Consider the following 54,908-nt stretch of genomic DNA (forward strand, 5'->3'; position numbering starts at 1 on the left):
AACCAATTTCCCTCCTGGATGAGAAGATAGAAATGAAAAATTTAATCGTCAACTGGTTACGCTTCGAATGAAATTCGTTCAAATCCAAATCCAGGAAAAAAATGGGAAAAAATCCATTGCCGGAAAACAGAATTTCCGCTCGAATTCGTAGCGAATTCGCGATTATGTTCAACATTTTCAGAATAAAAAAATTGGTAGAAGTAAATTTTGAAGTGTTTTTTTTTATTCCTGCAATCCTGGATGTGTTGTTTTGTTGTTATTGTTGTTGTTGATTACATTCAGTGTTGTCCACCATAATTATAGCATCATGTAGCAATATGCGGCCTCATCCAAAACAAACCATAACATTCCAGAAAAGTCCACGTAAAAATTGGCACCGAATTTATTTGCTTTTTCACCTACTTTCCAGAAACTATTTTTCGTTTTTCGTTTTTCGTTTATTTTCTGAACCATTTTCTTTAGTACTACAGTAGCGTGTACTGTGCAATCGATAACGCGTGATTATAACTTCCTTTATGTTTCCATAGTGCTGTTTTTATTAAAATGAGAAATAGAGCAAAATCATGCAAATCACATGCAAATTTGTCAATGATAGAAGAAAAACTGATGGTAGTTTGCGCCACGTTATCTTCACCGTGTCTTACAGCTCGACAACATCCATAACTAGTAATTAGCAGGCGTGAAGGCCTTGACCGACCGAGACAGTCAGTCATAACCATCGGAGACCACTGTGACTTCTTCCCACCCACCCCCCGTAAGGTCGCGTCCGTCGTCACCTGTTGCATCCTGGCAAAACATCAAAACACTATGACTAACCAGGTGAAACCCCGAGGAACGAACCGAACGAGTTCAGCTTCTACAAAAGCGCGTCGTCGGGGGACAATGTTCAGATCAGGTGCTGTTCCGAAAATGTGTTCTGATGTGGGCGGAAGAAGGGGTGAGGTGGGGGAGGGGGGTTCAATTATTGTATACCAAAATTACTAAGTAGTTTTATTAACCTTCTCGTTAATTTATTAAAATGAAATATTTATGGCTCCAAAAGGTGTGCTGAAGTAAGCAGAAGAAGGGAGGGAGAGGGGGGAGGGGGGTCCATTACTGCATACCCGAATTATTTAGTGCTTTTATTACCTTCTCGTAGATTTATTAAAATGACATCACAAATTAAAAAAAAAACAAATCGCCACAAAATTACAAAAATTAAAAAATATAATATAGAAGAAGAAACTAAATTAGATAAATAATAAGCAATAAATTTCAAAAAAATATAATACAGAAGTATGTAGATTTTTTGATAGTGGTATAAAAAATGGTGCATATAATAAATACTAATATATAGTAGTAATAGATAAAAAATAATACAGAAGTTTTAATTTGATCTTCTATATTACTTATTTCACTTATTAATCATTATTATTATAATTTCTACATTCTTCTATATTATTTGTTGTTTTTATTGTCTTGTTAAGCAACAACTGACTTCCATTATTGCGTTTATACAAAGTTCGGAGAGTGTTCGAAAAAGTTGCTGATCCGTCAACGATCGCACTTTGACCACTATTTTATAGCGTTGGTTACGGTATCCGTTAATCGGCATTTTGTAGCGAGTTTTAGGCATCCGCTCTGTCTACGATGATTGTAAACAATGCGGCATGATGAAGGCGGATAGGCAGCCACCGTCATGTTTGACTCTCTGCAGTCTGATCTGAACGCTACCATGCTTTATGGAAGAGGGATTCACTATTACCACTACCACTTACTATTACTGTACTATTTACCTTAATATTTATTTATTTTATATGTTATTGTTATATTTACATTATTTTAAAATTATTTTTTATTCAAAAGAGTTTTGATTGAAGTTGAAGTTGAAGTTTGAGTTTTGATTGACTAATAATGGAACATTTTTGTTCTCGCAAAATCCTGATATTCTTATTTTTCCAGCGAATTACGCTTCCATTTCCAGAGAAAGTTTTCATTTCTCTGTTTGTCAGCGGTTACGTAGTATTTTTGAAATAAGTAGTGGAAAAGTACTGTAGATTCATTGTGAACTGCATTGTAAAACGACTCCTCCCTCAGATCACTCCAAGAATTCAGAACTAGTTTTCTTAAGGTGCGGCCATTTTTTGACTCTTTTGAGAGTTTCTGGTTTTTTTAATCCTAGTGGTTTTACTAAGGAAAAAGGTTAAAACATCCACTTTTTCGCTGTAACTTCGCTACTAACTTCCGTCCCAAAATCCATCTTCGATTAATCCATCGCAAACTATTAGAATCCTTGGAAACAACCGAAACTAAACAGAATTAACTTCTGAAAAAAAAAACCGCACGAAAGCAAATAAGCCGCTAATTTCATGTATACTTCCAAAATTTAGTTTTGATAGAACTTTGGTTTGAAAACAGTCAAAGTTTCTACAACTTCCGTTAATTACTTTCACACCTACGCAATAACAAAGGAACTTTCACCTCAAGTCACCCTTAGAATCGTGGAGAACTGGTCGTTTTAAGGTGTTGTTGTTACGGATCGATTCCTACTGGTTCCTAGCCATGAAAAGGTTAAAATCACCTGTTTTTTGTTGATAGTTCTAAGGACCACGTAGATGCATACGCCAAGTCAATTCGATCATGATTATCTTCGTCACTTTTGCAAACTGGAAATCTGTACTAAAGAAAAGTACACAAAATGATGGGAATCAGTAGGAATTCGGGATGAAAAGTTGTTTACGAGTCATTGAGTGCAAAATTTTTGCCCTCTTAGTGCAAATGTGGTTACTTTGAAGTCGTATAATCCAGTTCTAATCGGCTTGGCCGAACATAATTAGCGTTACAAAACCTTACGACCTTAGCTCGATGTCGACAGGATGTGCTCGATTCGTGAATCCCCTTTTTCTTTTCTTTCACGGAAGAAATATGATCTTAAAAAAGGTCTATTGACTACAAAATAAAATATTCAGCAGAACTAGTACAGTATACTAGTATAAATAGCTTTGAGAGTTTTTCAGCACAGAAAAAACAGAATAAAAAATGAAAGGAAAATAAATTATGAAAGAAAATTCATGAATTATGCTTTATAAGGGAATGAACAAAGAACGCTGTGCGTCTGAAAACGTTCCGACGGTTTAAGGGCTCCGAAAAAAATCCTCTTTCCATATTCTCGAAGCTTTCATGTTGAGAAGCGCAATGTAATTCCTCAAAAATCTTCCAATATTGAGCTGAAATATGAATTTGAGAAGGATTTACGTTTGTGACTGTTTACATTGCAACTTCTAACCGATCTACGGTAAAACAGGCAAATTAAATCGTCTCATTCAAGCTCCATTGTGCCAGGGAACTGTAACGGAATGTTCGTTGTGATTTTGGCCGATCGTAATGGCAAAAAGAAGGAGCAATCTCTTTGCTAAGAGACAAAAATATTGAGGATTTTTTCATATATTTTTGAAAGTTTGAATTCAACAGTGAAAATGAACTTCAGTCGGTTACTTATTTAATTTCAGCGAGGACTCAAAATCCGCAAAATTTTCCCAGCCATCTCTGTTAAATAGAAGAGATGTTGAGGATGACTACTCATTTACGAAAGAAATCAAGGATCGAATATAAATCAATGTATTATATCGCATCAAATTCCTTTACTATTACATACATAATCCAGACCAGAGCATGGATCCTTGATTTATTTTACAGTAACATAGATAATTCTTTGACAGAAGACGAAAAAGACACGGATCCGACTTTATGTCGGAGAATTAACGACATTACTGTACTAATTTACAGTCGTCACTTAACTTGTTAACCTTTTTGACCCCTGCAGTCAACATTTGAACGATAGGAGCGAATAGGGTACGAAATAATATTTAACCCAAATCTCGATTTTCTCCGGAATTCCGTTTTTGGAAGCTGAATAAAGAGATTGTAAAAATACATACTAATCTAGAAAAGATATTAAAAAAAAGAAAAATGCTACTACTGCCAGACGAAGAGCTAAGAAGACAGTGTGAGATTTGGTGATGATGATGACATTAAGAGATGAAAAATCAACAAAGTGGTTTGAAAGCGAACAGACTGACGATAAGGATCCGTTTCCGGCGTCTACCGTATTCATGACCGACATTAATTACTGGATGCCCTATGAAAGTTCTCATATTTCACACTGGAACAGTAGTATTACAATATGGATTAACACCTCTGAGGGGCAGTCAGCTCAAGTTACAGTATTATTACAACCAGCGCAGGGCAATGTCGACCGGACAGACAGACAGATGTTTCCGAGTTTTCTCCTATTTTGACTCGTGAGAAATCTGGTACTCTGTGGGAAAAAACCGCATGTTGTACATGCATTCCGTCGGAGTTGTTCGGAGAATACGGGGGATCGTATGCTGATTTTATGGGACGATCGTGAAGTGACATGCGAAGCGCGACAAAGACGATTTGAAAATGATGGCCGCCGCCGCCGCTGACGACGACGACAACGACGACGACGACGAGGTGATGACATGAGTCAGGTGCACTCTGGTGCAATAGCGGGTGGGCACAACCTTGCCGGTATCATCTAGCCATCAACAGTGACGGAGATGGGGACCATGGGAGAGGGGGTGCTTCAGATTTTCTAGTGGTACACATATACTTTAGAAGAGATGTGCGGTGATGTTTGTATAATGGTTTAATGCAGCATGGAAACTATTTTATTTAATGAGTAATAACTGTTAAATTAAAAAGTAATAATTTGAAAATCAATTATAATCAAATAATCGAATAACAAATCATCAATAATAAGTGAAAATCAAGGAAATCAATTTAAAAACTAACAAATAATAATAAATAATTTTATTAAATAACAAATAATAAGTAATATGAGTAAGTCGAACGCGTAGACGCATCCCCTTGTGGGGTTGATCAACGCCGTGCACTTTGCCTTTTATCCTTTATCCTTTAATATGAATAAATACCTTATCCTCTATCCTCTAATATAAATCAGTTAGTTAATTAAAAAATTTTATTCGCCGAGATTCCGATGCTCACAGCAGAAATGTCGATGTTTTCAACAGATTTCAAGTATTACAACCGTATCCACATCCCTGTAGTGAATTTTTCAAATAGAGGATCGCTCTCGATTCTGAATCACCATAACAGAAACGAGGTGAAAATGACTTCGTGCCCTTCGCTCGGCTCCCGTTATCGCCATCATCGGTCGTTTTCACAAAATGACGCCTACCAACCACCGATCACGGCAAGATGATCGAAGGTCTCCGAGTCCCATCGATGACGCATCTGGAATGCTACATACTCCCCTGCGATCGTCACCTTTATGCCAGGTTTCCAAGGTTCACCTTTGAGGTTTCTGGAGCCAAGCTTAAGCAGAAGATGAACGACGCAAACCCTTAAACGATGCTGAGCGTAGCAAATAAAAAAGTAGCTTCTTTTCTAACACTGCAGTTCTTCGACAGGTCTTTTCTCTAATCCTCTCTAAGGATGGTTTTATCCGTCCAAGTAGGCTTTCAGAAGGCTATTGAGCTGAGAAATTAAGCTTCAGTAAGAAATAAATTCCAACATTATTCAGGATTAATGCCTACAAGGATACGGTGATTCCGCTCGGCTCAAATTGCACTTCAACGAAAATCTCCCCGTTGAGTTCTGTTGTTGGGCCGTATTAGCTATCCAAGACTCTGCAAACGAACTGGCTATCAATCCAGCATTTTAGCAAACGCTGGATTGATTGCTGTTCTAATTGTGACACGCGACTGAATGCGAAATGATGCAGCAACTTTTTTTTCTGGAATTCAAAAAAAAAATCCCGAGAAAAGCCTTCAACATCGTATTGCGTACGTTTGTGAATATAAATAATTAGTTAACAATTCTGTTGAATTTAATTTCCTCATTTTACGTATATACTTTCCCAGATTAACATTTCTGTTCTAAGATCAGAAAGGTTTAAAAGTAAAAAAAAAGCTGATTTCTAGGTTCCGTTGACCTTAAAACAGAAAAGAATCAAAGCAAAGAAATACACAGCACTACAGAAACAAGAGATAGCTGTCTTTTTTTAAATCACGAAATAAAAACATTAAACATTGAGCGGACTGGAATTGAAAGTATTTCTCGCGATCTCAATTCCTCCCGGAGAGAAGCGATCATGGAACGTTGTGCTGCAAAAATTTCCTTATTGCTCTTCTGTCGCAAGTAATTGAGGGATAAAATGAAAGCTTAAAAAACTAAAATTAAGGCTAAAGTTTCAAACGAAAGCAAAGAAATCTTCCCTCTTTTTTCTCAAAACTTCCATAAGAAATGAGTTCACACTACGTTACCGAAGGTGTTGATGTGGAAGAGAGTTGAGTAGCGAAGCAGTAACGTCGTATGAGTTGACGACGTGGGCGTAACGAGCTCAGTTGCAGTTGTTAGTGCTCGTTTCGCGCCCGACATTTTGCGGCATTGGCTCCAATTACGACGCATGACCTCGCTATTTTGAATAAAACATCCGTCGTGACGGCTCGCATCAAGAAATTCGACTCGCTTAGCTCTTCCTTAAGTCTAGGCGAAGGACAGAACGCCGTGATGAATTCTGATGAAAATATGTACTATGATATGATAAGATGGAATCCAGAATCTTTATCCTTTTGAACTTTACGTAAATTCGATTAAATCGAATTTAAGGTAAAGTCCAAAAGGATAAAGTCTCCGGCGTATCAATCCATCTGGAATGCGCCAACACGTTTTACAGCAATTCGTAGATGTTGGGGTTTTGGAACGATCGAAAAGGTTTTGGATCCAAACTCTGATACCAATTTATCGACCCCAGAGGGATGAACGTCTCTGTTGACACTAGGGCGGTTTCGAACCAACGACCGTTTCGCTAAAGCGGGCCCCTTACCGAAACATTACATCTGCCATTAAATTTAATGTATTTAAAGCAATTTAAATTAAGATAGTTTAAGCTTAAAGTTCAAACCGTTAAAGAAAAAATTACCCCACCACACGCAGCACCGCATTTAAATATTTCCGACGCAACGAGAGTCGAATGGGAGTTTTTGTAATAATAAATAATTCTATTGAATAATAATGACAACAATATTTTTGTGTGTCAAATATTTGTAGGATAAAAATCAAAAGTAAATATTCGTGGATATTCTATAGTTAGGATTAGGTTTATTTTTATTTCTTCTAGTCTTATTCATGAACACTTCGAGGCTACGTTTCAGAGCCGCTCCGAAATAAGTTTATTTCTTCATCGCCTTCACCTTTTACAACTTTTTTTTGAACAGTTTTCAACGCGGATGGGTCTTTATATCTGCATGAACTCGTGGCTGAATAGCACTTCAGTCCATTTATCCCTGAAAATATTGCGACGACGCGATTTTCTCCACTTCCTCCAGGATAGCACTGTGATCACGTGGTCTCTGTGTATCTTTGTATGGTTGGATAAAGAGAGGTGAAATTCTCTGAAACGTTAACGTTTGAAAGAAGCTGTCGTAGTAGTCTCTCCTCCGTCGATGATGCAGAGGTGTGCAAACATCGTGGACAGTGGCTCTAATCCTGTCGTCTAATCGCCTTCCAGTCGACATGGGTCATCGCAGAGATGAACCGTTGGAAATGACCGTAGAAAATAGGAGGAGTGAGGGAAACGTTCTTGTGAATGAGAAATAACATATTTTAATGGTTATACAGCAACAATATCCGACTATATTCGCAGAAATGTGTACTAAGTATGTAGTATCCTTTTATTCTTCTTCTCGTCTTCTATTTCACTTGCCTTCTGCACCCTCTACTTTTTTTTAGGAATTCTTCCTGTGTCTGATATCGATCACAAGAAGGAAGTTCACAAAAAGTGAAGTCGCCGGCTAATTTGCAAGCACGCAAATCGCAGCTTATTCCTAAAATTGTGCACAAGGATTTTAGTTTAGAGGGAATTAAATTCAAACTACAAGACGTACTTGTTAACTGACGTAATAATTAGTTAATTTTAACCTACCTTCATGTATGTGATACAGTAAACTCGAAATAGTTTGTTTTCGCTGACTCCGTTTTGAATACAGATCCTGCATTAACAAATCCTCAAAGAATCATGCAAGATAATAATGAGTAACGGGTTTATTCTGTGACGTACACATATTTATAACAAAATTCCAGAAAGCAGCGAGGCGAGTCTTCCACGGTCGATTTGATGCACGGAAATCGATAAAATGGAGTGAGACGGGTCCCACAGTGTCAAATTAACCCGTCGGGACAAAGAAAGCGCTAAGAGTGTTTTGATGACACGGAATTGGTGCGACGATGCTAGAAATTGGAATCACAGAGAATATTGTTCACTAACAGCGGAAAATAATTCCAAGTGGTTTTGTTGTGAAGTATTAGGTTGGTGCAAAAGAAATGCAGGTTTTTCTACCTAAAATCTAAATTAATATAACTCAGATCTAACAAAATTTATTTAATCAAGGTAATCTCCATTACAATTAACGCACTTTTGCCAACGAGAAACGAGCTTCTTAATGCCAATATCATAAAAGTCTGGGGTTCTGGAAGCGATGAACTCATCGAAGGCAGTTTCTACATCGTCTTGGTTTCTGAAGTGTTTCTCCTGCAAGAAGATATCAAGGTGCTTGAAAAAGTGAAAATCAGTAGGCGAAAGGTCTGGCGAGTATGGTGGATGATCCAGAGTTTCATAGTTCAACTCATGCAGCTTTTGCCGTGTGATCAATGAGACGTGAGGTCTAGCGTTGTCATGAAGTAGGATTACTCCTTTTCTATTGATCAATGCCGGGCATGAACGTCGCTTAACATAAACTTAAATAAGACACGGTGAACCGTTTCATGGCTGCACACACCTAATGTACGCCTCTGTATGTCTACTAGGCTGTAATTTGTACACTCACCATATTTACCGGATCCTTTCTCAAAAGACTGGATACATACATACAGACAGCTGCTTAAATAGTGTTAAGGTTAGGAATTCGCGTGATTTGACGCAGCACCTTTATCTTCATCTGTATAATGATGGCGTTTATTTCATTTCAGGACCGCATTGTATGCTACATAGGGTGCTGAATAGGCAAACAAAAACTTCGTCTAATACTTCGAAATATGTTTTCAAATTGCTGCGATATCGAAGGAATATAGATGTAAAATCAAGTATGAAAATCCTCTAATATTCAGACATTAATAGCAGAAAACTGCATTCAAACCACCTGTCAATGCATTTGTTCAAATAAGCGGAATAAGCTTCTTTTGGAAAAGCAACTTCTTTGTACTGATAAGCGAAGCAAGCGAAGCGAGCACCAAAAAAAAAAGTCCGAAGTCCGCCGTTAGCCGAATATTCCCTTCAAGTGGGAATCTTGAAAGTTTCCGTATGCCGCCTACTTTGTGAGCTAGAGGAATCAACCACACTACACCAAATCAGTGTCGTTATCCTCTCGAACGAGTTCTCTAAGATAAAATTGTTGACATTGAAGTGTAAAAGGATTGGTTGGCCTCGGGCAGTGTCAGACCATCGACCGAACAAACACTGCTGAAGTTCCTACCCCTGCCCTATACTTGCCTATGACAAGTCTTTAATGTTTAAAAATTCATTGGAACGTTTACCTGAAGAAAGGGAAGAAAAGAAAAGGTGGTTATAATAGGAGCCGGGTGTGAGTTCCGGAAATCCCTTTTGTTACATGGATTTTTTAGCAATAGGCCTATTAAACATCCTTGAACAATTGTTTTGCTGGTCGCCATTCCATGGATCCGAAAATCTTTGCTATTTATTGACCAGTAGATGCATTCATTGAGTCCACATTTAGTGGTACTGATAAAGCCGGTGATTTACCCAGCATTGATTAATTTCAGGTCGAAATTTGAAGCAAATAGATCGCCGGAATTATCCGGACTAATCAAGTTCAAACTCAGTGATGAATACGATTGTAGTGTGGGAGGACCATTGCAGTGCAGCCAAACTTTCATTAATCCTTGTATTGTAGACATTTGAGTAAAATTAAGTATTGCTGTTCAACATATGATAATTTAACGGTGCGTATTTTCTCGTGTGGGATGGTACGACCCACCAATTTTTCTTCCTTTTCAGTAATTTTTCGACATATTTATAAGAAAGCATTGATAGTAACCCTATGATCCTGTAAACATCGTGTGCGACGAAAATCTGATCTCGAAATTGATTTGTTCTTATGAGAAGCATAGCTATTTCGAACATTATTCATGCTTATTGAAACAGTCAATGCATAGTTGAACCGTGTAGTAGTTTTCTTGAACAGAAACCAAGGTTATTATTGATCCTTATTAGGGCTAACGTTTCGGCATTGTCGCCTTCTCCAGAGTCTGGAAAAGCCAAGACACATGCAACTCATCACTCAGTTGCTGTCTTCCCACAAGATCTCCTTTAGCAAACAGGTTGCTCACCGGCAGTATCAGAGAAGCAGACCAAAATGATGCTGACCCTGATAATCATGAACCATAATGATAGTATACCAGTGCTTGTTAGACTTGTTAGACTTGTTAGACTTGTTAGACCGTTTCAAATACTTTGCAGGTTTCAACATGTGAGATCAGATACAGTTGGTTATTACTTGTTGTCAGGCTTGTTGGTGACACACCAACAAGTCTGACAAGTCTAACCAAGTCTAACAATCACTGGTGTACTACCACGGTTGGCATCATTCTGGTCTGCTTCTCTGGCACTGCCGGTGTGTATTCTGTTTGTCAAATGAGATCTCGTGGGAGGACAAAGCAACTGAGTGATGGGTTGCACGTGTTTTGATTTTTTCAGGCCCTCAAGAAGGCAACGACGCCGAAACGTTTGCCCAAATAAAGATCAATAACAATTTTAGTTTCTGATCAGGAAAATTACTACACGGTTCAACTATACAATGCCAAGGTTCAAAGATCGAACTTGAGACTTAGTCAATGCATAGATGTTTATAACACTGAATACATCTAGTATTGCAATGTTTCATGGACTATCAGATTGAGAACATCTTTGAAAAGCAGGAAGTATAAGTCGATGGGTTTTTTACAATCTGCCAAGAGCATTGAACTAATCTCGAAAATTTGTTTAAAGTCCTAGGAATCACGTACGGCAATAATGTCAGGTCATGTATCCGAGTCGGTTTAATTATCGCTTTCGTCGTCGAAATGTTTTGAGCTATTCTCAGTTTCGACTAGACTGTTGATTCCGCAATCCTGCTTGTTATCTTCTTCCTCTCAGTCGATGTCGATTTCAAAACGTTAAAACTGTCGAGGCTGTCTACTTTGTCTGCAAGAGCGCTATAGAGGTAGAGGGTGCAGAAATAAGTTGTCGGAAGCCACACCACAAGCTATTAAGCCAGTAGTGCATCTTCTTTTTTGATAGCGGTGGACACCACTGGACTGACCATTCATTTAACATATGAATGATTTGTTGATGTTTACGCATATCTGTTTCACTCTTGATCGGCTGATAGATCTTTATATCATTCGCAAATGCTTTACACCCAAAACTACATACTTGAGGAGATAGGTATTATTATAGGTCGAAAGTGTCAGTTATAAAAAGTAGGTGACAAGACACCGCTTTGTTACACACCGCTACATACTTTGTGAATTGTAGAAAAACTGTGTTGACAAAAACTTGAAAGATTCTACCGGGAAGGAAGGAGTGTAGCCAAGTTGTGATTCTATGATGTATTCCCGCTTATATAAGTTTAAGTATTGGATTGTCGTGTGCGACGTTATCAAAAACTGCGGAAGTCGAAGCATGTAACATCAAATCTTTATTGAGCACTGGTGTCCGGTCATTCAAGGATGTCAGTATAGCCGTAACTGTGAATTTACCGCATTGAAATCCATGCTGATTTGAACGAACGTTTGGGTCGGTAGCAAGATGGTTAACGATCTTTTTTTAAAGATTTTTTCAAACAGCCTTGCAAAAGTAGAAGTTTAGGTTAAGCGGAAAGTTCTCGGACAAATTGACAATATTTGTATTTATTTCACAATTGTTAAACGATAACTGGAAATCATTTAAAGTGCGCCCCATTGGCATCCATGGTCTTCTGCCGACGATTAGGCAGATCGTAGATGCCCTTGCTCCAGAACGCTGGGGAGTGGTCCTTGAAGAACTGCTCAAGTGGCTTTTTGATGTCGTCGCGGGTTTGGAAGTCTTGACCATCCAGATGACATTGGAGATAGGAAAAAGGTGGTAATTCGAGGGAGCCAGGTGTGGAGAATGCGATGGATGTGGCAAAATGGTCCAATCTAATTTCATCAGTTCGGCCTTGGTCGTTCTTGAAATGTGCGGCCGAGCGTTGTCGTGCTGGAAGTACACTTCGCGCTGCTGGGGCGTGCATTTTCGAGATTTGTCTTCAAATTCCTTAGCTGCACGATGTAGACGTCTGCGATCACTGTACATCCCTCAGTGAGCAGCTCCCAGTACTCGACGCCGTGTACGCTCCACCAGATAGAGAGCATAACCTTTTTGGCGCGTACGTTCAGTTTAGGGACATCCTTTGCATCCGTACCTTTGTCAACCCATTGGGAATGTCAGAATAGAAAATCCACTTCTCATCCTCGGTGACTATGTGCTCAAGCCACGTGTGAGTGCGGTTGAGCGTGAGGATAGAAAGCGCCTTAGTCCATAGTGCGGCAGTCCATGTCATACTGCGTCAGAGCATGTGGTACCCGACCTAGTTTTCGCACCTTGCCGATTGACTTCAATCCGTGAACAGTTGTTTTTAATTCGCGAGTGTTTTGATGCGGATCGACTTATACCTCTCTCCGCAGCAAGTCGAAATCCAACTTCATCGAGCATGACGTTGCGGAGGTGGAGTGACGATGGCTTGAATTTGCACATGATTGCTGGGAAGGAACTAGCTCGGTGTAATTGTTAACCTACACTTTGAATAGCCTTTTATATTCTATCAAACGGTTGCTAACACTCATCAGTCATCACTACCACATTGCCCGAGAACTTTCGACTCAACCTAATATGGACCTAAAGCTGTTTTGTTGATCGCCTGAGGCTTTTTTGAATAGATGTGACTAAAGAGTGTTGCCATTCCAAGAGAACTTCTCCTTTCTTGAAGCTGAGATTAAAGAAGAAGGTGATTGATTGAGGAGATTGTATGAAAAATATACGTGACCTAAGATAGTACTGAATAAAAACGATTTTTCAGAGGTGTCGGTAGATATTTCGACTTTCATTTAAAAAAAGTTAATTATGTAATTAGTAATTGTAATTAGTAATTATCATTATTTCGTAACAGAAAGATCTCTGGAGATGAGTAAGGACAAGGGAGCTCTTCGATAAAGAATGGACATTAGAAACTGTCCAAGATAAGGATCCATTTAGCTGTAAGAGTACTTAGGGGTTTCTCGAGACAGCACGAGTGTAATGTACATTATGTATAATATTATCTTCATTGTCAACCGGCCAAGTGGCCTACGAGTAACCACAAATGTATCGTTTCTTTTGTTTACTTCATCAAACAATTTGTCTCGCTAGTTTCGCACGATTCTTTACAAAATAGTGTGTTGATCTTGCGACATACACTTTTGAGCCTCATAATTGAAAGGAATTCATTTCTTCGTAGCATCATGAGCAAGATCTCCACGTGTAGCATAAGGTGTCGTGAGACAGCTTCAGGAAGGTCACGGATGTACACGACCAAATTGAAATGAGCCTTACCTGGTGTTCCACCGGATGTGCGACTGCGGGTAGCACGCAGTTGTCTCGCCCAGTGCATCAACGAGTTGGTATTGATGTATAGGATCACCAGAACCGATATAGCATTTGGTTCACCCACACAATATCAGACAGCTATTGGTCATAGAGCGGTGCAAGTGGATCGGTAAGTCTCTGATTAATTCCTGCAATTTAATATTTTCGTTATTCTCTATCACATACTCGCGAATGCTCCCTACATACCAATCCGCTAAGAGGTCTTTGAGGTGAGTACTGCTTATGCTATCACCTTCAAAACACACAAAAAAATCTTTGGCACGCTCTTAGTAGATGTTCTCCTCATATTTGAGCTAACTAGCTGTAGCTTTTGTGCCGTGACGAAATATACTTTGGTCAGATGTGGGCATGAAGAGTCAAACTTGACATCTATAAAATAGGTACTGGTACATATATGATGAGGGCACAGAGCTTGTGGTGATGTGGGAAAATCAAAGCTGACGCAATCCGTCGTAGCATCACTGTCTTCAAGATATCGACGCTGTTGTGTCCGACTCTTGAGTCGTGAAGATGGTTTATTGGACCGCTTACTTGCTCGAGCTCGAGCAGAAGAACGAGAACCTCTCAACACATGGAAATTGCATACAATGGCGATAACACAATATACACGACTAACATGGCATAACATGAACTAACATAGTAAACATCTCTACGGCTCCAACAGACGCTATTCACGCAACATCATCTTCGGCAGCACAAAATTGAGACTGAACTTTATCAATATCAGTTGATTCTAGAACTCGTTATAGCAAATCTGCCCTTAAAAAGTAATAACAGTCAGTCCGCTCACTGTTGGTCGGTTTGCTCTGATTCAGAGCTGTTTCACTTGTGGAAAACTTAGCTTAAAAAGATGCGATTCATGGTGGGAAAACGCTCAGAAACAACAACATTCGGAAAGTGAATGCTGGACTTCCATTATTGGAGATAACCGCGTTTTGAGCTCTTGTATTAGTTGTGCGGTGGGAGCTGCGAGAACTACTTCCATTATTGGAATTGCTTCCATTCTCCATACCCAAAAGTCTATCGTACCTTATACGCAGAGTCGACCTGACGCCAGACCAAATAGAATCGCAGCTCGATCAGTCCTCCTCTATATGTGTTCTGGTAGAAGACGAATGAAATAATGTTCTTTCGAAATACATTACAACGGTGACGAGCAAAATAAAATAGAAAAATAAAATACAAACCTTGCGAGGGTTCCGATCTTAGATAATGACTTGTGTGCAGGCTTACATGTTTGTTCTAACGTGTTCTCACTTGTCTGGGACCATTAAGGGAGATATCGGGTAAGAACGTTACAAATATACATCGAACTGGCACTCCAAAACAGTGGTTCGCTTAACTCTTTTGACACCGTTTGTTGTACTTTCTGTCATCATTTTTTTTTACCATATGCACATGATGATGCAAAACGTTGGATGCTCTGAAGGGAAAGCTTGACATATATTGCAGCATTCTCTTCCAAGGGTCCCAAACAAAAAAGAATATGTTGAAACAAACATGTAAGCCTGCAAACAAGTCATTACCTGAGAGAGGAAGTTTCGCAAGGCTTGTGTTCAATATTTTTCAATGTAATACATTCTGTTCCTCTTCAATTACAATACTTGACATGGATCGATAAATGCTACGAATCTTAGGATGGTTCTCAGGACCATTGCAAATAACACCTATTTTCCTGTTCAAAATGAACTTAGGTTTCACTTCGTCCATCATGCATGACTGCAGGGAAACCGCTAGTTGACGGTTGATCAACTCTCTTTCACAAAGGGATAACGTTATGCATGTGAGTGACGACACATTATGCGTAATAGTTCAAACGTTCTTGTGTCTTGGAACTTCGGCATATTACTGTCCATGTTTTCTATTGGTATGTCTGCGAGTTGGAAACTGGAAACTTTATCATCCTGACGTTTCGATTTTTTCGTCGTCCCGACCTAACTAGAGGTTGACAGGGATAAAGTCAGGTTTAGCCTGGGGAAGATAACTTTGGAAAATGGAAAGAAATCCAAGATTAGTGTTTCGATAATCGTTCAAGGTAGTGAAAGAGGAAGCCACTTACATAGAAATTAGTCTCACGTAGCATTCCACCGGATCTGCTACCGCTGGTAGCACGCACTTGTCGCTGCTCGATGTACAGAGAGTATACGTCGTAGGATCACTAGGGGTGATATAGCGCTCAACACCAGCAAAAAATTCGAGCAATAATAGGTTATGTAAGGGGACCAATGGATACAATTTCGTGGTTCCATAATGAATTATTAGTCAGATTTTGCGTAAAATACCTTCTCATTTGTCGATTCGCATCATTTCCTTCTTCGATTGCGCCATGCGAGAATAGAAGACAACTGTGTGATGTAGTCCTTCCATGCGACCTCACTTTGCACGAATGTGAGAAACAATGAAGCACTACAACTTCTATCTGAGATGCAAGATTTACACGTTAACAACATGGAAACACAACAACTAGCAAAGGTTTACATGTTAACAACAAGGAAACATGTTACCCTCGCATACGAAGGGTAACCAAAGAAAGAAAGAGTGTCTGAATTACAACATTCTCATGTGGTCTGGAAATTACTTCTTCAAGAGTGCTAGCAATGAGTCAGCGATTAGCACCAATGCTAACGACCTGCTTCATAAGCAGAAGTGAAGACGAGCGTTTCCGAATACTCAACCAACAACCGCAATACATGAGACTTACACGATAAACCCGAAAAGAAGGCTGGCTATCTTATCTCAACACGCAAATAAATGCTTCAAATGAAATTATTGGAGTGAAGTGGTACCGCCAACAAAGTTGCAAGAACATCCTATTGCATGGCAAATCTGCATCTCCGAGTGCAGTAAAACGCACAGTTATTCGTAATATGTTCAAAACTACCAAAGAAGTAGGGATTGGGGACCAAGAATCGCATCAATCACGAAGATTAGCCTTGCAAATCGCATGTGTTAACGGCAATACAGTACGTCCGCATTACCGTAGAACCCACACCGTAAATAATAATGTTCCACGTGGAAACATTCTGCTTTTGCATTCCTTTATTTCTGACACTGTTAGTGCCGCTGTTCAGCATTGTTCAAGCACAACTTCAAAATGACGTGATTCTGGGAAATATCCCTAAGCGATACGAACCTTAGAGCGAGGTTTGGTGAACATATGGAAGGAAAATGGCGTAAAAGTTCGATAACACCATTTGGAAAGCATAGAAATGAGTCCCACAACGGAAACTATTGTGATGTGAAATGCGTTATACTGGTTCACAAAACATAAAAATCGGCAAAAAAGACATTGGGGGTGTTCTGTATTCCTGGAAGAAATCCTTCAATGAATAATATGAAAGGATGCTAGTCGATAACGAATGGGTTCTTCCCACTTGTACCGCTCTTGTGACCTATATTGTGTGTGTAGATCAAATCATCTATGTCGTTGTTGGTAATCCACACGCATCAATACTCATTCGCTAGTACACTGAGCGGTGACAAGTGCGTGCTACCAACCGCATCATATCCGGTGGAATACTACGCAATACTAGTTTCAATGTATATGGGCTCACTACCTTCAACGATTATTAAAAGATTGACTCAGGGTGGTGTCGGAATTGACGGAATAAACGTCGGATTGTTCAACCCAACAAAAAAAAGCAAAAAAAGGCAAAAAACCGAATAAGGTTCCATCTAAAAAAAAACTTCGTAGACACTAATGGTAAAAGTACACGGAATTATCCCGAGTTTCCGTGATACGTGAACATTCGAATCATGACAGTTTAGTCAACTTATTTCCCAGCTGCAGTATGGATTCTCCCTTCGTAGATCTACAAGCACAAGTACCACCTTAATGATTACATTTCTGCACTTACAGCAAATCGTGAATTCGAAAGACTGCATTACAGTTTGATGAGTTGATTGATCTAAAGCCTTTGATTGAGTACCATTAGACGTCGTACTCCGACCGCACTGTGTTGGAGGGTAGTTTCCTCAGTATATTAAAGCTATTTCTTAGCAACCAGTATAATCAACAAAAAGTGTACCTCAATGAGTCATGATCAGAAAGACGAACAACCCCCGGTACAGTTTCTCAAGGGGTCTACCTTGGTCCATTTATGTTTTTTTTTCTAACCTAAACAACCTCCCAAATCGTATCCATTTGACGTCTCTTGCTCAATTCATGCCGATGACTGTACACGCTGGACTATAACGAGACAAGTCGGTTGACGCACGAAACGTTGCAGTCCTGCAAATGACAGCTTTCAACACCATGTAAAAACACTACCCATAGTCAGTTCCAACTCCAATCACACTCAGAGCTGTCATTTTTATATTAGCAAACATAAAATTCACATATACCAACACAATCAACGATCTGGAATCATCTATTTCGATAAGCTTATTTTTCTTAGCCAAATCTCCAAACGCAACACAACTATCAATACAGTTGAAGACGTTTGTCAAAGCTAAATCTATCCAACGATTTTTCTCGACTAAGAGTCCAAATTCTCTCTCCTGGCTTGCTTTGACATATGTCAGGCTTTCCTACCCAATAGAATACTGTACTTATTCCTCTGGTCTCTTCTCAAACAACAAAATATGTACAGGTGCGAATGAAGACGTTCGAAAAAACATAACGAGATGCGGCGGCGGTTTTTTCAATTTGTCATGTTAGGAACGGTTTTCCTACTCAGAGAGCACGCAGCTCGCTACATCGAAAAGACAATAATTCTTCCATCAAAGTATTCTGCACGAAATTCTTCATGGTAAAGTGGATAGAGGTATACAAATTATTTTCCTTTCTCGCAATTCAACTTTAAAAAGCGAAGTGATATCAACATAACTCACCAAAACCACATATCGCAAAAATTTAGTTGTTCCTTCGTTTACCGCTTGAGGACCTCGAACTGTTACACCCTTCTGTTCCTGTTAATCTATTACTGTTCAATCTTCTCCTGTCACATTCTTCTTTACCAGTCGTAGCAGGCTAAAGAGATACTACAAGAAAAAAAGTATTTTAATTTATTAAAAGAGTGTTTTTATTTATTAACAGCTAACATTTCGGCATTTTCGCCTTCGTGAGAGCCTGGAAAAATCAAATCCAATCTTGGCCCAGCTCAAGCAAATCAACAAAAGAACGTTTTCACAACGGACGTAAATTAATGTCGTCTATGACGTGTTCCAATTTGCTTTTTAGATGCTAAGCCTCCACAAACACAATTCAAATTATGGATATCGTGAATGTTCGGGGTAAACTATTTAATCTGGTGATGAGCAGTTGGTAACATCTTCCTCTGTGACTATATAATCGGGCGTTGGTTCAAAACCGCTCTACTGCCAACCGACCCTTTCATCCCCCGTGTTCGATAGATTAGTACCAGAATTGCGTGGGTGGACAAAGAAGAACACTGACTTGACACTTTGATTAGCCACTGAAGGTCATTATAAGGATTGATCCAATCCAACACCGAATATTTTGAAACTCAAACACATGGATTTAGGTTTTAAAATATTCGGTGATGAGCACCATAACGCAAAAAGCCACAGTAAGCTCGGTCTGTCCCACTTTAACTATTATATATTGAAAATCTGGAAAGTTAGTTTTGTGTGGAGTGTCCATAGCAGGCGTGGTCGTTAATTTCTAATAATTCTCAAACGTGTGATAACACTTAGAACCAATAGGGTCTCCTAGTTATTCAAACATTCTCGTGCATTGAAACTTCTGTATATGTTTTCTATTAGTTTGCTTACGAGTTTTTTTTTAGATCGAACCTTTATTAGCCTGACTTTCAGCATTTTCGTAGATTATGGAGACGAGGGTAGTTTCGCTCATCTCTCCCTGAATCACTGCAAACAGCCGCCTCCAGAATGCTATTTTGTACGACGTCATCTATTGCAACGCTCCACCCCTTGCACCGCCTCCTCTGCCCTGCGATTCGTCGAAAATCAATTCGGATTGCCCTGATAGGCAGTAAGGGACGCTACGCGAGCAAGGGTGGCGCGCTGCAATAGAAGGCATGGTACAAAACAGCATTCAGGGGTCGGCTGCTTGCAGTGATTCAGGGAGAGATAAGCGAAACCACCCCGGTATCCATAATGTGCGACTCCGTATACGGATACTCCATCTGAAATCCGTACCACCCCAGGTTCGTGGTATACTCCTTTAACCATATGAAATTTCCGGATAGTTATTAGCTTTTTTTTAAATTCGTAGAATAACGCTAGTATATATCTAATTAGCATTAGAACACAGTGAAGATGCTATTATTCATATTTTCTATTGGTGTACCCACGAATTTTTTTTTTGATTAAACCATTATTAGCCTAATTATTTCGATTATTACGCTAATTATTTCAATTGTCACACTATCCAGGGTCGGTGTTTCAATTATCGTACTTTAGCTTCGAATAGTCAGATTACGACAAGGCTAATATACGAAATCCTTATATCACGTGAACATCGTGATGTTCTGGATTTGGTTTCACATCCTGCTAATTGGCCATAATCCATAGCGGATCATATTTCCAACGAAGCACACACGATCACATCTCAAGTTTACTACAACCTCATATTCATGCTTATTTGCAAACAGTATGAGTACTAATTTGATTTATGCAGTCCAAAGGTAATGCTCCTCTCAAGTTCTCGTTTTCTTGCGCTTTCTTAATCGCTCATTTTTACGTTTACTTGAACTTTTTCTTTTTGTACCCCACATTTTAAAAGTAAAAAAAAGTACTTCCTAGAAACTGGGTGAATTTAAGGTTTAATTTAGAGGAAAATTTTCGCAAGTTTGACGGTAGCATTCCTTTTTTGACGATTCATTAAAACACAGCAAATTGTAACGCAATCATCGCGAAATGACTCTAGCTGGAAGACAGGCGCTTTTCTACAGCGACCCTGGTACAATTATGAAAAATTCGACAACTGTCACAATTTGAATTCAGTTTTCCATCCGGCTCCGAAGATGTCCCTTAATTAAAAACATCTATTTGACTCGGTCTTGATATTTAATGAATTACAAATGAAGATACGAGTTATATATTTCTTCTGTCACAATGATATGCTGAAGTTCTATATTATCCTTATTATTATTATTATATATATGTTTAGAAATGGATATTTTATGGGCGGGTGTAGTGTAGCGGTTAGAGGTTCCGCTTCCTGCACGATCGATGGGAGGTTCGAATCCGCCGTAGTGCTCAACGAGCGTTTCATCCCTCCGGGGTCAATAGATTGGTACCAGACTTGTCTGTGAGGATAAAAACACTGACTTGCCACATCGACTAGTCACCGCAACTCATTGTATAGGCCAGTTACACGTTCCTAAAACCTCTAACGATTCTGAATTGAAGTGAAAGTGGGGGCGCATCCCAAGCGGATTAATTAACGCCAGAAACTTTACCCTTTATCTTTTATGATGATATTTTAAAGTCTACAAATAACCAAAATAGCTCAAAATTGGTTTCCCTACCTGAGTATCCATTGAGGGATCGTATGCTTGAAAAGAACTAGGACTTTTTTTCATAACGAACGTTATGTAAAGTGTGATGCACTAGTGTCTTTTTTTTTGCTTGTTGTTGTTCATTCTCTGTTATTAATGTTGTTCTCGCTTGCAGTGTTTTTGTCTTTTTGCGATCTTCTCGGCTTACGTGGAGCTAATTTGTTCGCTAATAGTGCTCTACTCGTTAACGATTCCTTTAAAGTTATTTTGCAATAATATGTGAGTAGTTATTTATATGTGTAGACCTTCAGGGGTCCACAGTCAATCTTATTCATTCATTTTTTCATTATTTTTTATCATTTGAACACCCAAAAATTGATTGCTAAACTGTCACGACAGCAGTCACTTGCATTTTGGAGGAGCTTCATCTATGAATTTGGATTACGAGTAAATATCGAGAGAACTAATAAGGATGAATGCAGGGGATAACGTGTCAGTAGGAAATTACCGAAAAATAAAGGTTAAAGGATCGAAAGTGTCCGGCATTAATCAATCCGCTTGGAACGCGCCACAACGTCCACTTCAGTTCAGGATCGTTTGAAGTTTTGTTCACGTACGTGTAACTATCCTATACAGTGACTTGCTAGGGCCAGCCAACGTATCAAATCAGTGTTTTTAACCTCGAAGGCAAGCCTAACCCCAATCTATCGACCTCGAAGAGATGAAAGGTTTGGTTGGCACCAGGGCGAACTCGAACTTCCGATCTATCATACAGGCAGCGGAACCTCTAACCGCTATACTACACCGCCCCAACTAAAAATAACTGTAATAACTGTTTCTCAAATGCGACTGGAAGTCAAACAATGAAGTTCTATAACGATGGATAAACCCTGTTTCTTTGGAATTTCTAGTTTTCTTTGGAAATTTTCGAAGAATTATGACCCAAAATTAGTAACAGGGTCATAAATATTTTCTGCACTGCGTTCCACCCATCCTTAGGGGACAGAGGAAACACGAGTAACATTTGTTCTCCAATTCCTTGGCGTTATTCGAGATAATTACCCTTGGTTTTATAGTAGAGATAATTTCGCTTCTTTTGTCAGGAAATTCAATAGTATAGTTAGGAAAATCCTTCTTGGGTATCCTTAGGTGAAGGAGAAGGATCCTTAAATTTCGACGGACTACGAGTGGGGACAAGTGTAGCAACTTTTAGAAACAGCAAGAAACAGTTGATCAGAGATCGCGTCCGTAGGGTACAGAAGTATCGCACAGCCAGATCCTTCAATTTTGACTATCGTTAGGGTTGTGTTGTTTTGTTGGTTGTAGCCTATAATTCTGGATTTTAGGGACTTGGAAATAACCCCACTTTGCCATTCCTCACCGATACAAATGGTAGGTAGTGCAGTTGCGCTGGGAACATGTAGATCCAAGAGATCGCATGAAGCGCGTCCGGCTCTCCTGTGACTTACTCCAATGCTTTCATTGCCCTTAATCTTTTTTCGAGTGAAAAATTTGTGAAACTGTTCCCCTAGATCAGCTTTATTTATTTAAGAAAAACTTGTGAAACGGTTGATCCAGATCCGTTACGGAAACAAGAGGTTTTAATTTTCGCATTTTCTTCATTCTAAGCGTGTTATTAGCTTTTCGTAGCAGATTTTTGTGCAAAAAAAAACATCGTTGCTTCCTTCAAAATCCTCGCCAGGCTCAAAGTGAGATTTGCATGGATCCCATTTTGTATTTGTAGAAAAAAAAACTGTAAAACTGAAGAAAAAGATACGTGGTTACTTCGTGTATAAAGACTCACAGAAAATGATTGGATAAAAAAAAACTTAAAGTGTATTTAGGGAGTCAATTTAAGGAAATAAAGAGGGACTTCATGTACAAGACACTGTTTTAATGAAGCTTAATGGCTTACTAATATAACCTGTCGATAGTCAATTTAGTCAATTTCGACAAGTTGCAATCTCTATGCAAGATTCAAGGAAAGTCGAACTTTCGCACTTCTGGGAAATATAACCTGTATTCACTGATTACTCTACTGGCCGGAACATCTCTTCCTTTCCCTTGGAATCTTCATCCAAGACGTTCAGAAGTTTTGTGAGCGAGTAGCTTTCGTTGTGAGTTTTTGCGAGGCTGATTTTATGGGACCAGTTTTTCTAAGCTTTCAGGTTTACAAATTCCAGCAAGAAAAAGGTCGAGACGATTTTTTTTTGCTGCGTCATCCATGTTCGTCAAATTTAAAACAAGGATTTGAAATGAGCAAAACCAGTGAGAACGTAATTTCTTCAAAATTATATATGTATGCACGTTTCTTTTCTCGTTTAAGTCTCGCTAGGGAGACCAAATTTATTATAAACGGTTTCCCATCTATGAACCGAAAAATAAAGACACGAAGTTCTCCACAAATCAAATTTCTCCTTTATCCAATTGTTGTCATATTTTTAGATGATAACATTCTCCTGATCTTCATTTCTACTTCCACACCAAATTACGGTAACTTTTTTTAAAAGATACGTTTAAAAACGAATTTATTTCACATCGCCTGTGGGCTCAAAAAAATATTGCCTCTCTTATTTCTTCTTTTTGCCATAAAAAGATATGTTCCTTCTTATAAAGTCTTATGCGGTCAAAAACAACTATATTTATCTCTTGATCCTTGAAACAGAAATCATCCCTGACGTGATTATCCACTACTCAGCCATTCTCTGCCTCGGCAGCAAAATAAAAATGTTTGTGAGCTCAGACTAGCTCATATTTATTTTCATTTCCTGGAATAAACACCACTTTAGAGTGATAGCGATTAAATCCCTATGACAACCTACTAAGTCTTCATAGTGATCTTTCTTTTACTCTGGATATAGTAGTCTCGGAGATCCGTTATGTCATCTGTAAATGAAGCCTTTTCCTGGGAGGCTGCCTTGATACTTCAGCGATGGGTTTCACAACTTTTCAAAAATCACATTCGTTTTTTTTTTCTCAGGAATGTTGCTCTTTTTAGTTTGTTTGTTTTTTTTTTGGGGGGGGGGGGGGCTCAGTCGGTTAGAGGTCCGTTGTAGCCACACGGTCGAAGGTTTTACGGATTAATTGCATAAAAATTTGCATATATGACGAACAGAAGGTTACAGTATGGCGAAAAAGATAAAGTACGATTGTTTATGAAGTTTCAACGACATAGACGCCATTTCCCAATGAAGCAATAATCTTGAATTCAGAATTTTCAATTTTTATTTGAAATTTTCAAATTCAATTCCTTCAAATTGATTAGGGTGAGACATTTGGATTGCAAAAAACAGTACTCTCAATATAACCAAACATCTCCGGAAACAGGATGTCAGCTCTAATTATGTAGTGGGAAAAAATTTAATGCGCACATCGTAGGCTTGGATTAATGGATAGAATGGCAGTGATTCGAGCTATTTCCACAGCTGCTTCTGGATCAATTCTCCTCAGCCTCTTCGAAAAATGTCATATTTTACTCTTTTGGCTTCCTGTTCGAATATCCTGGAAATTCCCGTGCTTCATGTTGTCTGCAACCCTATCAGAGCGAATTAAATGCGAAAAGCATTTCAAATAACGTATCAATGTTCTGTTGCATTCAAAGAAATCATATAGTTCTCACATTGCGTTTTTGGATTCCTCATTTTATCAAGTTTTTCCAACTATGACTAAGAATTCTTCGAAGATGAAGCAGTTGAATTAGTCGTCAATTTGTTACATTCACCGCTTGAAAATACAATACAAGGAGTGAAGGCGTAAACAAACAATAATCGCGTACAGCCAACAACGATATCGCTCCACAACTCACCGTAGTGATATTGAGGGCTTCAACATCACTCAACATCGAGGAGGTGTGAGGTCAATATCGTCGAGTGATCCTTAATTTTTTTCCCGGAATTTTCTGAATTCCTGAATTTTTTTACCTATTATAGTTCTTGTTTCCTAACCGACGCTGGTGTTTGTCCTCTCCGTGAAAGGAGAAATTAATAAATTATTAGAATCATTTATTTATTGGCGCGAAGATACCGGTTTCTTTTTTCAAAAGTGAAACTGTTTGAGGTCGTGCTAGTAGCAACGTATACGTACCGTACCGTACACATACCTCCTCATGTGTACAGTACGTATACAAGCTCTTACTTCAATAAAAACTAGGAAAAACGATTGAGCAATTCCGAATTTTCCTGAGTATTTCAGTTTTCATCCACGTCGACACGTCGTGATGTCAATATTGTTACGTATTTTACCAATACCGAATTTTTTATTATCTATAATTATCCGTGACCGAAATCTATTATTAAAAATTTTAAATCCTAGGCGATTGATTTTCTCTCTGCTGTGACAATTTTGCAAAGAATTTTTGGTTTTTCGCAAAATTTTTACGTTTTTTCCGTAGTCAATAGTTTTGCAAAGGTCTTTCACTCAAATGATTCTAGTACGTCACTCATGAGTAATAAATGTTTTTTTTTATTGATGCCTTTCTTTACAAGGAATCAGCTCATGTATAACACGTATAAGGTAAATATGCATAATGTATATATTGAATGAGCACTGAAAATTTGAAAAAATCCAAATTCCTGCACGTAATCCACTTCCTACAAGTCTTATTCCTAAATCGGACTAAAAGAAAATGCAGAAAAAGTCAGCCTACAACGCTACTTCTCCAAGAAAGTCTTCTTCTCTTCTTCTTCTTCTCCTTCTTTTAAATATTTTTTTTTCGAAAGCTATTAGGAGAAAACTACAAAAACTAGCTAGTGCTCCTTCTAGAGCTATATACAATGTAGAAAAAAGTAATGAAAAAACGGAGTTCTGGAGAAAATTTCTTTCTGGCCACCTTATTCTTTTTGTTATTCCTTAATAATCAAAATTGATCGATTCCTAAAGGTGCTCTATGGAAGATGCGCACGATGGATTCTAGGATGGATTGGGTTATGTACTAGTGCCGTCGCTTCAGCACGAGTTCTCCTAACGGCGGTAATTTTTAACATTGTGTTTATTGCATTACATTGTGTTTGTTCCGATATTGTGTTTGTTCGGATAACATTGTGTTCGTTCCGGGAAGAACAATCACTAGTTTTTCGTGGTGCTTTTTTTTGTGTTGGAGATCATTTGTGAAGAGTAAAAACCAGGATTAAGGCATTAGTCTCGGAAACGCGTCCATTATCTAGCCCTCTCCGGGGCTTATGCACGTGCTGTGCTTTTTTTCCATGTGAAATCCGCATGCGAATATTCGATGCGCTCTGCAAATCCTCTTCTGCCGGATTCTATTTATCAACAGCTTTTTCTTTCCAATAATCCATATGGAAAACGTTTTCTAATGGTTTTCAGCACAGTTTGATGTGTTTTCTTGGTTACTTCCTGAATGATAGCTGCCCAGCTGCAACACAATAAGAAAGGAATAAGGGCTAAGGCATAGGAATTTGATGGATGCGTTTTTTCCGTTTTTTGTTCCTTCGAAATCCATAAAATTCAACTTCTCTCGAGTCCACCCGCTTATGGATTCCATTAACCATTTTCTGGGAAATCGGAAATCTTAATTCTAGGACCAGGAAATGTATGATATATATTTATTTATCGCCTATGTATGAGATGGTAAGAAAAGAATATATGAGTATTCTAACTATCCCAACTTGGATACTGTAATCCTTCGATCGCTTTCCGTTGACATCACTTTCTGTGTCTTTCTTCAGGAAGAAGAATTTTAGTATAGTTGACGATTCTTCTCGTACGCCTTTATTCTTGTTATGGTGCTACCGCTTATTTGCTTCGTACATATTTATGCAAGTACGTGGACAAACAATTTGCGGAACTTCAATCTCCACCCTCTGAGGACATTCGTTTAGCAGAGTGCACGCGATAATCACAGCTTTATTTCCTTTTTCTCTTTTATCCTGAATAATTTGCGAAATAAATGCTTCAATCGTGAGAAAAAAAGCGATGTAATCGAAATCAAACTTGTTGTTATACCGATCACTTCAGAGAGCAGTAAAGTTCTACTTTAGCTAGATACGGATAAAAAGTCTCTGGCCTATCAACCCATATAGAATGTTCCAACGCGTCCTCTACTGTAATTCGTAATCTTTGACCGGCTCGTGAAGATAGCGCCTTAAAGGCATCACCCCACGAATCTGAGGTGGTACGGATATCGGCCGGAGTATTCGTATACGGGATCGTAGATTATGGAGAGGAGGGTGATTCCGTCCATTTCTTCCTAATTGCCGTAAAAACGGCCTGGAATAAGCGACGAGTGCACAAGGCTGGCGCGCTCCAATCGAACTCTTTGTAGAGAATAGCGCGCCGGAACACCCGAAGCCTTATCTTCCGGGCTGTTTTATGCGGCAATTAGAAAGAAAGGGACGGAATCACCCCCTCTCCATAATTTACTATGCCATGTACGGATACTCCAGCTGAAATCCGTACTACCTCAGATTCGTTGGGTGATGCCTTTAACAACACTCTCGACCTCTGCTGTGACACCTTTGTAGTGTGGTGCATGTAGTACAGTACTAGTACATGTAGAAATTGCAGTGATGAGACAACGGTAAACCATGTATCAGCTTCTGACGCATGCCACCTAAAATAAGCTGACCCTGTAGAGAAGCAGGGCCAAGATGTTGTGAGGCAAGAGGGTTTCCTCGAGACCTTCAAAGAGGTCGCTCAGGCGGACTCAAGTCGCTGAACCACTTATGGTGGTCACATGGCCCGGAAGGAGTAGGCCGCATCAGATGGCAGAACGTATGCTATTCTGGATCCGGGCGGATCAGTCCGCACTTCCGGCGGTTGATGCCCATTTCGACTTCTGAAGCCAGTCTGAGCTACGACATCTATTTGAAATCCAGGTGCTATAAATTGAAATCTAGGTACTTTAAATAATGTGTATTTTGCATCAGACCGTGAGCGGTAATTTCGCAAAGCTCTTCGAAAATTACGTGTCCTCGCCTTTTTCACCGTACGACCTTAGTTTTTTTATTAATTTGTTTTTGACAGAAGGGGGGAGGAGAAATAGAAGAGGTGAAAGGGAAGCAATTATATTGGTTGGTATTTAACTTTATTCCTCCGTTTTTCTATTTATTTATGAACGATCCTTAACGGTTTACAGAGACACAAATTCCGCTTCCAACAGAACTAAAAATAAACGAGAAAGGATAAATTTTCTGGTGTTGATCAATCTGCTTGGGATGCGCCCCCACGTTCACTTCAATTCAGAATCGTTTAAGGTTTACGAACGTTGGGGTAGGGGGCCTACAAAATTACTTATGGGGGCTAGCCGATGTGTCAAGTCAGTGCTTCCCAGACAAGTCTGATACCAATTTATCGACTCCGGAGGGATGAAGGGCTTGGTGAATACTAGGGCGGATTCGAACCTCCGATCGGTCGTACAGGCAGCGGAATCCTAACCGCTACACTACACCGCCCCAACTAAAAATATCGGTAATAGTTGTTTCTCAAAACTGACTGGAATTCAAACGGAGAAGTTCTAGAACGGTGGATAAACCCTGCTTCTTCGAAATTTCTAGTTTTCTTTGGAAATTTACGAAAAACTACGAGCCAAAATTAGTAACAGGGTCATAAATATTTTCTGGAAGCGCGGATGAAAATTTGAGGATACCATACAGCTGAAAAATGCGATAAGGCATTTGGAAAGCCGAAGAAAAAAAACTGAAACTATTTTCAATTTTTTTAGTAATGAAAAATAATCCACAACTTACATTATTTTAAAATTATATAATATTTGAAGAACGACGGAAAGATTAGACAACTAAAACTGTTTAAATGAAAAAAATTTCCTTTAATCTCAAAGAATATACGGTGCTGACTCCTCCATCCCCTCGAACTTATATCTCATCGCACACATCTTCTAAAATGTTCACTGCTTTTTTCTTTCAAAACCGTTTCTTTTCTTATGATGTAATTTCTCCTATTTTTTTTTATTAATTGTTGCATTTTCATAAGAATTATAGACTTTGGTGACGGTTCCAGACATAACTGTAGAAAATAATTGTTAATATTATGCTCAAGAGGTAGGTATTTCCCCAAATTCGCATTCCTCAGTTCTTTCAGAAGAAATTTCCCCGAAGAATGCATTTTCCATACTTTTTGTTTCCATCGTTGCTGTTTTAATTTCCCGTCTGCTCTGAATCGGTTGAACAATCCGTCCTCGATAAGAGGAAGTCAGTCAAAATGAAAAGGAGAATTTAAATAGCTCTCGTTTTTCTTCTACCTTACTTCCTTCTCTCACCCTATTACTGGTGAAGATGTACAGTAACACTACGAGATTCTGCAATAAATTAAGAATTTAAAAGCGCTAACAAATTTTAATTTTTGTTCCTTTTTCCATTATTACATGTCTATAGGCAGTAAAGTAGTTTAGTTCACTTTTTTTCTATGCTTTGCACCGAATTCGAATTTCACAGTTAAAATAGATCATATTGATTGTGGTTAGCAATTCACTGCGGAGGAACTTATAAAGTTTAAGAGCAATCTCAATGGAATTTTTTAATTTAAGTTTTTAAGCTTAAGTTTAATTTAAGTTTTTACGTTTAAGTTTCTACAACACTACTAACTCTATAACCACGAAAGAATGCAAACAGCGAGAATTCCTAGCAAAGAGTAGTGTAAAATTGAAGTTAATAATTATTGTAGTTGTTTTTCGTAGATGGCAATTTTGAGTGAATAAATATTTGCGAAATTGACAGGCATAAGTTTCACAACACCATACTTATTGGGATAAATACATTTCGCAGTGTTTTAGGATTTCGATAAAAAAGAAGTTATAAAAAAGAAGATAAAAAAGAAGTCGAAACATCAGCCCATAAATGAAATTCCAAGAAAAACTTTTTGGCAAAACAAGTGAACATAAATTCACTTAAGTTTACTAATCCCAGGTTTCAAATAGAAAGGACCGGTACATTGCTGAACATTTCTTAGCAGTTCCTCCTTATGTTCTCTGATACATCTCCGATTCCTTATAAGAGCAACAGAACTTTTTTTTATAGTTTAGAGCAATTCAATTTACTTCAATATAATTCACAGTGAAGTAAAACGTGTAATAAACAAAGTCGCTAGCGTTAGTCAATCCGCTTGGGATGCGCTACCGTGTTCATTTCAATTCGGAGTTGCCTAAGGTTTTAGAAACGTGTGTCCAGCCTATGCAATGACTTACGGGGGCTAGTCGATGTATCAGGTCAGTGTTTTATCCTTCCACGCGAATTTGGTAAGTCTGGTATCAATAAGTCGACCCAAGGGGTGTGAAAGGCTTGGTTGGCACCAGAGCGGTTCCGAACTATCGATTGATCGAGCCGTGACAGAGGAACCTCTAATCAATGGCGCTATACCTGCCTTAGTGAAATAGAGAGATTCAAGTAGAGGAATTTACAAAAATTATCCGTTATATGCTCACTCTCAGTGATTTTTGTTTGAACAGACCGTAATATCAATCGCCGTCACTAATAAAACATTTATTTATTTATTTATTTATTTATTACGCTCAAAGGCGTGCCAGAGTAAGTAACAAGGAATGAATACAAATAAACAATAGAAAACCAGTAAGGAGAAAAGAGTATAATTATAAATAAGCAAGGATAAGTCGCGCGAACTGCAAGCAAGAGGCGATTTAGTAATTTCAAAAAACACATAAACTCGACAGAGTGGGAATTAAGGCTCTTGGAAAATAAGAAAGCATTTGCAGAAAAAATATTGAAATCTTTCTAAGAAAGAGTTTGGAAAATCCCTTTTTTTTCAAGAGTTCAACACCGACGTTTCTAACATTAGGTATATACATCGTCAGTGAGTTCGTCATAAACGTTATATGCATACTGAATCCGTGTAATGAAAACAGAATGAAACCTTAAAAATTCTGTAATAAGTGTAAAATAAAAAAAACCAATCCCGGCGAACTTAAAATATTTTCATAAAAAGGATCAGCTTAATGGTGAAGTTACTTTCAATACAAAAATATTCAATAGGAGTTTTGTAACTTTCATACAGATCTTTGTCGCTCTCATAAACTACCGTTGTCCTAGTGCGGAAGTTCCGCAGAAAAAAAAAGCGTGAGAAGGAAAATAAATTAATCGATTTAATAAAACCAAATAAAATTTCGACTTCCTCTCTAGTTTCACGTTTGAGCTTCAAAGAATACAATGAAAGTAGAAGAAACTACACAGAAGTTGAGGATTTAGAGGACAAAACAAATGTAGACGGATTCTGATTTCCGTTGCAGACCTTCACGCTTTCAAGTCCATCCGTCAACGAGACGGAATGGAGTGTCTTAATGTGGTGTGAATCCGGAACATTTTACCGTTTGCTTTGCAACCATTTGTCAAAAATTTTGCTTTGTGTTGCCATTTTATTATTTCCTCTCATTACAGCACTGTTGCAAAGAGTTGCTTGCAGTAATTTGACACCTCTGGTTTTTTCTTCGGTCGTTTCCACTATTCTCTTTGTAAAAGTGCGCTCACAGATCCATTTCACTACTAGAGAGAACACAGCATCAAGATTTTTCCACAATGCTGCTTTTAATTAATCAAGATCTCCTTCGATTAAAGGAAGCGTATCACGTAGCGTCGAAACCTCATAGAAAATATAGAGTTCAAGACGAAGACTACGAATATCAGTGTAAGTTCGCACTCGACAACCTCGTACACACGCACTGCGTCTACGAGCGAGCGGTTGAAAATCAATAAGGTCTCCTCATCAGGCTGTTCAAGTCAAACCAATGAACAGGCTGCTGAGGGCTCCGGAGCGTGTATAGAAGGGAGTGTTCCAGCTCACTTCGTAAGTATGGATGTCGCGTTTCCCATGACATTTTTCCGGTTGATTAGGGGAAACTGAATGGAACGACACTCGTATTCTTAATCTACACCCCAAACTGTATATTTTCCATGAGCTTTCCACAATCTGTTAGTTTCGTGATACGCTGTCTTTAACAAATTTCGCCCTCTAGTGTGTTCCTTTCGTTTCGTGCTCTCGAATTTATTAATGCTGGACTACATTTAGATTTCAGCAACGAAAAAGGAACGAGTTGAGGAATGAATTGAGCGTCTCGATCAGATTTCCATTCTTCTTAGCCTTTTTAGGAAATAGTTTCTATTCTTGGCTTGGTTTGCGTTCCAGGATAGGCTTTTCGATCTTAGACATGAAAACAATGGCGAGAGTGGGTGCCAGTCTTTGTTCCATAGTCAGGTCTCAAAGTTGTCGGTATTACTGTTCGGACCATCCGGAAAATAGAGCTATTTAGGCACCCGTTCATCAGCAACCTGGTCCGTCTAATGCTCAACATATTCTCCACTTACTCTAAGACTCACTAGTTAAATTTGAGTACTTGACTGTATTTGCATCTGCTCCACAAGTGCATACATATACGAATTCTTAGGTGTCAGAATTCTTGTTTTCCTCTCATCATCATTTTCAGCAAATAACCATAACGTATTAGTGTACATAAAGTACATCGAAGAGAATTGCTACTTTTTTGAATTTTTCCGAGTGTGAAATGGAGAAATATCGTATTACTTACCGGGGGAAATTGTATCAGGCACATAAAAATCCTCAGCATTGATGGTAAAATCCCTACCAGCAGTAGTACTGCATTTTCTTTTCGTGGATACGATCTTTCTTCTACTTCTTCCATTAGTTCGTTGTTCTAACTCGAAGACAAATATTATACCTAATTAAGTTCCAAGTTCGACTTTCTTTGAATCTTTTCTTTGGAGGAGAATCGTGGGCTTTGAAGAGGGCGATGACGCCGAAGCATTGGTCAGAATAAAGATCAATAACAATCTTGGTTCTGCTTAAAAAGTAGTACACAATACAACAATTAATCGTCAAGTCTAACCATTAATTAGTGTTGTTGATCTCAAGATGAAATTGTATGCCTCGTGACTGCATTCTACTACATTCGATTAGAAAGCAGCTAAGAACTCGTGATTTTGTTCAGTATTACTCTCATTATTATTATTATTATTATTATTAGTGTTATTATTATTATTATTATTATTATTATTATTATTATTATTATTATTATTATTATTATTATTATTATTATTATTATTATTATTATTATTATTATTATTATTATTATTATTATTATTAGTGTTATTATTACCACTTTTATCATTACCATTTTTATTTATATTATTATTAATATTACTAATATTATCACTACTATTATTATTGCTAATATAAGGGCGCGTGTAGCACAGTCGACGTTCCGCTGTCAACACTATCACGATCGGAGGTTCGAAATCGCCCCGATGCCAACCAAACCTTACATTCTTCCGGGTACGGATAAATTGGTACCAGAAGTGTCTGAGAAGATAAAAGCACTGAATTGATACTACATCGGCTAGCCCGTGTAAGTCATTGCGAGGCTGTACACGAGTTCATGAACCTCGGTCGATCCTGAATTGAAGTGTCCATCCATGGTGGTGTATCCCAAGCGGATTGGTTAACGTCAGACACTTTATCCTTTATCCTTTTATTATTATTATTATTATTATTATTATTATTATTATTATTATTATTATTATTATTATTATTATTATTATTATTATTATTATTATTATTATTATTATTACTATTATTATTATTTATTATTATTATTATTATTATTATTATTATTATTATTATTATTATTATTATTATTATTATTTGAAGTGATTCCAGATAATCATCTCAACCCAATTTTCCTCATCCGCTAATTACTCGCTCACCAATTTACCAGTTAGAATTTACATCTCCTCCTTTCGTCGTGGTGATCTTTGACAAATCAATAGCTATTATTATTATTATTATTATTATTATTATTATTATTATTATTATTATTATTATTATTATTGTTATTACTAATATTAATATTATTATTATTATTATTATTATTATGATTATTATTATTTTTATTTTTATTATTAGTGCTACAGTTAGTTGTGAAGCTGAAACTCGCTCTGCATCTGCAAAAAAAGCTTGCTAAACATAATATTTAAGAACGTATTTCAGAAGGATAAAATCCATCATCATCCTTTCCTCCACCTCGTCCCGCCCTCTTCACTCTTCACTCACCGACTCTATCCGCCAACATCACACGAGTGTAAGCTGTACTTAGTAGCTTCAGTCAGCTTACGGCTTTAGTGAGACGCTTTTTAAGGGGTACTTATCCGCAAATTCCACGACAAGCAAACCTTCCATCCTTCTGGCACCCCGCTTTGTCTGCGTGAGTTAAAAAACACACTGATTTGATAGAACCCGGCTAACCCCCGCAAGTCATTCTATTTTGAAGGCTGTATATACGTTCATAAAACCTTTGGGATTTGAAATTGTGTACGATGTTGCATCCTGAAAGAGCTGTGTAATTAATGCGAAGCGTTTGATTGTACATCCTCTATGTATTTGTCCAGGGAATGTGCCTGAAAAGAAGGCTACCGAATCCCTCAATCCACTATCATCGTCCTGAGACCTCCTAAATAGAAGTTGCATTATTTTATGGGTTCCTTTTGCCGGCCAAACAGTTCCCAAAACACTTCTATTGTTTGACTTTTGTTCTATTATTATTATTCAACGGCAGTGCAGGCAGTGCTCGTCAACTTTATTTGTTTATGTTGTTCTTAGTCCGAATCAAACATCAATGAGGAGGCTAATTACCTCATAAATTACCATTAGTAAATCTCATTACAGCAGCAGCAGTCACAGGATCAGCTTAGTGTCTTTGGACTTTCGCTTTCATTAGCGTCCTTAGCGTCAGGAAAGTTGTTGTGTTGCCTCTCATATAACCTCATTTCGTTGGAGGACCAAGGAATAATCCTGGGCCGTAATCAAGAAATTTCCGAAATTTCCGAAAAGGAATTTAGTTGCGCAACACCATATACGTGCCTATTCCTTCACTGTTTTTTGAAGGAGAGAGTTTTTTCGTGTCCTCATTGCCGACACGGGACCTCTACATCGTCCCACGTTCAATTTTCAGCCGAAAATTTTTCTGTGCATTTTTACTCTTGGTATTTCATCTCGAATCAAATTGCTTCCAATATCTCGTAGCAGATAGTTTATTAAATTTAATCATTTATGTCAATTAGTTATTAGATAAAGTAAACATCGAGTGAGAACGATACCCATGTGTCGAGTTCCAGCTCTGTACATTTTATAAAAAATTTATAAACGATTCCTAAGATCAAGACTTTATGTATATTTATTTTATATTTAGAATTAGATTTTAAAAGATTACACCTTTTTCATTCAATTCAATTCCGTCAACTATTTACAACTATTACAACTATTCACAATATTATTACAATGAACTAACCTCTATTATTACAATTACGACAATTAATTACTTGCAATTACTGATCTATTAAAATTATGAGCTATATAATTAGCATGGAAGATGTGTTTCATGATATCCAGGTCGTTTTCTACATTCTTCTGGGGAACAACATTGAATTGACCCTGACAGAGAATGCTCAGTTTAATCGACTCATTTCTCATAGTTCCATTTTTCTGGCTAGGATTTACACATCTTTAAAGGAGCGTAAAAATTTACAGTACACATTCTTCCCCAGTTTTTTTCAGGGTCAAGGTTGTTTTTTAATACTTGAATCTCCTCCTCTTGCAGGGATTTTTTTCTTTTTTTTTTCTGGGAAGAGAGGGATGTGAGGGTGTACGGATTGTGAGAAATGCTTGGATATCTGTTTTTTCTTATATTTTTTGTAGTTTTTCTCATCGTAGTGTTTACAAGTGATTGTTTCATAATATATGAAGCACCTCCGATATCAAATATCAAATAAAAGTAAGTAAAAAATAGAGAGTTCAGTAAAATATAGTAAATAGAATAGGTAAAATATATATATATAATAAAGAAGTAAAAAATAAAATAAAAAATATAATAGTAATATAAATATAATATAAATATAATAAGAAGTAAAATAAGGATAGATAAAATATATATAATAAATAACAGAGGATTCAGTGCTAGGGCACATGCAGATCGCCTACAGTTAATTGGGGTCAGTTCTCGCACGACCTTCAATTCACACCACCTTCCTGAGATTACTGAAGGTGACAAAAAGGTTTTTTTTGTGCTCAGTTCATAATATTAATTCTAGCCAGATTTTAGTCATAATAATTGGAGGTTGAAGTATGAACAACACGGAGCTGGTGAATCCCTATGGAGATACGCCTACGTGTTCGACTACGTCCAGAATATTTGATGATTGTGTGTGCGCAGCACACACAATGACCTGCTAGGGTCAACTTTGTCATGTCAGTGTTTTTATGCTCCCAGACAAGTCCGATTCTATCGATTCCGGAGGGAAGAAGAGCTTGGTTGGCTTTAGTGCGGTTTCGAACCATCGATCCGCGGTGCAGTCGCAGCCGAACCTCTTACCGACTGCGCTACACCCACCATAATCAAAAACGAGTATCTAACCGACGTTAAGTGTTCTTCTGTCCATCGATATGATTAGTATGGTGTAGAGCAGTGATAGGAGGGTCGCACTTTGTCAACAGTCAATTTCCTGACACCTCTAGGACATCCTACAGGGATTCTTCCTCTTCGAGGTTGACAACTTAGTGGCATTATTTGCCATGGTGGATTTACTGACACACTCCATCAATTCTCATCCGTAAGACATTTTGAAGCCCTACGAGCTCACGAAACCCTCTAGGATTCTGATTCGGAGCCGAACACGTTGGCGCATCGCAACGAAATTGTTCGGCAACGTATTGCCTTCGTCTCAATCCTTTGAGAATATCAAATCTAAAATATAATCAAGTAAAGTAGTCACAAAATATGGTAATAACAACAAAGAATAAAATAAAATAAAGGAACAAACTGCAACTATGATCACAAAAAGCAGCAATAGAACAAAATATAGCAAATATAAAAGTGAACCTTTTTAATAGTCCGTGCAAAAATGTTTGTTACTGAAAATAAAATCTGCAAGATGTTCTCTGTGCATGATGGATGCGCTCTCCATTTTTCGACATTTTTTTTTCGATGTTATGAACCTCATAATTCTTGAGGTGATGATATCTGACATGCATATGTATGTACGTGAAACTGCCTCAATCGCTTTTCGTTTCCAATCCTCTGCACATACGCCTCTCCGTGGCTTGCAAATTATCCTTCATTTTCAGGCTGTTCGGTCACCGATATGACGCCGCGGCCATGGCACCGCACCCATAGGTAGTATTTTAGCTTTTTTTTTCTTCCTCTTTTTGTATTAAACAATTTATGTGGAATTAGAATTTTGTTATTCGAAAAGGCGGATGAGTGGCATACTTCCGGCAAGGTTTTCTTTCTTAACAAAGCTCCTTCAAAAAAAAAAAAAGAAATAGGGGTCTAAAAATCCAAAAGAATTAGTTCCATAAATTGTTTGCGGATTGCAACTGATATGATTGTTTCTACAGTATTCTAGTTCCTTTTTTTCTGTATTTTATTTCAAAAGAAAGTTCGTTAAGAAAGAAAACATCACTATTATATGTGTCCACCCTCACAAATATGAGAGTAAAACGTCTTCCAAACATTTCGAAGCACCTTGAAGAGAAAGGATTTGAAAATTATACAGATTTTAATTTACCAAAAATCTAATTTTTTTAGAAATTCAGAAACTAATTAATTCAAAAATTGTACCAGAAATTTCTTCAGTTTCATTTTACTGTTAATAGAAGCCTGCCAATACTTGAGTTATGGTGCTCAAAATTAAGGCTACGGTGTTGCGACACGAATATTATCCTTCCTTTCCTCAAACCAGTTGATTCCACTATTTTTTTTTCAAAATTTCCTTTCATCGTACTTTTATTTTTCCCCTTCATACAACAATATACGTTCTTCTTCTTTCTCTACATTATAGTGTTTTCGTTTGTTTTCGTCCCTTATTGATTCTTGCTTCCCGATAGCAAGGGTAGTGCAGTGGAAAAAGATATGTCTCCACAGTCAAATAGTTCAGTACCGCTCTAGGCCAACTAAGTCGTTTACCTTTCTGCAGTCGATAAGTTAATATTGGATTTTTTGTGAAACCATAAAAGTCGGTTCACCTCGTTTATTATAGGGAAATCATACAAATAATGCGGTATTCCACATTTTCTTGCTTCTTTAAAACTAGGATAAACACATATTTTTAGTGAGAAAGTGCCATTAAAAAACAATTTATCGTCAATGCTACCACTTTATTCCTACAGTTTTCTTTCACTTTTCTGGTAAACTTTGAAAGCTCTTTACTCCGAGATTCACTTATCGGCGATGAAAAATGGAAGAAGGTACAAGTGAAATTTCTCTCCGTTATGGAATGACCTGAAATTAGGCCACATACGCGACACTTGAGTATTCTCGTGGTCTTGAATCGAACACGAAAGCGTTGAAAATCCCAAAGAAAAAAAAAGAAAAGACAGGAAAAAGAAAAGAACACGAAACTATTATTCTTATCATTTGTATATTTATTACATGTTCATTTTATTCTTATAGATAGAGGTGGTATTATAGATGTAGATAGAGGGGAAAGAAGTAGACTTTTCAATTCTTCTAGGGAAATTTACCTCATTAGTCGTGCTGAACATTTTTTTTTACTCAGAATCGTCACCTTAGCGATAATGAAACTGTGGCTACTATGGCTTCTTTATTTTCTTCCGGCAATTTCCCCGATTCTTTTTCGATTCATGTGTTAAAACCATTTCTATTATTCGCATAGGTTTAATGACCAATAAAAAAGGTTCCATACGGCCCAACACGTTGTAGAAAAAAAGCTGTAAAGGCAAAAAAAGAAAACCAGATGTAATCTAATCACAATTTATGGCGCTTCCAAGCCGAAATGGGAAATTCTTTGTTTTTGCTTTGAGAAAAAAAAACCAAAGGTACTGTATACTCTGAACGGTACTGTAACTTATACTTATGTAGAACGTTAAAAAAATCCATTTGATCATACAATGCGACTCACTACACTTATCTATTATTCGATCCATTATTGTAGAGAGGAAAGAGATATGAGAATTTTGTGGTGTGATTTTTTTTAACTACTTTCAGATTACTCGGAGGAAAAAATTATTTTTATTCTATAAATTGACGCTAGACGTTCCTATATTCTAGATCATTCTAGTCCAAATCCAGCCTGAATAACGCCTTCAACAATTTGATGCACTTTTCAGGGAAGAATTCCATGAAATTCTCCACTATTCGTAAATTCTCCACTATATCCGCTAAAGAGGAGAATTTGCGAAACGCAGAAATAGTACCATCATCGCACTCTCCACATCCGATAATCCTAAGAGCATTTCTTAATGGTTCACATGCTGGAATATCCCCAGAGTTTGCAATTAAAATTGACATTTAATCAGATTGTTTGTGTTGCACCATGGGATTATTGTCGATCGTTACTGGCACCGAATGTTTTGGCGTTATCCTCTTTTGTCAGAAAATTTTAAACTGAAACGAATAAGATTTTAACACAGAAAGTACACGATTAAGTGGTAGCTTAATCGTGTAAGGACAGCTTGTAGGCTTGTGATCAACTTATGCAGCTAATGGATGGTACTTTAGTAGTACATCTTGCATCACGCAATTGTACCCAAAGGTTTTGTTTTTTCGAGAAACTCCTCCGAAGTTCAGAAAACAGAGCAGATGTAGCGCAGTTGGTAAGTGGTCCCGTAGCTGCTCAGATCGATCGGAGGTTCGAATCCGCTCCAGCACCAACCAAGCCTTTCATCGTTCCGGGCATAACTTGGTACAAGACTTGCCTCCTGGGAGGATAAAAATACTGACTTGACACATCGGCTGGCCCCCGCAAGTCATTGTATAGGCCAACACGCGTTCCAAAATCTTAACGATTACGAATCGCAGTAAAACGCGTTGGCCCATCCCAAGTGGATTGATACGCCAAGAAGTTAATCCTTTTTTAGTCCAAAAAATACGCAAAAATCTTAATATGGAGCCAGTTAGTTCGCAGTCGTGAAGCACCATCCTTTCAGTTCACTTTTGGACTTCTGAAACGAGAATGAAGAAGAAGGTCCCATTGTTCAGGACCGACGTCACAAATCGCTTTCGCGAAACATGATCGTGTTAGGCTCGAGAACTTCTCGTAGATCCCATGCACTGGTCATCAGGGAATGTTCGAGTATTTCTGGTTCTATTACTGCCACACACAATAATTACATAAACCTGCATTTTTCCTTGTTTTTTCTTAGTTTTTTTGCGATGAGCTCTCAAAATTCTTGAATATTTTAATTTTATGATGAACTGTCGACACGTTTTTCTTATCTAATCGTGCCCACACTACCCCAAAACGTTGTGCGATAACCCGCTCCTAATCGGATATCTTCCAGGAAAACCACACAGCTGGGAGATATTCAAATCCATTCATACAAAGATCGCAAGAGAATCTGGCGAAAATGCAAGCAATCCTGCACACCATCTTTCGCTTGATCCTCCTATGATCCGCCTAAGTAGCAAAAGCTTTGTAATGTTTTTATTTTTCAAACCACAACGTAAATCTGTAGGCCTAATCCGCGTAGACAGCTCCGCATCGTCTTGCTTATCGTCAAAAATGTAAAGTGGGCACAGTAGGACCTTTATTCCAGCCTTCACGAGGTCAAATGAGAAATGCGGGAAGAAGGAATGCAGGAGAAATGCAGAACTACTTCATCACTCAAACTTGTATAGAAACTCGTCCTATATCAAGAACTCCGAGGTCGAGGGGTCCTTTAAAAGAGCTTCCTCGTAAATCATATTTGTGGCACAAAATAATTTTTCAGATTCTTAGTTCACGATTCGTAACTTAAAGGCATTTCCCCACGATTCTGAGCTCGTACGGATTTCAGGTGGAGTATTCGTGTACGGGATCGTAGATTATGGAGAGGGGGGAGATTCCATCCATTTCTTCCTAATTGCCGTAAAAAACGGCCCGGGAGGTACGGCTTCGGGCGTTCTGGCGCATTATTTTCCACAAGGAGTTCGACTGGAGCGCGCCAGACTTGTGCATCCGCCGCTTCTTTCTTCCGGGCCGTTTTTACGGCAATTGGGAAGAAATGGACGGAATTACCCCCTCTCCATAATCTACGATCCCGTACACGAATCCTCCACCTGAAATCCGTACCACCTCAGATTCGTGGGGTGATGCCTTCATTTCATCGTTAAAACGGGAACGTACTTGAGTTCCGCTGTTGGAGGGGCACAGTTTTTCCCTGGCTAAATACGTTGTTTTTCTTGGATTTGAAGTAGCCTTTAAACCAACTTAAGTCACTCTTTTCCAATTTAAATTAATAATTTACAGCAAAAAAAGTTTTTTTTAAGAGATATAGTTCCAAATGTAACACTCAAAGAAAGATGTTGTTTATGGGATCACTATGGGATCACTTGGTTTGAGGGGGAAGGTGAATTTTTTTCACCCGAATCATCCGCTTCAGTGTCTGGGACCTCCGCATTCTTTGTCTTTGCCTCAGGCAACAAGTTAACCCTTTTAAATTAGTTCGCGTTCAATACGTCTGTGATCCTGACATTACCCACATTACTTTATTTTTTTATACTTATTTATCCTTCTACTAAGAACAATTCCCATCGTGTTGTTAGGGATTTTTGAGTAATTAATCAAATAATAAATAAGTAAATTAATGAGGAAAGAGTGAGTGTCATTGAGTCTAAATTTCTTGCTGTTTTGGATTATTGAACCTTGGTCAAAGAAACCCATTTCATTCCGCATAGCTGCCATTTGTCACATTCTGAACCCAATAAACTGTGGAAAGAGGCAGAAAAATTGAGAAAAAAAAGCATGAAAAACGATTATTTCATGCGACAGCACACTGCGCAGCTTGTCAGTTTTTTCCAGCAGCTTATCGAGAATAGATTGCATTGAGGGAAATGAGAGGCGAAAATTGGGAAGAATCATGAAATTGTGCGAAGAAAAAAAAAACGAAACGAAAACAGAGAAACGGGGAAGCGCTACTTAACCGAAAACGCTAAAGGATTAAAGAAGAGGAATTAAAATTTACGGCAATCGGCACATAAACTATTCTAAACTATTTATAAACTATCGGTACAACTACTAAAACATAAACTGCGAATTATTTAATGGTTTTTTTAATTTTTTTTGTATTATTAAATTGAATTAAATTGTTATTAGCAAGTTTATATGTTGTCATATTACATATTACATATCTTGTTTTTTATTACCTCTATTATTATCTACCTTCGATATTTATTTATTTATTTATTTATTTATTTACATGTAGGTTACGGTCTCATGAACAAGTTATGCAAGTGGTGCAACGTTGTAAAGTACTCTAACGTGGTTAAAAAATAAAATAAAATAATAATAATAATAATCAAAATGATATAATAGTTTTAAAATAACTACTGATTAAACCTGTAGATTCACCAATTGTCTTTAGTTACCCACTAACAAACCATTTTCACGAAAATTTACAGAACTGTTCGTATCCAGTTACTATGGTTGCATTTAGTAATTTGTATAAAAATTTTTCGTACTTATACAAACTTTCTTCTCATTCTTTTTGATCATCTAAACGTCACTACAACGACACTAACGACTTTACTTCTTATTTGAAAAAAAATCGGAACCTGATTATTTTTAGTGCTTTTTTCTGAACGTGAATTTTTTTGTAACCTGTTTTGAATAGAATTGTAGAAATCGCTTCTCAGTTTTAATTATGCACACATCCACTGATTTCAAAGCATTGTAAGCGCTAAAAGTGAGTGAATGTTATAGTTATGTTATGTAAATAATTTCTGAATCCACAGAAGCAATAGACCTAGACCGGAATAACCCTTCTCTTCTTTTTTTTTCTTATGGAACAAAAAGAACCAATCAGGGAGTAAAGAAATGATTTCTTTGCAGAACCTTCCTTCTTCTTTGAATTTAATATTCTACATGCGACATATCACCTCATATTCTTTTCATTTCCTTCCCTACTATAGCACTCTTCCAGAAGAAAAGCAAATATCCTACTCCTGATAATTTTCCTTACTAGACATCAAAAATTATAAGGTTAGTAAATTGAAGAAATCATCAGAAAATTCATGATTAATCTCAAATTTTATGTTGTTGAAACCACAAAGAACAACCAATGGAAAGAAATTGTTCAAATTAAGATGTGAAGTGTGTTTTGACAATCTAAACGAAAAAAAAAACTGCAAATACATTTCGATGGCGGAGAAGAACCGCATTTTCAAACATTCTTTCCGAGAAAAAAAAATTTCATCTCAATGTTGCTGTTGGTATGGGAATTTTTCCATATCAACAGTGACATTGAGGAATTTTCCGTCTTAGATATTTCAAGGCTAAGAGGATTTTTCCGAAAGGATTTTCCGCTTTAGATACCTGAACTGCTTAATGTATTGGAATTGTGAAAATGTGGAAAAAAAAATCATTATTAGATGCTGAAATAGATGAGAAAGTAACCATTTACAAGTTCAAAGTTGATAGCGTTGCTTTCTATCGGTGACATTGACGAAAAAAAGCTTAGAAAAAAGTTTAGGGCATTTAAAGGAGTACAAAATACCCTTCTAAAATATTTAAAAACTTTTAAAAGAATATAAAATAAAATTTTAATAATTTACGAACAATTGATGAATACGGATATATTATTACGGAATATGAAATAGGAATTATTTACCAATATTAAACGGTTTGTTGGAGATATTTCGAGTGAAGAAATTTAAAAAAAAACAGATGAGTAGGAATAATCGAAGATTCTACTTTATTTTAAACTGTATATAAAGAAGTATACAGGAATCCCTCAAAGTTGTGGTTGAAGTGATCTTTGAATCGGCTACATTTCTATCGCAAAATAGGACTATTTTAGGACAATTTGAAGAACTTTGTGCTTAGCAATTGTTTATTTTGCTAATTTTCCTTAATGTAACCATTACAGTCCACCGTTGTTGTTGCTCCTTCTCGTCATCAGTCTTCCAGTTACTGAATCCAGTATTCGACTGTGTGGAATGCGGCTTACTCGAACTCTTATGTCGATCTGCAGAAATCAGTTGTGTGGTGCATTCGCGCAGAGTAAAAGTGAGTTTTTCTACGCTTCTACCGTACTCAAAACACTTTTGCACAAGTCTATCTTCTTCATAAAAAAAATGCAGAAAATCATTTCCGTACTCCCCACAATGTTAATGAAATGCTGAAGAGTGCTAGAGAGTTGATGTTGATTTTTTTAATTTGCTGGAATAGAAGGGAGATGTGGAAGTGTTCTGGAGCTAGAAATACTATCAGTTACCAAGAAATCATTATTTCCAAGAGAAGCTGAGCGTTTCAGAATCTGTGAATTAAATATTAGTATATTATTATTATTATTAATATTATTACTAAAGAATCTAGGAATTGTACGAGAATGAATTAGTTGCGTTAGTAGTTATCTAGCTCTGGCACGTTCTACGCACGTTCTGCTACATATTGCGGTTTAAACAGGTACAGGGGGTCCATTAGAATCCGGAGAAAAAACGTCATATGGAAGACATGGTTCATTCAAGCCAATATATAAAGATACCAAAAGAAAATGTCGTTGCTAAGTGGTTTAAAGGCGTTTAAAGGATCCTTATTGAGATTTTTTATTCTGTACAACAGCACTGGATCTCTATTACTTGTTCCATACTCACCACAAAGTGATGGAGATGGATGCAGTCTTCAACCGATCGCTTTTCATGGCCGTAACTTTGACTCAATAGCGCCTCGTGGGGAAGTTGACGCTAAGGAACCTGAACTATGTAGCTGGTTTGTCCCTCGACTATGACCCACACGTCGTAGTCCAAAGGATTCACGTCGGGACCGGTAGGCGACTAGTGTCAAATTGTAATTGTAGGTGTCTGAGGTCCGCTGATCTCGTTCAAGCTCATGTCTTGAGCTATCCGATTCGGATGTTCTCTGGAGTTCTTGTGAATTTCTGCTTAACCTTCGTTTTCTTTGTCGGAATCAGAGAGGTCTTGTCTGAATTATCTGTTTACCTCGTATCTCTTCGCAAATTCATATACAGACGGAGGGCCTTGGGTACCCGGAGACTAATAATAATTTAATAAATAATAAATAATAATAATAATAATAATAATAATAATAATAATAATAATAATTTCGGCGGGCCTTTTCGATGGTGATTTTAACTGCGAAACAAGTAATTAAAAAATTTTGTCGCGTAGGCACAATTACCTGGGACTCACCTGCTAAAGTCTACGGAAATTTTTTCAAAATATTAGTGGTAGGATTAGTTTTTTTTAAAAAATTGGCCGTTTTATGGAAAAAGACGGCAAAGACGCTGTTATCCAGCAGATTTCTCCCGTTGAATATTTCGACCATTTAAACATTTGGATGAAGACAGAGTCCTAATATTCGTTGAGAAGAAACATATCAAATGATCTACAATCTGCTAAAATCATGCAATACTCGTCTTGTTAATCTAAATAATTCTAGAGATATACATCTTTTCTTTTTTCAGGATCAATGCTCTGGGAACAGCCTCAACTTGAGACTGTGCATTCGTCGATAAAACGTGCCGGTATCGCAACCGAATGTTGCGAAAATCGGTGTTCGTTTAGTTATTTGAAAACGTATTGCTGTGAAACTTAGTGTCCTCCAATCTGTGGCTGTTAGCTCCAACATAGTCTCAATCTCCTCCTCCTCCACATTCACAGCTTCCTCTTAATTCTCGACTGCGATTATCTGTATAGTTGATTGCATAGTCACGCTTGAAATCATATAAAATATAGGACACCCCTTTTTTTCCTCGTAAACATTTTGCCGATCAAACTACTGCTATTCTAATTTAAAACGTGTACAATAAGATCTCCGTTGTATTTGAATCTGTTTTTTTCTTTGTGATGCACACTTAAATGCTTTTCAATGTAATACGTTGAATGAACAGAAAAAAAAAGAAAGAGCGAAAGAGAAGCAGAGATATGAAGATGGGAAGATAAATAAGAACAGATGCAGCTTTCTTTAAAAACTCAAAACATACGGTGAATTCTCGACCATAGCAAATGCAAAAATAAAAATAATTGTAAAAATTAAGAAAAAAATAAAATTTGCAGTTAATAAATGTTTTGATGATTTGCCTTAATAACAACTAAATATTTTATTTAATATTCAACCAACAAAAATATTTTTGTCTTAATAATGTTAGTTGATTTTCAAATAATTTATATATATTTATATAATATTTAAAATATGGTATATTTAATATTTAAACAATTTGTTAATAATTTACAATAAGATTATAGATATTTATAGATATATAAAAAGACTTAGATAATAACAAATGAGAATAAATAAAACTACAAATAATCCCCCATGAAGTATTCCAGGACGAAATCCATCGCATCCGTTTCAAACTCATTTCATAATTAATCTTATTGTTGATTTAGTCCAAATCTGTAATCTTTTGGATTACTGTATAATACTACAGTTGTGTGAAGTAATCACTCTAAACGACGAATTGGAATTTTTAGAATTTTGCAAAATTCATAGGTAAATCAGCTTGGAATTCGTATAGCGAGACTTTTTCGGCGTTTTTTCGACATTTCAAGCGAACTTCTAAAAAAAAGAACTAAATAATAAAAATATTAACTAAAGAAATAATTTTGGGCGATTTTAATTGTCTGTCTGAACGGCGAGTTTCTGAAATTCCTGGGTAAAATCCGCTTGATCGCCGGGATTCGGCTAAAATTCGCTCAAACTCTGTTTATCCCTTTTGGTTCAGCGGATTTTGCTCATATTTCGATATTAAACACCCTTTATGTTAGATTATCCAGGACTTTCGATGGGCATTTGCTCTTATATCCGTTATCCGGAGAGCACTTTAGTTTGTGTTTTTTTTACTCGCAAACTTTTCCTGGGAAATCATCGTGGTGCTATGGGGGAAATGGATGTAAGATGTGAAAAAATCGTTCTCGATTTTGATCGATTGATCTACCGTGGTCAACAGGGATCGAGACCTTAAAAATGTGCTCCTTTTAGTTATTCTTTTTATTTTTGCTTTTTTTCTCGCCTATTTTTCAGTAATTTCCTTCTGAATTTCCCCTTATTATTTTCACGCACTCATTCTTCTGACTTCTCCTAATATTTATTCGGAATTCACCGATGAAATTCCATCAAAATGCAAACGACTGACGTTATAACCGTTCATTAACGGGTATCTGAGTGTTCAAATGATGAAAATTATGAAAAAAATGAATGGAGGTAAACTTTGAAGAAAAGCAAAGCTAGCAAAAAAAGCGATGTAAAGAAATAGATGCTCTGATGTTTGAGAAGTTTCCAGTTTCCATACATATTTTATCAGGAGTATAGAAAAATCCTCCATCTGACTCATATGGTGCCTCAATGAACTCCCTACTTCTTTCATGACCTATGATCTTTCCTCAGAAAGACCTCATTAGAAACGTGAAATTATCGTTTCTAGCAATGTTTTGTGTCTTTCTGAAATTATTAGAATCCACCAAGCAATCAAGACGTCTCCTGCCTTCGCATTCTAATTACTATGGTGCTAATTCAACGATATCCCGAGCACCGAGAAAGAAACCATAATCCTTACGGGCATATATGGATCATATCTATAGAAGTTAAAACTGAAGTAAAAAAAGAGATCTGAATCAAATGGAAACTCCGGAAGCTACTGAAGAAAAACGTGCAGCAATTTTTATTTCGAAGTTTGAAAGTAAAAATGTGGTGAGTAAGATTAATATTATACAGTTAACAAAAAGTGTGCGATATTAGCCTACGAGAAAGAAGTATTTGATAGAAAGCTAGACCTAGAGACATTCTGGATTTCCGTCAGGAATTCATCTATGGATAACAGAAATGAGTGCTTACTTAATACTAATGACTTTATGCACTTCGTAACACTCTCTGAGCTACAAGATTATCCCATATACAGTTCCTTAAACGCATCACCCCACGAATCTGAGGTGGTACGCATTTCAGGTGGAGTATTCGTATACGGAATCGTAGAATAAGGAGAGGGAGGTGATGCCGTCCTAGAGGAAACAAAGAGTTCTCAACTATCAAATGGAGATTGTGGAGAATTAAGTCCATTCCTTCCTAATTGCCTTACAAAACGGCCCGGAAGATTCGGCTTCGACCGTTCCGGCGCGCTATTTTCCACAAGAAGTTCGAGTGGACCGCGCCAGCCGTGTTCACACCGCATCTTCCGGGCCGTTTTTTACGCCAATTAGCGAGAAATGAACGGAATCACCCATCTCTCCATAATCTACGATTTCGTGCACGATTACTCCACCTGAAATCCGTACCATCTCAAATTCGTGGGGTAATGTTTTTAAGAGTACTGCACAGTATGTAGATCTCTGGGATCGCTTTGGGTGACAATCGGTAAGAACGCAGTGGGTCACCAGCCCCATTAGTCGATGACACTGGTCAGTTTGTTTTCCTGTATGCAGTTCTTCCCTAGTGCACTCTTAGAACGAGGAGAAAACGAGGAGGTTTTGTAAGGAGGAACACTGCATCAAAAACCTCGAACCAGGTATTTGAAGAAGATGAGGTTGTCGAAACGTCCAGCTATAAAGTTTCAAAATCCAAAACCTCGTTAAGAAAAACAAGAAAACATTAAAGGCATCACACCACGAATCTAGGGTGGTGCGGATTTCAGGTGAAGAGATCCTATACGGAATCGTAGATTAGGAGAGGAGAGTGATTCCGTCTAATTCTTCCTAATTGCCGTAAAAAACGGTCCGGAAGATGCGGCTCATGTACAACGCTGGCGCGCTCCAATCGAACTCGTTGTGGAAAACAGGGAGTCGGAACCCTCAAAGTTGTATTTTGCGGGCCGTTTTTTGATTAGGAAGAAATGGATGGAATCGCCCTTCTCTCTATAATCTACGACTCCATATAAGCATAATCCACCTGAGACTCGCACCACCCCAGATTCGTGGGGTTTTGCCTTTAAATCAGAAACTCATGATGTTATTTCGAACCGTAAATTGGGTACCTATGGGACTTGGAAGATGTACATCTCTGCCTGAAGGCTGAAAGATTGCAGTGATTTTCTAGGAAGTTATATCCACTATTTTCAAGAAAACCGAGGTCTCAATAAGAGAGTACTTAGAGATTATTAACATCTCCATTATATTTATTATGTAGAATATTCCTTTTTGATCGATTTAAACGGGGTCATTATCGTATTCGTGCACGTTTAGGGGAATATTTGAAGACATGATATGTCGCATGCACCCATGAGAGCAGAAGTGCTTGCGCAATTAACGTCAAAGAGCCACCGATAGACATCTGGGATAGCTCACTAGAGTAAATAACTCAAAAGACCTTCTCATTAAGGAAGAACGCAAATACCTCACACAAAGTTTCATAACAAACGAGGTCATTCTTCTGATATATCCAGCGATTACACCATAAGGTTGAAGTGGTAATGAAGTGAGGAAGAAGTGTTAATTGGTAATGAGCACGCTTAAGGATAAAAACAGCGTTGATTGAAATTTTTTAATGATAAAATCCTCATAAACATCTGGATGCTCTTAGTGCTCAAGGGAAGTACTTACATCAATAGAACTGACGAATTGAAACTTCATGAGAAATCCATCTAATTTTTTCAGGATTTCACATTTCCCTAAAGTTTTTCTTTCTTAAAGTGAATTAAGGACTCTGATTTCTGAATTTGTATACGGTTGGAGGTTCAGAATTCTCATTTGTAAAGTACGTTTTGAAAAACAAAGCGGAATAAACGAGAAAAATAAAAATAATAAATTATAAATTATAACAAATGAGAAGGCCAGGAATAAATATGAGAAATGAATAAATAATAAGTAAAAAGAGTGAATAATAGATGAAGTGATGAAATTTCAAGCTTTCTTCATAACGTGTAAATCCCCTTTGCTTAGCAATTACTGTTCATTCTCCTCAGTTATGTAGGTTTAATTAAAACGGAGACTTATTTTCCAGTTTTGTCTCTTCTCTCATTCATAATTTATTTTATTTTATCTGTGCTATGCGATCTTGAAGACTGAAGCCTGAACATCTGGAGAGAAATTGAAGTAAGACAAGAACAAAAGTAAACTACTAGAAATTTGAAGGACTGGTAATACGCCCTTGTATTTCTGCAAATTTTTCAGGAGAAGAGGATCAGGACCATCAAACCGATTGCCTCTTTTCTCCAGTTCTAGTTCTAATCGAAATGAAAAAATATTAATACTAAAAGTAAAATATACCAGTAGAAAATACTAGAAGTATTAGAATAAATTATTAGAAAATACTACAATATTAGAAGTACTAGAACTAATATTACTATTACATTTCACAAAATCTCTATGACGCATGATTCCATCGATCAAAGTCATCAGTACCGAATTATATTTGTTCGGAAACTATCCATATACAACTAAAATATTATGCCCAAAGCTGCTGATTATGAGTTGATCTTTAAAGTTGAGGTTCAGTTGATTACGCTAACCCAACTGTTGCGCTCATAGGGCCACAAAACAGGTAGGATTTGCGGTCGTCTTTCATCGCTGGGACCGTGAGTCAAACAACACCATAAATCGCCACCTCATTAACGATCCGCGTGGTGTTGTAAATGCGGGAAGAAAGAGGAAACGGATCAGGCCTCTGGCAGAAGCGAGAAGCAGGTGTGCGACAGAATGAGGAAGCACAAAACAACCGTAATAGACCGTAATAGAAGCTGGAGAAAAAATATCAATTATTACTACAAAGTTCTTTTTCGGCCATTAACAAATCCAAAAGGTTTTTTAATCGATTTTATTGAGCAGTAGCAAAGATTTGTATTGATCCTTCTCTGCTAACAGTTAACGTTTGAGGTTATTCCCCTCGTCAGAGCCTGGAAAATCAAGGATTTATCCTGTGAAGCGAATCATCACCCTGGAGCTTTCCGTTTGAAAGATAAGAAAAGGACTACAGTCTATGACAGACCAACATTTATGTGTTCAGCGATAGAAAATTAAGTTTTTGGCGCTCATAAATCAATTTTTGGCATAGTAGCGTGGCCGCTGTTTCAATTCAGGATCGTTTAAAGTTTTAGGAACAAGTACGAGTCCTATAGGACTGACTGGCATCCTGCGGAAATCAACCGATGTATCAAGTTAGTGTCCTTCTTCCCTCAAAAGAAATCTGAAGTCATCTCAGGAAGCTGAAGCAATCGAAGTTTTGGTTCCCCTCAGCAGGAATCGAATCATTACCCGACAAGTGGTGGTGGTGACCTCATGCCATTGAGCCACTCGCGCTCTATTTATCTACTCAAACATGCATGTTCTATTCAAATAACAACAAAAATTATCATTTTCTCATAATCCTTCAAAACTGTCGATAGAGCAGATTTTCTCCTTCCAGTAGATTGAGTTGTTAATAACTTCCGCCCGCGTACATGGTACCTAAGGTTTTTGTTTACGCATACAATGGCTTGCCCAAACGGGGGATTTTTATTAACTGATTTTTGTTACAAAGGCAGAATCCCGGTTAGTCCTTAGACAGCAGTCTAGGGTTGTTCAAGTTACATTTAATTTTTTTGTTCACCTTGAAAAATGAAGAAAAAATTCGCTTAAACCATGTAATGCTTCAGAAATTTAGACAAGGTAATAGTGGTGCGCTTAAAAAATATGCGAGAATAAAATGCTTAAAAAATGATAAAAATAAATAATAAAAAATATCTTATAAAATAAAAATTGGAAAAAAATTGTGTATGGTGAAGTAGTGATTCGACTTTTTACAGAATTCCACCACTCATCATATTTTTTATTCACCTGACGAGACGTCAATCATTCGTTAAGTCACTCGTCACGACGGTGGCTCCATAAAAGGTGACGTAAACTGTTAGCGGCTGCTCCGTGTGTGAGTTCGGCTGCGCGGAATTCAATCCAATAAAACATTGCTACGACGCTCAGTCCTTTAACATCCTTTAATCCTTTAAATTCCTTTAGAATCCTTTAACATCACGTTTCTGTCGAAGAATTGTCGTTGTGTGCTCATGAGGAGGTTTTGAAAGAAGGAGAATTCCGTAAACATGAGCCGGATGATCGCAGAGAGAACAACACTTTGCTCTATAACATCGGGAAAAAAATTATTTGTAAAAGTTCGACAATTCAGTTTGGAAATTACTCGTTTGTAAGGCTAACCTCTACTTCTCACCAATCATGAATTCTTTCAAATTTTAAGTTGACCCACTGCAGGAAATAAAATAAGAACCAATAATAAATAATAAAATTAAGCAAGTAATTAAACGCAGCATAAAATATGGATAATATTGGTATAAACAATGCAATAGTAGTGGAAACAAATAACAAGAATAAGCTACAAATAATATAATAAAATATAGGTAACAATAAATAATAAAAATAATAAATGAAATCTATCGTTGTCCCACAGGAAATATTGTTGTTCTCTGAGAGAACGGAGAATAATGGAGTTAAGAGAAATATTATAAAGACCTAATATTATTATGAAGTAAAATAAACGTTGAATATTTAAACGTTGTGCTCCTATCACCGTAATTCGAAAAAAAAAGAAAAAAATGTAATTTGAAAAATTTCATTAGTACTTGCGAGGTAAGATATGGAACTTGCTACCACTACTTCACCCTCATCTATCAAAGATGCCTATTATTAAAAAAATTAATTAAAGTCAACAATTGAAGTTTTAAAATTAAATTAAAGCCATCAAAATTTTCCAAGTTAGTTTCTTTCTCCCTAGGGTAATTTTCGAGAATGACAGTGAAAATGTGAGGCAAACCCTATAAATTCAGCAGTCATAGACTCCTCCTCCATAGATTCAGAATCGTCAGTCTGTCCGACCACCTTATACCTACATATCAGAGTGATACAGTGATAGCATGTAAAGTATCATAGAGGTAATGATCGTTCCAGAATGAAAATCCAGAAGAAGCATACTTTGAGTTACGTGCTTAACTCTTACGGTGTCAATTACTACTTCAAACACAATTACTGTAACAAACAATTACTGTAACATTTTTTCGCTGTGTACCTTTAGCTTCATTATACCATTATGCGACTGATCTACGATAGAAGGTAAAAAAAAATCACTGCTGGTATAATTCAAGATGGGCGACGAGTGTAGCGTAATCGATAAGAGGTTCGCCGATGAGTACACGATCAGTGGTTTGAGACCACCCTAGTGCAGCCAGCCAAAGAACCCTTTCTCATCCCTTTGGGGTCAATAAATTCACTACAGACTTGTCTGGGAGGATAAAATAGTGACTTGACACATCGGGTAGTCATTCTAAGGCTACGCATACGCGTTCATAAACCTCAAACGATCTTGGATTAAAGTCGAACGCGTGGGTGTGTTCCCTAGGGATTTATCGAAGCCGCGGATTTTCCTTATTCGCTTTAAAACACAAGACATTTTTTCCGGTCCCATATAGAACTTTTTGAGGGTGAAAATGAGGTCAAAGTCTTATTTTGTGGAAGTTGGCAGAAATTAGAAGTTATAAGTTATGAGGAATAACCTCACATTCATACGTCGTTTCCCGGTAGAAGTGGCTCGCCGTAGGTGGTTGATTGCGAACCGATGGCGTAACGTAGTGTCCTCATTCGCTTATCTCTTTATGTCTTCTAGTTGTTTTGTGGTTAGCATTGCCCGCCGGGTGACGCAACCAGCGCAACAAAGCGCGCCGCCATCCGTCCGGGTCACCACCATCGCATCCACCTTCTCCTCACTATCGCCATCTGCGCGAACATCCAATGGCAGTTTAATTCGCACCGTAATCGAGTTCGATTTTTCAATTGTCTAGAATTACTATTTTCACTACCGTAACAATCGCAAACATTTCATCATTGTGTTTAATTGTTCTGATAAAGTGATATTTTAAATTTTAATGTAAGGCTGGCAAGAAAATGTCGTCGGAAATTCACCCAATGGGGGGATTCTACGATGCGGCTACGCAACAGAATGCCTTTAAGGCAATGAGTCAAATGTGGCAAATGGATCATTATCAGCAAGGATATGTTGGAAAAGATGGTCAAGTAAGTTCTTTCCGTCTTTTTTTTTCTGCACAGAAATCCAATACATTCATCCACTGGTTCACGCCATTTCCCAATACTTTACCCATAATTTTTGTTGCAAATGAACGCGCGGGGGGCTACGTTATAGAATTAGATCCTTTTTTTCAAAAAGTGAGCTGTGAATTCTTGCAGATTAATAGTTTGTTATTTTTACTCGTAAGATCTCACTCCTGTTTCGTCACAAGGCAAAGTTCATGGTAAGTAGTAAATGTAACAGTTTTGAAAGTATATCATACGGTATCCAGTATAGGTGTTTATTTTTTTCAAAACCTTACGACACACTTCAGAGGGACTGTAGTTTTTTTTTTGAAGCTTATGACACACTTCAGAGGGACTGTAGAAGCAAATTTATCTTAAACCTCCATTGTCGACCCTTGCGACGTCCTGTAAATGGGCGGAATTGACGACAATCGCTAAAATAAATCAGTCAATACAATAAAATATACCATCTTGTTTTTCATTCGTAATTATTCCATAATTAATAAGAAATAAATTGAACTATCCGATTTTCGCAAGATAGTAAGCCATCGCTTTGCTCGCATCAAAAACGAAACTTAAACGAAATAAACTTAAATGTGGTCCCATGTAGTACAATTTTTATGATTTAGTTTGTGTATGATGCTGTTTACTGTTAGTATTGATAAAATATTATTAAAATTATTTATTATTATTAAAGTAATTGAACAAAAATTATTATTAATAAAATAATATTAAAGTATGAAGTAAGTACAAGGTAATATGTTATTATGTTAAATAATATTGAAGTGTAAGCAAGATGATTCCTGTCCTTCAGGTTCCAGCGACATTCACCCATCCATTCGCTAACTTCGCC

At 37.5% G+C, this 54,908-nt stretch overlaps 4 protein-coding genes across 5 annotated transcripts in view; 2 read left to right on the plus strand and 2 right to left on the minus strand.

Annotated features, from left to right (window-relative positions):
* Positions 1 to 8,407: 8,407 nt before the first annotated feature.
* RB195_000466 (uncharacterized protein) lies at positions 8,408 to 8,894 on the minus strand (the record flags this gene model as incomplete). The annotated part of the gene is made up of 2 exons (XM_064196833.1): positions 8,408 to 8,752; positions 8,853 to 8,894. The coding sequence occupies 2 exons, from the start codon at positions 8,892 to 8,894 to the stop codon at positions 8,408 to 8,410; spliced, it is 387 nt and encodes a 128-aa protein (XP_064052714.1).
* Positions 8,895 to 11,963: 3,069 nt separating this feature from the next.
* RB195_000467 (uncharacterized protein) lies at positions 11,964 to 12,293 on the minus strand (the record flags this gene model as incomplete). The annotated part of the gene is made up of 1 exon (XM_064196834.1): positions 11,964 to 12,293. The coding sequence occupies one exon, from the start codon at positions 12,291 to 12,293 to the stop codon at positions 11,964 to 11,966; it is 330 nt and encodes a 109-aa protein (XP_064052715.1).
* A 19,317-nt stretch (positions 12,294 to 31,610) lies between these two features.
* RB195_000468 (uncharacterized protein) lies at positions 31,611 to 45,653 on the plus strand (the record flags this gene model as incomplete). 2 transcript variants are annotated; one of them, XM_064196836.1, is made up of 7 exons in its annotated part: positions 31,611 to 31,719; positions 33,038 to 33,194; positions 33,287 to 33,395; positions 34,096 to 34,186; positions 37,225 to 37,273; positions 43,966 to 44,105; positions 45,523 to 45,653. In XM_064196836.1, the coding sequence occupies 7 exons, from the start codon at positions 31,611 to 31,613 to the stop codon at positions 45,651 to 45,653; spliced, it is 786 nt and encodes a 261-aa protein (XP_064052716.1). The 2 variants fall into 2 exon arrangements, with proteins under 2 accessions (XP_064052716.1, XP_064052717.1); XM_064196835.1 differs by lacking the exons at positions 31,611 to 31,719; positions 33,038 to 33,194; positions 33,287 to 33,395; positions 34,096 to 34,186 and having other exon boundaries at positions 37,242 to 37,273.
* Positions 45,654 to 53,929: 8,276 nt separating this feature from the next.
* The window catches only part of RB195_000469 (uncharacterized protein), a gene marked incomplete at both ends in the record, with an annotated part of 3,294 nt that continues 2,315 nt past the window's right edge, over positions 53,930 to 54,908 (plus strand). Inside the window, 2 exons of the mRNA XM_064196837.1 lie at positions 53,930 to 54,037; positions 54,870 to 54,908. The exon at positions 54,870 to 54,908 is cut by the window's right edge and continues 93 nt beyond it. Of these exons, the coding sequence (XP_064052718.1) occupies positions 53,930 to 54,037; positions 54,870 to 54,908 (147 nt within the window). The remainder of the gene's footprint in view (positions 54,038 to 54,869) is intronic.

Source organism: Necator americanus, chromosome IV, assembly GCF_031761385.1.
Source record: "Necator americanus strain Aroian chromosome IV, whole genome shotgun sequence".
NCBI lineage: Eukaryota > Metazoa > Nematoda > Chromadorea > Rhabditida > Ancylostomatidae > Necator > Necator americanus.